This window comes from Manis javanica, chromosome X (assembly GCF_040802235.1).
Source record: "Manis javanica isolate MJ-LG chromosome X, MJ_LKY, whole genome shotgun sequence".
NCBI lineage: Eukaryota > Metazoa > Chordata > Mammalia > Pholidota > Manidae > Manis > Manis javanica.
The window spans coordinates 97,098,560-97,170,648 of NC_133174.1; the positions used below are offsets into that span (position 1 = coordinate 97,098,560).

Consider the following 72,089-nt stretch of genomic DNA (forward strand, 5'->3'; position numbering starts at 1 on the left):
TAGGATGCCCTGTAGAGGTGGTTTGTGGGAAGCAAATTCCCTCAGCTTTTGCTTATCTGGGAATTGTTTAATCCTGCCATCATATTTAAATGATAGTCGTGCTGAATATACTATCCTTGGTTCAAGGCCCTTCTGTTTCATTGCATTAAGTATATCATGCCATTCTCTTCTGGCCTGTAGGGTTTCTGTCGAGAAGTCTGATGTTAGCCTGATGGGTTTTCCTTTATAGGTGAACTTTTTCTCTCTAGCTGCCTTTAAAACTCTTTCCTTGTCCTTGATCCTTGCCATTTTAATTACTATGTGTCTTGGTGTTGTCCTTCTTGGATCCTTTCTGTTGGGGGTTCTGTGTAATTCCGTGGGCTGTTCGATTATTTCCTCTCCCAGTTTGGGGAAGTTTTCAGCAATTATTTCTTCAAAGAGACTTTCTATCCCGTTTCCTCTCTCTTCTTCTTCTGGTATCTCTATAATACAAATATTATTCCTTTTGGGTTGGTCACATAGTTCTCTTAGTGTTGTTTCATTCCTGGAGATCCTTTTATCTCTCTCTATATCAGCTTCTATGTGTTCCTGTTCTCTGGCTTCTATTCCTTCAATGGCCTCTTGCATCTTATCCATTCTGCTTATAAATCCTTCCAGGGATTGTTTCACTTCTGTGATCTCCTTTCTGACATCTGTGATCTCCCTCCGGACTTCTTCCCACTGCTCTTGCATTTTTCTCTGCATCTCATCCCATTGCTCTTGTATTTTTCTCTACATCTCTGTCAGCATGTTCATGATTTTTATTTTGAATTCTTTTTCAGGAGGACTGGTTAGGTCTGTCTCCTTCTCAGGTGTTGTCTCTGTGATCTTTGTCTGCCTGTAGTTTTGTCTTTTCATGGTGATAGAGATAGTTTGCAGAGCTGGTACAAGTGACCGCTGGAAGAGCTTCCCTTCCTGTTCGTTTGTGGCCTTCCTCTCCTGGGAGAATAGCGACCTCTAGTGGCTTGTGCTGGGCAGGTGTGCACAGACAGGGCTTCTGCTTCCTGCCCAGTTGCTATGGGGTTTATCTCCACTGTTGCTGTGGGTGTGGCCTGGCTGGGGCTTCTCCTCCAAAATGGTGGAGCCCCGTTGGAGGGGGAGTGGCCGGGAGGCTATTTATCTCCGTAAGGGTTCTCTGTGCTCCCTGCTGCCCAGGGGGTTAGAGTGCCCAGAGATCCCCAGATTCCCTGCCTCTGGTCTAAGTGACCTGTCCTGCCCCTTTAAGACTTCCAAAAAGCACTCTCCAAAACAAAACAACAACAGCAACAATGAGAGAGGGAACCGAAAAAAAAAAAAAAAAAAAGGAAAAAGCACACAATTTTTTTTTTTGTCCTCAGGCACCGGTCCCAGGCACCTGCTCACTGGTCCTGCTGCCCTGCCTCCCTAGCACCAGGGTCCCTGTCCCTTCAAGGCTTCCAAAAAGCACTCGCCAAAGAGAGAAAAAAAAAGGGGAAAAACGCGCAATTTCCTCCGTCCTCAGGTGCCGGTCTCAGGCACCCGCCCACCGGTCCCACAGGGAAAAATGCGCGATATTATTTGTCCTCAGGTGCCGGTCCCAGGCACCCGCTCACCGGTCCTGCTGCTCTGCCTCCCTAGCACCAGGGTCCCTGTCCCTTTAAGGCTTCCAAAAAGCACTCGCCAAAAAGAGAAAAAAAAAATGGGGGGGGGGGGAAACGCACGATTTCCTCTGTCCTCAGGTGCCCTCTGCCCATTTTTTAATTGGATTATTTGCTTTTCGTTTGTAGAGATGCATGAGCTCTTCATATATTTTTGATGTCAACCCTTTATTGAATCTGTCATTTATGAATATATTCTCCCTTACTGCAGGATACCTTTTTGTTCTATTGATGGTGTCCTTTGCTGTACAGAAGATTTTCAGCTTGATATAGTCCCACTTGTTCATTTTTGCTTTTTTTCCCCTTGCCTGGGGAGATGTTTTCATGAAGAAGTCGCTCATGTTTATGTCCAAGAGGTTTTTGCCTATGTTTTTTTCTAAGAGTTTTATGGTTTCATAACTTACATTCACGTCTTTGATCCTTTTCAAATTTACCGGTATGGTGTTAGACAATAATCTAGTTTCATTTTCTTACATGTAGCTGTCCAGTTTTGCCAACACCAACTGGTGAAGAGGCTGTCATTTTCCCATTTCATGTCCATGACTTCTTTATCATTTATTAATTGAGCATATATGTTTGGGTTAATGTCTGGAGTCTCTATTCTGTTCCACTGGTCTGTGGCTCTGTTCTTGTGCCAGTACCATATTGTCTTGATTACTGTGGCTTTGTAGTAGAACTTGAAGTTGGGGAGTGAGATCGCCCCCCCCCCTACTTTTTTCTTCCTTCTCAGGAATGCTTTGGCTATTCAGGGACTTTGGTGGTTCCGTATGAATTTTTGAACTAGTTGTTCCAGTACATTGAAGAATGCGGTTGGTAATTTGATAGTGAATGCATTGAATCTGTATATTGCTTTGGGCAGGCTGACCATTTTGAAAATATTAATTCTTACTAGCCATGAGCATGGGATGAGTTTCCATTTGATAGTGTCCTCTAGTTTCTCTTAAGAGTGTCTTATAGTTTTCAGGATATAGGTTTTTCACTTCCTTGGTTAAGTTTATTCCTAGGTATTTTATTCTTTTTGATGCAATTGTGAATGGAATTGTTTTACTGCTTTCACTTTCTGTTAGTTCATTGTTAGTGTATAGGAAAGCCACATATTTCTGTGTATTAATTTTGTATCATGCAACTTTGCTGTATTCCGATATCAGTTCTAGTAGTTTTGGAGTGGAGTCTTTAGGGTTTTTTATGTACAATATCATGTCATTTGCAAATAGTGAGTTTAACTTCTTCTTACCAATGTGGATTCCTTGTATTTCTTTGTTTTGTCTAATTGCCATGGCTAGGACCTCCAGTATTATGTTGAATAACAGTAGGGGGAGTGGGCATCCCTGTCTTGTTCCTGATCTTAGAAGAAAAGCTTTCAGCTTCTTGCTGTTCAGTATGATGTTGGCTGTGGTTTTATCATATACGGCCTTTATTATGTTGAGGTACTTGCCCTCTATACTCATTTTTTTGAGAGTTTTTATCATGAATGGATGTTGAATTTTTTCAAATGGTTTTTCAGTGTCTCTGGAGATGATCATGTAATTTTTTTCCTTTTTGTTTATGTGGTGGATGATGTGGATGGATTTTTGAATGTTGTAGCATCCTTGCATCCTTGAGATAAATCCGACTTGGTCATGGTGAATGATCCTCCTAATGTATTTTTGAATTCGGTTTGCTAATATTTTGTTGAGTATTTTTGCATCTACATTCATCAGGGATATTGGTCTGTAATTTTCTTTTTTGGTGGGGTCTTTGCCTGGTTTTGGTATTGGGGTGATGCTGGCTTCATAGAATGAGTTTGGGAGTATTCCCTCCTCTTCTATTTTTTGGAAAACTTTAAGGAGAATGGGTATTATATCTTCTCTGTATGTCTGATAAAATTCCACAGTAAATCCATCAGGCCCGGGAGTTTTGCTCTTGGGTAGTTTTTTGATGACTGCTTCAGTTTCATTGCTGGGAATTGGTTTGTGTTGATTTTGTGTTTCTTCCTTGATCAGACTTGGAAGTTTGTATTTTACTAAGAAGTTGTCCATTTCTTCTAGGTTTTCCAGCTTGTTAGCATATAGGTTTTCATAGTATCCTCTAATAATTCTTTGTATTTCTGTGGGGTCTATCATGATTTTTCCTTTCTCTTTTCTGATTCTGTTGATGTGTTTTGATTCTCTTTTTCTGTTAATAAGTCTGGCTAGAGGTTTATCTAGTTTGTTTATTTTCTCAATGAACCAGCTCTTGGTTTCATTGATTTTTTCTATTTTATTCTTCTCAATTTTATTTATTTCTTCTCTGATCTTTATTATGTCCCTTCTTCTCCTCACTTTAGGCCTCATTTGTTCTTCTTTTTCCATATTTAATAATTGTGACTTTAGACTATTCATTTGGGATTGTTCTTCCTTCTTTAAATATACCTGGATTGCTATATACTTTCCGCTTAGAACTGCTTTTGCTGTGTCCCATAGAAGTTGGGGCTCGGTGTTTTTGTTGTCATTTGTTTCCATATATTGCTTGACCTCTATTTTAATTTGGTCATTGATTCACTGATTATTTAGGAGCATGTTGTTAAGCCTCCAAGTGTTTGTGAGCCTTTTTGCTTTCTTTGTACAATTTATTTCTAGTTTTATACCTCTGTGCTATGAGCAGTTGGCTGATAGAATTTAAATCTTTTTGAATGTACTGAGGCTCTTTTTGTTGCCTAGTATGTGGTCTATTCTGGAGAATGGCCATGTGCACTTTAGAAGAATGTGTATCTTGATGCTTTTGACTGTAGAGTTCTATAGATGTCTATTAGTTCCATCTGTTCTATTGTGTTGTTCAGTGCCTCTGTGTCCTTACTTATTTTCTTTGTGGTGGATATGTCCTTTGGAGTGAGTAGTATTGAAGTCTCCTAAAATGAATGCATTGCATTCTATTTCTTCCTTTAATTCTGTTAGTACTTGTTTCATGTATGTTGGTGCTTCTGTATTGGGTGCATATGTATTTATAATGGTTATATCCTCTTGTTGGACTGACCCATTTATCATTATGTAGTGTCCTTCTTTATCTCTTGTTACTTTCTTTGTTTTGAAGTCTACTTTGTCTGATACTAGTACTGAAACACCTGATTTTTTCTCTTTGTTGTTTGTGTGAAATATCTTTTTCCATCCCTTGACTTTTAGTCTGTGCATGTCTTTGCATTTGAGGTGAGTCTCTTGCAAACAGCATATGGATGGGTCTTGCTTTTTTATCCATTCTATTACTCTATGTCTTTTGATTGGTGCATTCAGTCCATTTACATTTAGGGTGATTATTGAAAGATATGTACTTATTTCCACTGCAGGCTTTAGATTTGTGGTTACCAAAGTTTCAAGGTTAGCTTCTTCACTATTTTACTGTCTAACTTAGCCTGCTTAGTGAGCTATTATAAACACTGTATGGTGATTCTTTTTTTCTCTCCCTTCTTATTCCTCCTCCTCCATTCTTTATATGTTACATGTTTTATTTTGTGCTCTTTTGTTTTTCTTTTGTCTGTTTTTGTGTGTAGTTGATTTTATTTTTTGCATTTAGTTAGTATTTGGTTGGTTTGCTTTCTTTGCTGTGATTTTATTTTCTCTGGTGACATCTATTTAGCTTTAGGAGTGCTTTCATCTAGAGCAGTCCCTCAAGAATACCCTGTAGAGGTGGTTTGTTGGAGACAAATTCCCTCAACTTTTGCTTGTCTGGGAATTGTTTAATCCCACCTTCATATTTAAATGTTAGTCGTGCTGGATACAGTATCCTTGGTTCATGGACCTTCTGTTTCATTACATTAAATATATGATGCCATTCTCTTCTGGCCTGTAAGGTCTCTGTTGAGAAGTCTGATGAAGGTCTAATGGATTTTCCTTTGTAGGTGACCTTTTTTCTGTCTCTGGCTGCCTTTAATAGTCTTTCCATGTCCTTGATCTTTGCCATTTTAATTATTATGTGTCTTTGTGTTGTCCTCCTTGGGTCCCTTCCTTTGTGTGATCTGTTGGCTTCTGTGGTCTGAGTGACAATTTCCTCCCCCAGTTTGGTGCAGTTTTCATCAATTATTTCTTCAAATACACTTTATATCCCTTTTCTCTCTCTTCTTTTTCTTCTGGTGCCCCTATAGTGCAGATATTATTCTGTTTGGATTGGTCACACAGTTCTCTTAATATTCTTTCATTCTTGGAGATCCTTTTATCTCTCTCTGCGTCAGCTGCTCTGTGTTGCTGTTCTCTGATTTCTATTCCATTAACAGCCTCTTGCACCTCATCCAGTCTGTTCTTAAGTCCTTCCAGAGATTGTTTCATTTCTTTAATCTCCCTCCAGACTTCATCCCTTAGCTCTTGCATATTTCTCTGCAGCTCCATCAGCATGGTTATGCCCTTCATTTTAAATTCTTTTTCAGGAAGATTGGTTAAATCTATCTCCCCAGGTTCCCTCTCAGGCTATTTCTGGGTTATTCTGGTCTGTATCAAATCTTCTGCTTTTTCATGGGGATAGCAGTCGTCATGGGCTGCTGGCATGTGTGTCAGCTGGGAGAACAAAATCCCTTCCCGCTTGCTTGTTGCCTTCCACTCCTGTGAGAATGGCAACCCCTAGAGGCCTGTGCTGGGCAGCTGTGCACTGACGGGGGTCTCTGAGCCTGGCCCTGGTGGCTGCAGAGTAGGCTCCATGCGGCTGCTGTGGGCATGGCTGGTCTCAGGCTGCTACTCCGCTATGGCGGGGCTGCTCCAGAGGGGGAAAGGGTGGAAGGCTGTTTATCACCATGCAGTGAATCAGAGCTGCACCGCTACCCAGGGAATTAGGGAGCCTGGAGTTCCCCGGGATTCCCAGCTGCTGGGCTGGGTGTGCCAGGTGCTTCCATTCAGCTGTGAGGCTCCTGTCCCTTTAAGACTTTCAAAAGGCACTCACCTTTCTTTTCTCCCAGGGGCTCTGGCTGTGGGGACCTGCTCGCAGGTTTTACTGTTCAGTTTCCCTAGTATCCAGCACACCATGTACTGTGTGTCAGAGCTCCCAGTGCAGATGACTAGGGCTGGGTATTTAGCAGTGCTGGGCTCCCACTCCCTCCCCACTCCAACTCCTCTCCTCCTGCCAGGGAGCTGGGTTCAGGGGCATGCTCAGGTCCCCCAGGCCACGGCTTGTATCTTACCTCCTTCGTGAGCCGCTGGGTTATTGCAGGGGTAGATGTAGCCTGGCTGTGGTACTATATCTTCTGGTTCCTCTTTTAGGGACAGTTGTATTTGTTGTATTTTCAAAAATATATATGATTTTGGGAGAAGATTTCCGCTACCCTACTCATGATGCCATCTTGGCCCTCCCCTTGTTATTTTATAATTAAAATTTGGCATGACTGATTTCTGGGGATTCGTAGTTGTTTCTGTATCCTCACATGGAGGAGGTAGGAATCCTCATCGAAAACAAGCACAGTCCACTGGATCCTGCTCACCACGGAGGAACCTACATATGTACGTTGTTTATGCACGTGGTTAAAAAAGAAGTGCAGAGAAAAGTCAATTGCTCTCCCACTCTGTTTCTCATTTTCCCTAACCACAGGAAACCACTGTTACCGTATTTTCATGTATCCTTTCAGAGATGGTCTACACAAATTCAAGTGCATATTATGATAACAGATAACTTTTATGAGCACATATGTGCCCAGCACTGTTTTAAGCTCTCTTCATAAAGAATTCCATTTATTCCTCTACAGTTTATCTCCAGTCTGTCCTTCCATTTCTATTACAGTGTGTCTCAAGAAGCTGCAGTTGGGAGTCAGAGCTCACTGTCTTCTCTGGCTGAGTGAGTAAGGTAAAACCCATCGGTTTTTCTGGGAGTTTTCTTCATCTATAAAATTGCATATTGGATGAATCGATGATCTTATTATTTAATCCCATACAGTCATTCTACAAAACAATGAAATATTCCCAGGTGGCCATGAAAGAGATAAAAAGTAGGCAGCTTGAGTTGAAGAACAGCTGGAAGAAGTACTTTTGAGGATGGTTTGAAAACCACTGGCCTAGATGATGTCTAAAGGTTCCTATATTACTTTCTTATGGCTGCTGTGACAAATTCCCATGAACTTGGTGGCTTAATACATGCATCACTCTCTCAAAGTCCCAGAGCTCAAGTCTAAAACCAGCTTCACTGGGACAAAACCAACGTATCATCAAGGCCACCCTCTCCCTGGTAGCGCTAGGGGAGAATTTGTGGACTTGCCTTTTCTACTTGTAGAGCTGCATTCTCATCTTCCCTGCCTTGTGACCCATTCCCCCATCATCCAAACTGGTAGCATAGAATCTTGCTTCAGTTGTCACATTGTCCCCTTCCTCTGTTTCTAATCTCCCACTCTCTTCTTTTTAATAAGGACACACAGTTTTACTATTAGGTGCCCCCATGACAATCTCTATCTATCTCAAGATCCTGAGCCTCATCACATATGCAAAGCCCCTTTTGCCACATGAGATAACATTCACAGGTTCCAGGGCTTAAGACACAGGTATCCTTGGAGGCCATTATTCAGCTTACTACTTCAGTCTTCCTTCTGGACCCCAAAGATTAATATCCATCCTATGTGCAAAACACATTCACCTCCTCCCCAAGTCTCCCAAAGTCTCTACACATTACATATCAAGTCCAAAACTTTGTCTGTAAATCATTTAATCAGACATGTGAGAAACTTGGTATTGTCCTCCCTGAAACAGAACTTCTTTCCATCAATGGTCATGTGAACTAGTAAGAAATGGACTTCCAAATTACAGAGCTGGGTAGCCATAGGAAAATAGTTGCAGACATTCCCTCTCCAAGTGAAGGAAAACAAAGAAAAGAGTTATCAGCTCCAAGTAATCCTGAGAGCCAACCAGGCCAACTCCATGAGGCTTCAAGGCCTGGGAATAATCTTCTGTGGCTGGAAGCTCTGCCCTCTGTGCCTGAGGCTCCACCTATTACATCCAACGCTCTGTCCTCACAACCATCCTTCCATTTTTCTTGAAGGATAGTATGTGTTTGCAGGTGAGTACTTTTATCAGCCTGTTCCCTTCCTGTAGAATTTTGAGAGTCCAACAGGTTTTCTTCTTTCAGTCCTCTCTCTGACCCATTCAGTTCGAGTTGGCAGTGTTTATGCTGACACAACATTCTCAAAACCCTTCTGGGTTAGTGTGTGTGTGTGTATATGTGTGTGTGTGTGTGTGTGTGTGTGTGTGTGTGTATGTGTAGGATTCACTCCTCTTTACCAGTTGATCCTTCACAGATCTTCCCAGATAATCCTATCTCTTTTCTCAATTCTATGGGAATGGTGGAGGTGATAAATAAGTATTTGAAGAAATAATGGCTGAAAACTTCCCAAAGGCATTCAGATTGTGAAAAAAAATAATTAAAAACTGTCTCTATTTGCAAATGCCATGACAGTCTACATAAAATACTCCAAGCAACGTGCAAAACCAAACTCCTATATCTAATACATGCGTTTAGCAAGTTGGTGGGCTATAAGATCACTGCACAAAAATCCATCACACTTGTATATAACAAAAAAACTATGAACATGGTGACAAAAAGTACAATACCATTTACAAATGTCCTAAACAAAAGATATTCCTATGAATAAATCTAATAAAACCTGTACAAGGTCTGTATGATCCACATCTCAAAATGCTGAGGAAGGAAATCAGAGACCTAAACAAATGAAGAGACCTACCATGTTCACAGTTTGGAAGTGTTAGCAGAGTAAAGATGACAATTCTTCCCAAATTGTTCTGCAAGCTTAATGCAATTCCTACCAAAACCTCACCAGGCTTTTTGGAATGTAGAGAAGCTTATTCTAAAATGTACATGGGATGACATGAACCCCAGAATAGCTAAAACACGCTTGATAAAGAAGAATAAAGTAGAAGGAATCACTTTGTATAATCTTATTCTTATTATACAACTATGGCAATCAAGAAAATGTGACATCAGCAGAAGTATGGACAGATGTGTGAACGGAACAGAATATAGACCCCAGAAATAGAACCACACTATGTTCAAGTGATTTTTGAAAAAGGTGCAGAAGGGATTTAATGGAGAAAGGGTAGATAGACTTTTCTACAAGTGTGCTGGTGTCATAATGGGACATCCACAGGCAAAAAAGAAAAAACAAAATTATCTTTGACCTCAACTTCACCTTGCATAAAAACTAACTCAACATAGTCACAGATTTAAATGCAAAACTATAATAGTTTAAGAAAATATCACAGGAGAAAAACATTTGGATCCAGAGCCAAGCAGAGTTCTTAGACATGGCATCAAAAGCACAATCCATTAAAAAATTAATAAATGGGACCTCATCCAAATTAAAAAATTTTCTCTTTGAAAAGCTACGGAATTGATGAAAATGTTAGCTACATAATGCAGAAAAATTCGGAAACCAAATATCCTTCAAAAGACTAGGATCTAGAAAATAAAATCAACTCTCATGTCAACTATCAGCAGTGAAAGAAAGCAGGTAGAAAATGGGCGAAAGACATGAGCAAGTTTGGCAAGGAGGACAGACAGATGGCAAATAAGAATATCAAAGTATCATCCACATCATTAGGCATCAGAAAGGGAGATATCGCTATACACCTATTAGAATACCTAAGAAAAATTTTAAAAGGGGGTAACATCAAACACTGGCAAGAATGTGTGGGGAAACGGATCACTCATGCATTAATGGCTGAAATGTAAAAAAGGCTCAGGCAATTTTTAAAACATTACGGCAACTCCTCTGAAAGTTAAACATGAACTTAACATGTATGGCAGAACTCTCACTGTGGTATTTAAATTAAAGGCTTAATTTCACAAAGAATCTTGTACAGTTTTTCACAGCACCTTGATTTGTAATACTCACCTAATGGAAATCCCCAAGTGTCCCCGGATGGGTGAATGGTTAAAGAAAGGGTGGTATAACCACATCACGGAATTCTACTCAACACTAAAAAGTAACACATTCTTGACAAATACAAAAACTCTGGTGGATAATCAAGGGAACTGTGTTGTATGAAAAAGAGCTAATCCCTAAAGTTACTAACATATGATTCCAGTTCAATAGTTTTGAAATGGCAAAATATTATAAATGAAGATGGTTTAGGAGTTTCCATAGGTTAGGTATTGGGAAGTATTCTAGAAGGGAGATAGGTGTGGTTATAGAACAGAACACTATAAATGAAGAAATAGAAACACAAAATGGTAAAATTAGAGAGATTAATGTGCTGATGGAATTCTTTGGCATCTTGTCTATTGTGATGGATACATCTACCCACATGTGATAAAACTACACAAAATGAAGTATGCACACACACACACACACACAGATATACACTGGTATAAAGAAAAATCTAAATGAGATAAATGTATACTATCAGTGTTAATACCCTGGCTCTAATATCATTTTGTAATATATCATCATTGGGGAAATGGGACAAAGCGTCCATAGGGCCTCTATGTGTTATTTCTTACAACTGCATGTGAATGTACAATTACCTCAAAACACAAAGTTAAAATATATTTACTTTTTTTTACAAAAGAAAAATGTTCATCCCCATCCTGAATCTATGCTGCATTCCTCCAGGGGAAGAAACACCTAGTGCATCTTTTATTGACATGGCACAGATTCCTGAGGCATAGTCTTGAGGCAGCAAAAGGGGTTGCTTCTATCTAACTTTCTTACCATCCACCTACCAATATTAGGATTCAGAAGGAAGATAGAACAGAGAGTCATTTGCACAATTAGTGAAATTGAAAAATGAAATCAGACATTCAATAATGAAAGGTAATTGTGATCACATTTGAATTTTTTTTTTTCACTGAGGACTAGCTTTCCAGTTAAGTAACATGCTGACGTTTCCCATAAAGTGAGTGAAGTATGACTGTGGCGCCAAGATTTAGAAAAAGGATACTCAAAGCACATACAAAATGTACAATATACCAGGGACTGAATCACATGTTGCCAATGAAACATGTGAGAGGGCTGTTTCCAAAATTCTGTTAGGATATATAAGGGGGTGGGGGAAGAAAACCTTACCTTAAGATTCTGCTTTGGAAAACTCTCTGCTGTTGTGATCTGCACCAAGCAATACTCTGCCTAAAGAAAGCTGTTAAGTGCTTTATCATCCCAGCCTGCCCATTTCCCCTCTGGACAAGTGGGACTCTAATCTGGCCCCTTGGCTGTTTCCTGCTGAGGAGTCTCTGGGGCAGTACTAGACGTTAGGCTGGGCTCATGTCCTGTCCTTCGAGGGAGGGAGAACAGGTTTTCTAATGATCCCTACCTCGGGTTGTTTGGGACCTTTTCTGGACCCCTTAAACACTTCAGCTGTCCATCACCTACTGTGAAGTCAAAGATTTATACTGTCCTTACACCACATATGGTAAGTAGTATTCACGGGGCTTGAAACCCCAACAGCCTGATGAGGTCACCTCAACTGCCAGTGGCATTTTAAAGATGGATAATGGAGTCTTTGAAGGGTCAGTGTACCTGGCCAAGATCACCTATCTTCCACGTGGTAAATAAAGCCCTATCACCAGGGAGCTAATCTTAAGGATTTTGCCATCAACTGGTTGCTCATTTTCAAACTAACGGCCCTTGCTGCATAGCCGATACATTTGGACATTGGATCTCTGCGTTTGAGACCTGGCCTGGTAGAAACCATGGCCAGGCAGTGCCCAGGCCACATGCACTGACAGTGTGCTTTGCTTTCTTTCTTTCTTTTTTTTTTTTTTTAGTCCCTCCTATCTTCAAGTGACTTTTCCTGAAGTGGATGCCCCGTTTTTCGCTTTCTACCCAATGGATCCAAGATGCCAGGGGCCCTGTGGACACACAACCTTTCCCCCCTGCGCGCTCCATGGTACGGGGTTCCTGGGGGTGAGTCATGAGTCTGGCCCCGCCTCCCAGCATCGAGCTCTGACTAGAAGGGGGTCACCTGACCTAAGCTCCGCTAATAGAAGTCCTCTCCTGACCAGTTTAACTTCGACAAGAAACCGTTGAGCCTCCACGCACCGCCAAGACTGATGTTCTTTTGTGGCAGCCTCCTGAGAGGAAATAACGGGCTCGTGCTGCTGAGGTCTTGGATGGTTCCCAAGTTTTCTCCAACTCTCCTAGCAAGTAAATTACCTAGCAAGTATGTAAATTACACCAGTGTTCTCTCGATAAATGATACCTATATTGGTCTAAATTACCCACGGTCAAGGTTTGGAGATTAAAAAGACAGGAAATCCATTCAGATTGGAACCACTTTCCTCTCCGCTCTCTCTGCATCACCCTATTCTTACATGTGAGTAGCTTTTGTTGTATCGCTAACAAAGTCATACTCTCTCCTCAGAATCTAACAGCCTTTCTCTTAAAACAAAGTATATTTTTCCTTTGCATCTTAGTTTTGTTTAGATTACTGTTGCTGTCCCAGACCTTAAATTGTAAATATTGAATTATCCATCTGTCTGTCTGTCTGTCTATCTATCTATCTATCTATCTATCTATCTATCTATCTATCTATCTATCTATCTATCTATCTATCTGTCTTTCTCTTTCTATTGTATTTCATTTCTTTTATACTTAAAATGCTTTTCTCATGTGGAGACCAATTAATTATTCATGTACATCCATGGCATGAATGCAACTTCATTCCTTAAAATGGGCTCACAAAGCAGTTTGCATTCGTTTTTTAATGGGTGACATGCTGGGAGCATTTATCCTACTGTCTTTCTCACTGTGCTTCAGTTGGCTAAATATTATTAAATCACGTGATTTATAGACTAACCATGTCTTTAACCACTGACCTTGTATTTTTTTATTCCTTATTTTGAATAATTTTAGACCCACGTTAATGTTGCAGAAAATGGCACAGAGTGTCTTTATCCAGATTTCCCAAATGTTAACAGTTTACGACACCAAGAAAGGATGATCAAACCAGGAAATAAACATTAATGCAACACTATTAACAAATGAGATACTTTATTTTAATTTCACCAGTTGTCCCACTAATGTCCTTTTTCTATTCCAGGATCCCATTCAGGATACCGCCAGGGCATTTGCCATCATTTCTCCTTAGTCTCCTCCAGGCTGACGGTTCCTCAGTCTTTCTGGGTCTTTCACATCCCTGACGCTTTTGAAAATTCTATACTGGTCAGGTATTTTATAGAATGTCTGCCAATTTGGGTTTCCCTGATATTTTCTTAGGATTATATTTAAGTTATTCATTTGGGCAGGAATTAATGTTTACCTCCATTGGTGATGGGGGACTTTCCATCCTAGTGTTATCAGGGTGGCCGAACACATGACACCCGACACTGAGCAGGTGACATCCATAGTAGTTTATTAGTAATATTTACTGAGCCCCTGGGGGAGGAGGATGCTACACGCCAGGTAGTGCCTCGCAGGTGTCATGCTCTGGAAGAGAGTGAAAACCAGGGGCTCTGGGGGGCAGTCTTCGTAGTAACGAGAGGATGAAGTGATTCTTGGTTCCAGTGTGAGGATGCGATCAGCTTGTTTGAATGACTGTGTGGGCTGGTTGGGAATGGAAACTGACTACTCAGGGGTAAGCAGGCACTGTGCCTATTCCCGTGATAAGAAGGGTTCTTTGGCCAGGGAACCTTCTTTGTGGGAAAACAATATGGAGGGAACTTGTGGTTAGGCCATTCAAGGTCTTCTGGGTTTTCCCCAGATGTCAAGGTGTGTATATCATTGGGCCTTAATTTTAGGGCTTATACCATGAAACTGCAAAGTGATTTTCCTCCCTTTCTACGGGCATCATGTCAGGGCACACGGTGTCTGTATGTTGTACTTGCTACTGCTGGTGTTCATCCTGATCACTTGAAGGTGGCAATTATGTTGCTCCAGGTACTGCTGCTGTTTTCCCATTGTTAATGACAAATACTTTATCAACTTGTGTAGGAAACACTTTGAGGCTATGAAAATACCTGTTTCTTCTCAGACATTTCCTCACTGCTTTTAGAATCCATCTGGGGATCTCGCCTACAACAGTTATGACCTAATGCTGACTTCCTATTGTCCTCATTCCTTTCACATTTACTTATTGGAATTCTGAAGAGCCATCCTTTCTCCCCCATTTATTTATACATTTCGAGTTTTTTTACAAAATTTACCTCAAGATACTGATTCAGATAACTTATTAAAATTATTTTTATCATTCTGGACTACCAGACAACCATGATACATTATCAGTTATAGTCAAATTAGATCATGGTTAATTTTGTTCCTTGAATTGTTCCAGCTCTGGTCATTGGGAACCCTTTTCAGTAACTTAGCTTAGCTGTTTTCTTCCTCACCTCTCAGTGTGGTAAAAATAGTCATTTACAATATGGTTAGATTCATTTGTCAATCTTTGTATTCGAGTTTGGGACCTGCCCCCACCCTGATTGATTTAAATTGTTCATTTAATTGTTGGGTATGGGAATCATTACCACAATTCAGAGTCAAAAATGTCTTCTACCTGAAGGGTCACTTTTGTGTTTTAATATTCATTTGTGTGATTGCAAGTTTGAATTATCATGTCTTTGAGGACCGTGATATATATTTTGTGAACCATCTGTTCATATCATTTTCTCATATTTTGACAGAACTTTTAGGTCTTTGTCCTTCAATATTTAAAAGTTCTCTATATATTTAGGACATTACCCATTTATCTGTGGTGTATGCTGCAAGTCCTCTATTCCACTTTCTCAGTTTCCTTTTGATTTGTTTAGGATGTGTTTGTCAAACATTTAAAAATTTTTTGTACAGGCAAATTGATCGTTCTTGTCTTTCACGGCCTCCTAATTTGAGTCACAGTTAGAAAGCCTTTCCCTACACTGAGGTTAAAGAAAAGTTCTGCCATATTTTCTTCAGGTACTTGTTGTGATTTCTATTTTTTATGTTTAAATCCCTAACATCATTGCAGTTTGTTTTCTGGAAGGTCTGTGATATGAATCTACTGTTATTTTTCTCCAAATGTCTCAGTTGATCTAGCAACATTTATTAAATGTCCATCTTTGCTTTGCCCCAGTGATGTTACATGACCTCCCCCTTTTTTTTAATACTAGAATTTCTGTATGAACTTGGGTGCATCTCTGTGTTTTCTCTTCTATTCCATTGGGCTTTGTATCTGTCCAGGAACCAGTGCTATGATGTTGTAATTACAGAGGTTTACACCGTGCTTGAATGTCTGGTATCATTCCTCCCCTCTCGTAGGTTTTCTTTTTCATTTATATCCTAGGTATTGCATTTTTTTAACTATGAACTTTACTATTGACTTGTCTAACTCCGTAACAATGTTTGCTGCTATTTTTGAGATTTTATTCAATCTATAAATTAACTTAGGGAGGATTGACATATTTTTAATGTTGAACTATTCTGCCCATGGACATTGACTGTCTTTCCATTTACTCACTGTCACAAAAGAAAAAGTTTTCCTTGTATAGATGTAATGACAGTTCCTTGTCATTTGGAAAAACCTTTCCTTGTGTCGATATTCTTGCTAAGTTTATACCTGTACATTTAATCTTATGTGTTGTTGTCATATATGGGATCTTCTCTACCAGTGTGTTCTCCCCAGTGGGTTTTTGTGTGGTTATATACAAAGGCTGTTGATACTTTTATGCTAGCTTTATATGCTCCTCCCATACTGATTTTGATTATTGTTTCAGTTAATATGTCATTTTTCTGTTGGATGTGCAGGTATACTGTAATATCATTGGCACACAGAGACAGCTTTACCTCTTATTCTCCATTCCCATAAATCTGATAGCTATCTCTGGTCAACTGAAAAATGCTTATAGTATAAGACTGAGTAGGAATAAATGAGTGGGCATCCATTCCTTGCGTCTAGTAGTCCCCCATTTAATAAAATACTGGCATTAGGAATTAATTATGTATCTTCTTTCATGTTTAGAAAACATCCGCTGCTTCCTATTTTCTACACTTTTTTCTTTTTTTAACAGGAATCAGTGTTGAACTTTCCCAAAGGCTTGTTCAGCACCTATGGTTGTCCTTAACTATGTTACTACCATAAGTGATATAAATAGAATTCCTAATATAGAGCCAACTTTGTATTAATGGAATAAATCCCACTTGGTCGCAGTGTACTAGTTTCTTAACATATTATTGTTGGATATTTGCTAATGTTTTATTTAGGATTTCATATCTACATTTTACCTATCAGTGTCATACTTGCTTCATAGGAGGAGTTAGGGACTTTTCCTTCTTTTCTAATGTTATTGAATAATTTATAGAGAGGCCATTGGTCCTGTGGCATCCTTGATACTTTACTAGAGTTCACCTGTAAGACCACCTGAGCAAAATGCTACTTGGGGGTAATTGCATAATAACTTTATTTCTTCTATGAAAATTGGCAAATTTAAGCTTTTTAACACTAGAGTTAGCATTTTGTTAGTCTGAATTTCTCTAGGACAACATCTACGTCACATGGATTTTCAAAGTTATTTGCAAAGAGGTTGCACAGGAATTTCTTTTTTCTGTTCAATATTTATTTTCATTCTTCCACTTTTTCTTGTAAAAGTCTTAAGCGCTCCAAATTTGCCTCTGATCACTACTTTATGTGTATCCCACAGATCCTGATACATAGTTTGTGTAAATTTAATTTGATTCTCCTTTTTTTTTTGTGAGGGCATCTCTCATATTTATTGATCAAATGGTTGTTAACAACAATAAAATTCTGTATAGGGGGGTCAATGCTCAATGCACAATCATTAATCCATCTCAAGCCTAGTTCTCGTCAGTCTCCAATCTTCTGAAGCATAACGAACAAGTTCTTACATGGTGAACGAATTCTTACATAGTGAATAAGTTCTTACATGGTGAACAGTACAAGGGCAGTCATCACAGAAACTTTCGGTTCTGATCACGCATTATGAACTATAAACAATCAGGTCAAATATGAATATTCATTTGATTTTTATACGTGATTTATTTGTGGATCCCACATTTCTCCCTTTATTATTATTATTATTTTTATTTTTAATAAACTTCTGAAGTGGTAGGTAGATGCAAGATAAAGGTAGAAAACATAGTTTAGTGTTGTAAGAGAGCAATTGTAGATGATCAGGTGTGTGCCTGTAGACTATGTGCTAATCCGAGCTAGACAAGGGCAATAAAACATCCATGGATGTAGAAGCTTTCTCTCAACACAGGGGCGGGGTGAGTTTCTAAGCTTCACCAATGTTGTTCCCCAATTTCTCACCTTATGGCCCCCCTGTGACTGTGCCTGTCTTAGGTTGTTCCTCCCTTGAGGAATCTTACCCATCTCTGGCTAACCAGTCATCTTCCGGGGCCATACAGGGAAATGTAAAGTTGGTAAGTGAGAGAGAAGCCATATTGTTTGAAAAAGTTAGCTTTTTACTTCTTTGCAGGTGGCTTCTATGCCCAGCACTTGTCTCGAGGTATCTTTACCACCTGGAGGAATTATGATACTCGGTAAATTCGATATGAGGCACGAATTCTATTTAAAGGTTGTAATTAGGAAGGAAGAAGAAAAGCTATAGAGGTAGCATATGGAAGAAAACATGGGAGGATTGATTATTTCTTTGACATATCTTCTTGTAGAGTACCTTAAGTATGTATAGGTTTTAAACTACTAACTAACTTGCAGACACATATTAACATATTAGGAATACGGTGACATAAACAAAGCAAATCTATAATTACCAGCCATCTCCAGTGAAGCCAGGAAAACCAGTTATTCACCCTAGGCATTTGTAAAAATTAGTCTATGATATGATGGATATTGTACAACTGTACTTGAACAGTCTGAGAGAAATCAGACAAATTAAAGCAACCCATTTCTGGGATCTGTTCACATCCCATATGTTCTTTTAACCATAGATAGTCTATAGTCGTAAGATTTTGGAGCGCTACAACTTGCATCCCTCCCAACTCCTAATTGAGTTCCAACAGTACAGATCCAGTCAAATTCGTTGTCACACTGTATGCACATGCCAGCCTAGACATCTCCCTCCTCATTCCAATGCCTAGTCCAGGAAAAGGTGGGGTGGACGCAGCTACAACTGCAGCATCGCCCGGATCCCTGTGGAGGCTTTTTGATGGTCATCCCCTGGCACGAGTCCTCCAAAGAATGCTGATGCCGGTGGCTCCTCCTTATATCATATCTTAGTTCATTTTTTGGGTAGCCAAGCTAGGGATAGAAACAAACAGACTCTTTGCCCACACTTTGACATGCCCTCTATACCACTGTGTAGAACTCATTGGAGGTCAGCACAGAGGACCTGCTTTTTTAAAATTTTTATTTTAATTAAGAGAAAGGAATATTATCAGAAAAGAGTACCTCCATAGCTGATTATCTGACAGCCTTTAAGTGATCAACATTAAGGATATTTAAAGCATGCGTTAATCTTTGATTTACCAATTGTTTTATCCTATCAAGGAGTAATCCCCCTTTTCTGTCTTTCTTTTTTTTTTAATCTTTAATCTATACTTACATGAAGAATACTATGTTTACTATGTTCTCCCCTATATCAGGTCCCCCCTAAAAACCACTTTACGGTAACTGTCCATCAACATAGAAAAATGTAGAATCACTACTTCTCCTCTCTGTGTTGTAGAGCCCTCCATCCCATGCATGCTAATCTTAATACCCACTTTCTTCTCCCCCCCCCCTTATCCCTCCCTGCCCACCCATCCTCCCCAGTTCCTTTCCCTTTGGTACATGTTAGTACATTTTTGGGTTCTGTAATTCCGCTGCTGTTTGTTCCTTCAGTTTTTCCTTTGTTCTTATACTCCTCAGATGAGTGAAATCATTTGGTATTTCTCTTTCTCTGCTTGGCTTATTTCACTGAGCATAATACTCTCCAGCTCCATACATGTTGCTGCAAATGGTAGGATTTTTCCTCTTCTTATGGCTGAGTAGTATTCCATTGTGTATATGTACCACATCTTCTTTATCCATTCATCTACCGATGGACATTTAGGTTGCTTCCAATTCTTGGCTATTGTAAATAGTGCTGCGATAAACATAGGGGTGCATCTGTCTTTCTCAAACTTGATTGCTGCGTTCTTAGGGTAAATTCCTAGGAGTGGAATTCCTGGGTCAAATGGTAGGTCTGTTTTGAGCATTTTGATGAACCTCCATACTGCTATCCACAAAGGTTGAACTAATTTACATTCCCACCAGCAGTGTAGGAGGGTTCCCCTTTCTCCACAGCCTCGCCAACATTTGTTGTTGTTTGTCTTTTGGATGGCAGCTATCCTTACTGGTGTGAGGTGATACCTCATTGTAGGTTTAATTTGCATTTTTCTGATAATTAGCGATGTGGAGCATCTTTTCATGTGTCTCTTCGCCATCTGTATTTCTTTTTTAGAGAACTGTTCAGTTCCTCTGCCCATTTTTTAATTGGGTTATTTGTTTTTTGTTTGTTGAGGTGTGTGAGGTCTCTATATATTCTGGACATCAAGCCTTTATCGAATCTGTCATTTTCAAATATATTCTCCCATACTGTAGGGTTCCTTTTTGTTCTATTGATGGTGTCTTTTGCTGTACAGAAGTTTTTCAGCTTAATGTAGTCCCACTTGCTCATTTTTGCTGTTGTTTTCCTTGCCCGGGGAGATATGTTCAAGAAGAGGTCACACATGTTTACGTCTAAGAGGTTTTTGCCTATGTTTTTTCCCAGGAGTTTAATGGTTTCATAACTTACATTCAAGTCTTTGATCCATTTTGAGTTTAGCTTTGTATATGGGGTTAGACAATGGTCCAGTTTCATTCTCCTACATGTAGCTGTCCAGTTTTGCCAGCACCATCTGTTGAAGAGACTGTCATTTTGCCATTGTATGTCCATGGCTCCTTTATCAAATATTAATTGACCATATATGTTTGGGTTAATTTCTGGAGTCTCTAATCTGTTCCACTGGTCTGTGGCTCTGTTCTTGTGCCAGTACCAAATTGTCTTGATTACTATGGCTTTGTAGTAGAGCTTGAAGTTGGGGAGTGAGATCCCCCCTACTTTATTCTTCTTTCTCAGGATTGCTTTGGCTATTCGGGGTCGTTGGTGTTTCAATATGAATTTTTGAATTATTTGTTCCAATTCATTGAAGAATGTTGCCGTTAATTTGATAGGGATTGCGTCAAATCTGTATATTGCTTTAGGCAGGATGGCCATTTTGACAATATTAGTTCTTCCTAGCAATGAGCAGGGGATGAGTTTCCATTTGTTAGTGTCCCCTTTAATTTCTTTTAAGAGTGACTTGTAGTTTTCAGAGTATAAGTCTTTCACTTCTTTAGATAGGTTTATTCCTAGGTATTTTATTCTTTTTGATGCAGTTGTGAATGGAATTGTTTTCCTGATCTCTCTTTCTATTGGTTCATTATTAGTGTATAGGAAAGCTACAGATTTCTGTGTGTTACTTATGTATCCTGCAACTTTGCTGTATTTCGATATCAGTTCTAGATGTTTTGGAGTGGAGTCTTTAGGGTTTTATGTGTAGTATCATATCATCTGCAAATAGTGACAGTTCAATTTCTTCTTTCCAATCTGGATTCCTTGTAATTCTTTGTTTTGTCTGATTGCCGTGGCTAGGACCTCCAGTACTATGTTAAATAACAGTGGGGAGTCTGGGCATCCCTGTCAGGTTCCCGATCTCAGAGGTAATGCTTTCAGCTTCTCGCTGTTCAGTATAATGCTGTCTGTGGGTTTATCATATATGGCCTTTATTATGTTGAGGTACTTGCCCTCTATTCCCATTTTGCTAAGAGTTTTTATCATGAATGGATGTTGAATTTTGTCAAATGCTTTTTCAGCATCTATGGAGATGATCATGTGGTTTTTGTCTTTCTTTTTGTTGATGTGGTGGATGATGTTGATGGATTTTCGAATGTTGTACCATCCTTGCATCCCTGGGATGAATCCCACTTGGTCATGGTGTATGATCCTTTTGATATACTGTTGAATTCTGTTTGCTAATATTTTATTGAGTATTTTTGCATCTACATTCATCAGGGATATTGCTCTGTAATTTTCTTTTTTGATGGGGTCTTTGCCTGGTTTTGGTATTAGGGTGATGTTGGCTTCATAGAATGAGTTTAGGAGTATTCACTCCTCTTCTGTTTTTTGGAACAGTTTAAGGAGAAAGGGTATTATCTCTTCTCTGTGTGTCTGTTAAAATTCTGAGGTAAATCCATCTGGCCCCGGGATTTTGTTCTTGGGTAGTTTTTTGATTACCGTTTCAATTTCTTTGCTCGTAATTGGTTTGTTTAACTTTTGTGTTTCTTCCTTGGTCAGTCTTGGGAGGTTGTATTTTTCTAGGAAGTTGTCCATTTCTTCTTGGTTTTCCAGCTTGTTGGCATATAGGTTTTCATAGTAGTCTTTAATAATTCTTTGTATTTCTGTGGGATCTGTCGTGATTTTTCCATTCTCATTTCTGATTCTGTTGATTTGTGTTGATTCTCTTTTTCTCTTAATAAGTGTGGCTAGAGGCTTATCTATTTTGTTTATTTTCTCAAAGAACCAGCTCTTGGTTTTGTTGATTTTTGCTATTGTTTTATTCTTCTCAATTTTGTTTATTTCATCTCTGATCTTTATTATGTCCCTCCTTCTGCTGACTTTAGGCCTCATTTGTTCTTCTTTTTCCAGTTTCGATAGTTGTGGTGTTAGACTATTCATTTGGGATTGTTCTTCCTTCTTCAGGTGTGCCTGGATCGCTATATACTTTCCTCTTAAGACTGCTTTCACTGCATCCCACACAATTTGGGGCTTTGTGTTATTGTTGTCATTTGTTTCTATATATTCCTTGATCTCTATTTTGATTTGTTCATTGATCCATTGATTATTTAGAAGCATGTTGTTAAGCCTCCATGTGTTTTTGAGCATTTTTGTTTTCTTTGTAGAATTTATTTCTAGTTTTATACCTTTGTGGTCTGAAAAATTGGTTGGTATGATTTCAATAATTTGAAATTTACTGAGGCTCTTTTTGTGAGCTAGTATGTGGTCTATTCTGGAGAATGTTCCATGTGCACTTGAGAAGAATGTATATCCTGTTGCTTTTGGATGTAGAGTTCTATAGATGTCTGTTAGGTCCATCTGTTCTAGTGTGTTGTTCAGTGCCTGTGTGTCCTTACTTATTTTCTGCCCAGTGGATCTATCCTTTTGGGTGAGTGGTGTGTTGAAGTCTCCTAAGATGAATGCATTGCAGTCTATTTCTCTCTTTAGTTCTGTTAGTATTTGTTTCACAAATGCTTGTGCTCCTGTGTTGGTGCATATATATTTAGAATGGTTATATCCTCTTGTTGGACTGAGCCCTTTATCATTATGTAGTGTCCTTCTTTATCTCTTGTTACTTTCTTTGTTTTGAAGTCTATTTTGTCTGATATTAGTACTGCAACCCCTGCTTTCTTCTCATTGTTGTTTGCCTGAAATGTTTTTCCATCCTTTGACTTTTAGTCTGTGCTTGTCTTTGGGTTTGAGGTGAGTTTCTTGTAAGCAGCATATAGATGGGTCTTGCTTTTTTATCCATTCTATTATTCTGTGTCTTTTGATTGTTGCATTAAGTCCATTTACATTTAGGGTGACTTTTGAGAGATATATACTTATTGCCATTGCAGGCTTTAGATTCGTGGTTACCAAAGGTTCAAGGTTAGCTTCTTTAGTATCTTACTGCCTAACTTAGCTCACTTATTGAGCTGTTATATACACTGTCTGGAGATTCTTTTCTTCTCTCCCTTCTTATTCCTCCTCCTCCATTCTTCATATGTTGTATGTTTTGTTCTGTGCTCTTTTTAGGAGTGCTCCCATCTAGAGCTGTCCCTGTAGGATGCCCTGTAGACGTGGTTTGTGGGAAGCAAATTCCCTCAGCTTTTGCATGTCTAGGAATTGTTTAATCCTCCCATCATATTTAAATGATAGTCGTGCTGGATACAGTATCCTTGGTTCAAGGCCCTTCTGTTTCATTGCTTTAAATATATCATTCCATTCTCTTCTGGCCTGTAGGGTTTCTGTCGAGAAGTCTGATGTTAGCCTGATGGGTTTTCCTTTATAGGTGACCTTTTTCTCTCTAGCTGCCTTTAAAACTCTTTCCTTGTCCTTGATCCTTGCCATTTTAATTATTATGTGTCTTGGTGTTGTCCTCCGTGGATCCTTTCTGTTGGGGGTTTTGTGTATTTCCGTGGTCTGTTCGATTATTTCCTCCCCTAGTTTGGGGAAGTTTTCAGCAATTATTTCTTCAAAGAGACTTTCTATCCCTTTTCCTCTTTTTCTTCTTCTGGTACCCTTATAATACGAATATTATTACTTTTGAATTGGTCACATAGTTCTCTTGGTGTTGTTTTGTTCCTGGAGATCCTTTTATCTCTCTCTATGTCAGCTTCTATACGTTCCTGTTCTCTGGTTTCTAGTCCTTCAATGGCCTCTTGAATCTTATCCATTCTGCTTATAAATCCTTCCAGGGATTGTTTCACTTCTGTTTTCTCCTTCCTGACATCTGTGATCTCCCTCCGGACTTCATCCCATTGCTCATGCATTTTTCTCTGCATCTCTGTCAGCATGTTCATGATTTTTATATTGAATTTTTTTTCAGGAGGACTGGTTAGGTCTGTCTCCTTCTCAGGTGTTGTCTCTGTGACCTTTGTCTGCCTGTAGGTTTTCCTTTTCATGGTGATAGAGATAGTTTGCAGAGCTGGTATGAGTGACAGCTGGAAGAGCTTTCCTTCTTGTTGGTTTGTGGCCTTCCTCTCCTGGGAGAATAGTGACCTCTAGTGGCATATGCTTGGCAGCTGTGCACAGAGAGGGCTTCTGCTACCTGCCCGGTTGCTGTGGAGTTTATCTCCGCTGTTGCTGTTTGTGTGGCCTGACTGCGGCTGCTCCTCCAAAATGGTGGAGCCCTGTTGGAGGGGGAGCAGCTGGGAGGCTATTTATCTCTGTTAGGGGCCTCTGTGATCCCTGTTGTCCAGGGGTTTAGAGTGCCCAGAGTTCCCCAGATTCCCTGCCTTTGGGCTAAGTGTCCTGTCCTGCCCCTTTAAGACTTTCAAAAAGCACTGTCCAAACCAAAACAACAAAAGCAACAACGAAAGAGGAAAAATAAAAAGGAAAAAAATGCACGATTTTCTTTGTCCTCAGGCGCTGTTCTCAGGCACCTGCTCACTGGTCTTGCTGCCTTGTTTCCCTAGTATTGGGGTCCCTGTCCCTTTAAGGCTTCCAAAAAGCACTGGCCAAAAAAAAAAATGGAAGAACGCGTGATTTTCATTGTCCTCAGGCGCCGGTCTCAGGCACCCGCTCACCGGTCCCGCCACCCTGCCTCACCAGTACTGGGGTCCCTGTCCCTCCTACACTTCCAAAAAGCACTCGCCAAAAAAAAAACGGAAAAATGCACGATTTTCTTTGTCCTCAGGCGCCGGTCTCAGGCACCCGCTCACCGGTCCTGCCGCCCTGCCTCCCCAGTATTGGGGTCCCTGTCCCTTCAAGGCTTCAAAAAAGCACTCGCCAAAAAAAAAGCGAAAAACACACGATTTTCTTTGTCCTCAGGTGCCGGTCTCAGGTGCCCTCTCACCGGTCTTGCTTTCCTGTTTCCCTCGTATTGGGTTCCCTGTCCCTTTAAGGCTTCCAAAAAGCACTCGCCAAAAAAGTAAGAAAAACCGCTCTGCTTTCTTTCCACTCGCCGGGAGCCGGGGGGAGGGGCGCTCAGCTCCCGCCGGGCTGGGGCTTGTAAGATACAAGCCCCCTTCACAAGGTGCTGGGTTCTCACAGGTGTGGATGTGGTCTGGATGTTGTCCTGTGTCCTCTGGTCTCTATTTTAGGAAGAGTTGTCTTTGTTATATTTTCATAATTCTATGTGGTTTGGGAGGAGAATTCTGCTGCTCTACTCACACTGCCATCCTGGCTCCGCCCCCTAATTCTATGATTCTCCTCTTTAACGCAAAAAATTTTTAAACCAGAAACCCTTTCTGGTAGAAAAGCCTTTCAGTTTTCAGTTTGTGTTAGTAATTTTAACTTTTGGTGCTTTGTGATTAGAGAGGACTATTTGGTCTATTTCTAATTTATGGAAGTAAATGATGCCATCCCTGTTTAATTTTTATCAATTTTGAAAAAATATATTCTCTATTTTCAGAGCATGTGTACACACATATGTATATAGATACTGTATATATATATATAGTTTACTTTATTATGTTGTTTAGATTTTCTACATCCCGTCGGAATTTTTTATACTACTTGATCTGTCTTATACTAAGACTGGTGTATTAAATCACCCATTTTTACCATATTTTTATCTATGTCTCTTTATCTTTTTGTTTCATGAAAGTGTTTGCTGTGTTATTTAGTGTATAAATATTCCGAAGTGTTACATCTTCATTGGGAATCTTGGCTTTTATCATCAAGATGTGTCCTTTGTCATGTTAAATGCTTTGAAAAAGCCCATCCTGAACTACCCTGTTTTCTGAACTCTTTCCTATCTGGTGCATTCTTCTGAAATGCCCAGTATTATTTAAAACTTACCTACAACGTTATGACAAAAAGTTTAACTGCCTTTTGTTGTATTCTTATGCTTTATCTCATGTTTAATTGCACAACTTCTGTGTTTTCACAATATTGAAACATTTGTACATTAGTCTTCCCCTGTTTCCACCACCTGGACTTTAGTATTAACTCTAACATGCTCACCATCAGATATTTTGGTGACGTTTTCCATCATCACATAGGGGATCATAATCCCAATTCATCTTTTAGAAGATTCTTGGCATTCAGCCTGTGAAGAGGCATATACTAAATGTTTTTAAGTGTGTGGGCCACAGTGTCTCTGTCAAAGCTGCTCAACTTTGCCATTGCAGTGCAAAAGCGTCTATAGACAATGCATAAATGATTGATTGTGGCTTTGTTCCAATAAAACTTTATTTACAAAATCAAGCAATGGACTAGATTTGGCACAATGGGCTGCAGTTTGTAAAGCCCTGCTCTAGTAGATACCTCAGAAAGTGCTGAGGGGTACCAAATTCCCAATTTCCTATGTGTTGAAAAACTTTCACTATAGGCTGTGTTATTTGAAGGACACTCTAGCTGGGATGGAAAATCTCAACTTCAGACTTACTTTTGGTTCACTTCTGTTTTTATAGTTTTAAAAGGATTCTGATTCAAGCAGGTTTCATATTCTCAAATGCTGCTTGAGTGCAATTCTCTTTGGGTTGTTGTCTTACAGTTTCCTACTTCATGGTTGTTTCATACGTGTGAAATTTTTTCCTCATCTTTTTTTTTTGCAATGGTTGCTTTTGTGATTTCCCTTCCTTTTGCTCATGTGTATGATATTGTGGTCTTTGCCAAAATTTCTACTTCAGTGATGTCATTTTTGTGTCAGTACAGCAAAGTCCAGATCGTTAATTAATTTATTTTTTGGTAAGGGAGGGAGAAGCTGTGATTGCTCTAATTTGTGGTTCTCTAATGTCTTGGAAGATCCTTCATTTTCCCCATTACCCATGTGCCCGGGATGCTTCTACTTTGCTCCTTGACTGTATTATTCCCTAGAAGTTATGTGTTTCAACGACTTCACCCTTATACCCTCCCTACCGCTTTAAATGCTCACATTCCGGATTCCTTTCCCTGTAGGTCCAAATCTCACCTTCCAGGACACCGTTTTAGTATTTTCAGACTTATTCGGCTGCAGTTTTAGATGAAGTTTAAGCCCCCCTCCGTTTTCCTCCATCTGTATGTCTTGCAGCTTTTCTAGGTCTGTGATTGCACACCAGAAAGCCTAGTGACAGTAGTGTGACAGCCTGTGTGCTGGACTTTATGATTTTTGTTTGTCACAATTACAATGAACTTTGCACATTTTTTATGTTACAGTACTGATCAGAGTGTGGCTTTTATGTAGATTTACATTTTCCTTCTGATTGGTCGATATCCTTTTGGGAGGAAATATAATGGGAGGAAGACAGCTGCATGGTCAACATCATATTCTGCTAACTTACCTGTGATTTCTAGGGGCATTTTTTCATGTGTGTGTGTGTGTGTGTATGTGTGTGTGTGTGTATGCACACACACACATACTTAAACACACAAGCCTATTTGTATTCTGTCCCTGTAGTAGGGGTCACTAGAGGTCACCATATATTTATTCAATAAATATTTTTTCTGTAACTGACACTGGAGGCCGTGGATGTCCTCTTAGGATTTCTAAATATTGTTTACCCTGAAGCAGGTTCAAGATGGACAAGAAGCCCACAGGCACTCTGCTAGAGCTTGCTGCAAAGAGTCTGCTGAGTAATGAGCAGGCTGCTATCCATGCCCTGGATGAGCTCCCAAGAGACGTCTTTGTTCCACTGTTCATTCCTGCCTTCTTGGGCAGGCATAAGGAGATACTAAAGGCAATGGTGAGGGTTTGGCCCTTTCGCTGTCTCCATATCGGGACACTGAGTGTACAAGGGTCAGACTATGACATCTTGGAAGCCATGATTGATGGTCTGCAGCTCCTCTCTGCCCAGAACTCTTCTTCCTGGTAAGACTGTATCCAGTAGCGATAGAGTGAGTCAGCAGGAGAGTGTGCTGGAGCCTGGGGCAGGGGAATACCAACAGTCTTCCCGAAGTAGCCAGTAGTGAATGCTGAAGATCTGTGTGGGCCTACTGGTCCAACACTTGGGGTCACCTTAATGACTATAACATCTCACAGACTTGAATACAGAATAGAGGTGTCTGAGGATACTATGGATTGATTTATCTCCTGAGTGTAATTACATAGAAGAAGCACATGGGCATTGATATGGGAAGAAACCAGAGGTGAACAGAGTTGGGGGAAAATAACAAAAGATACTGAATTTTTAGGAAACGAATTCTTGGTGAATGACATATGCTGTGAAAAACTGGGGATAGAGGGTATTGTTCCTTCTTCTCAACACTGATCTTGGGAGATTACATTACAATCGGCTACCTCTCATGTGTTCTGTCTCCTCTCCTTACAGGGGTCCAAAACTGAGGCTCTTAGATTTAAGTCAGGACCTGGACTGTAGGATAATATGCCCTGAGATCAGAACCACATTCCCTCCCTGCTTTTGGTCTTGTGCTTACTCTCAGAACTCTACTCTTAGAACAGAAGAAGCCCAGCATAATGTCAGGTACCACAGATTTGATAATTCAGAGTCAGAGCCTCACTCAGCCTCAGAAACTGTGGAATTACTGGTGTATCTCTCCCTCGATGGAACCATGAGAATGCAGCAATTTGTTTCCTTTCTTCAGAGTAAACTCAGGCAGAGCTTTGGGTATTTGCACCTCTGCTACAGAGATTTGGAAATTTTTGATATTATCTTTTCAACAGCTGTGATTACTTTTATTAGTCCAGTTTTAATGTTGAGGAAAATCAATGTGGCTGGTATCTGCACCAAATTTAGTGGACCACAAAATAAATTTTATGATATATTTATGTCTTTTGAATATCTTAGAACATAGCCATTTTATACAATGATTATCTTGCCTGCTTTTACTATTTTAAGCTCTGGGGGACACTATAACAAATTGTGGGGATCTGAGGGGAGAAAAAAATCAGTAATGTATTATTGGGTCAAAAAGTTATTTCTCTAACTCTATTGTGTAATTAATCTTAAGTTTCCATTTGGTAGTGTCCTCTTTAATTTCTCTTCAGAGTATCTTATAGTTTTCAGGGTATAGGTCTTTCACTTCCTTGGTTAGGTTTATTCCTAGGTATTTTATTCTTTTTGATGCAATTGTGAATGGATATCAGTTCTTGTAGTTTTGGAGTGGAGTCTTTATGGTTTTTTTATGTACAGTATCATGTCATCTGCAAATAGTGACAGTTTAACTTCTTCTTTACCAATTTGGATTGGTTGTATTTCTTTGTTTTGTCTATTTGCCATGGCTAGGACCTCCAGTACTATGTTGAATAACAGTACGGAGAGTGGGCATCCCTGTCTTCTTCCTGATCTAAGAGGAAAAGCTTACAGCTTCTCGCTGTTCAATATGATGTTGGCTGTGGGCTTAACATATATAGCCTTTATTATGTTCAGGTACTTGCCCTGTATGCTCATTTTGCTGAGAGTTTTTATCATGAATGGATGTTGAATTTTGTCGATTGCTTTTTCAGCATCTATGGAGATGATCATGTGGTTTTTGTCCTTTTTGTTGATGTGGTGGATGATGTTGATGGATTTTCGAATGTTGTAGCATCCTTGCATCCCTGGGATGAATCCCACTTGGTCATGGTGTACGATCCTTCTGATGTATATTTGAATTCAGTTTGCTAATATTTTGTTGAGTATTTTTGCATCTATGTTCATCAGGGATATTGGCCCATAATTTCCTTTTTTGGTGGGGTCTTTACCTGGTTTTGGTATTAGGGTAATGTTGGCTTCATAGAATGAGTTTGGGAGTATTCCCTCCTCTTCTATTTTTTGGAAAACTTTAAGGAGAATGGGTATTATATCTTCTCTGTATATCTGATAAAATTCTGAGGTGAATCCATCTGGCCTGGGGGTTTTGTTCCTGGGTATTTTTTTGATTACCGCTTCAATTACTTTGCTGGTAATTGGTTTGTTTAGATTTTGTGTTTCTTCTTTGGTCAGTCTTGGAAGGGTATATTTCTCTAGGAAGTTGTCCATTTCTTCTAGGTTTTCCAGCTTATTAGCATATAGATTTTCATAGTATTCTCTAATAATTCTTTGCATTTCTATGGGGTCCGTTGTGATTTTTCCTTTCTCATTTCTGATTCTGTTGAAGTGTGCTGATTATCTTTTTCTCTTAATAAGCCTGGCTAGAGGTTTATCTATTGTATTTATTTTCTCAAAGAACCAGCTCTTGGTTTCATTGATTTTTTTCTACTGTTTTATTCTTCTCAATTTTATTTATTTCTTCTCTGATCTTTATTATGTCCCTCATTCTGCTGACTTTGGGCCTCATTTATTCTTCTTTTTCCAATTTCAATTATTGTGACATAAGACTATTCATTTGGGATTGTTCTTCCTTCTTTAAGTATGCCTGGATTGCTATATACTTTCCTCTTAAGACTGCTTTTGCTGCGTCCCACAGAATTTGGGGCTTTGTGTTATTGTTGTCATTTGTTTCCATATATTGCTGGATCTCCGTTTTAATTTGGTCATGGATCCATTGATTATTTAGGAGCATGTTGTTAAGCCTCCGTGTGTTTGTGAGCCTTTTTGCTTTCTTTGTACAATTTATTTCTAGTTTTATACCTTTGTGGTCTGAAAAGTTGGTTGGTAGAATTTCAATATTTTGGAATTTACTGAGGCTCTTTTTGTGGCCTAGTATGTGGTCTATTCTCGAAAATGTTCCATGTGCAGTTGAGAAGAATGTGTATCCTGTTGCTTTTGGATGTAGATTTCTATAGATGTCTATTAGGTCCATCTGTTCTAGTGTGTTGTTCAGTGCCTCTGTGTCCTTATTTTCTGTTTGGTGTATCTATCCTTTAGAGTTAGTGGTGTGTTGAAGTCTCCTTAAATGAATGCATTGCATTCTATTTCCTCCTTTAGTTCTGTTAGTATTTGTTTCACATACGCAGGTGCTCCTGTGTTGGGTGCATATATATTTATAATGATTATATCCTCTTGTTGGGTTGACCCCTTTATCATAATGTAATGTCCTTCTTTATCTCTTGTTACTTTCTTTGTTTTGAAGTCTATTTTGTCTGATACTACTACTGCAACACCTGCTTTTTTCTCTCTCTTTTGTTTGCATGGAATATCTTTTTCCATCCCTTGACTTTTAGTCTGTGCATGTCTTTGGGTTTGAGGTGGGTCTCTTGTAAGCAGCATATACATGGGTCCAGCTTTTTTATTCATTCTATTACTCTGTGTCTTTTGATTGGTGCATTCAGTCCATTTACATTTAGGGTGATTATTGAACGATGTGTACTTTTTGCCATTACAGGCTTTAGATTCGTTGTTACCAAAGGTTCAAGGTTAGCTTCTTTAGTATCTTACTGCCTAACTTATCTCACTTATTGAGCTTTTACAGACACTGTCTGGTGATTCTTTATTTCTCTCCCTTCTTATTCCTCCTCCCCCATTCTTTATATGTTGGGTGTTTTCTTCTGTGCTCTTTTGTGTTTCCTTTAACTGCTTTTGTGGGTGGTTGGTTTTATTTTTTGCCTTTAATTAGTATTTGGTTGGTCTGCTTTCCTCGCTGGATTTTATTTTCTCTGGTGACTTTTGTGTAGCCTTAGGAGTGCTCCCATCTAGAGCAGTCCCCCTAAAATACCCTGTAGAGTTGTTTTGTGGAGGCATATTCCCTCAACTTTTGCTTCTCTGGGAATTGTTTAATCTCTCCTTCATATTTAAATGATAATTGTGCTGAATACAGTATTCTTGGTTCAAGGCCTTTCTATTTCATTGCATTAAATATATCATGCCATTCTCTTGTGGCCTGTAATGTTTCTGTTGAGAAATCTGATAATCTGATGGGTTTTCCTTTGTAGGTGACCTTTTTCCTCTCTCTAGCTGCATTTAAAACTCTGTCCTTGTCCTTGATCTTTGCCATTTTAATTATTATGTGTCCTGGTGTTTTCCTCCTTGGGTCCCTTCTGTTGGAATTTCTATGTACTTCCATGGTCTGAACGATTATTTCCTCCCCCAGTTTTGGGAAGTTTTCAGCAATTATTTCTTCAAATATACTTCCTATCCCTTTTTCCTCTCTCTTCTTCTTCTGGTACCCCTATAATGTGAATATTGTTCCATTTGGATTGGTCACACAGTTCTATTAATATTGATTCATTCCTGGAGGTCCTTTTATCTCTCTCTGCATCAGCTTCTATGCATTGCTGTTCTCTGGTTTCTATTCCATCAATGGCCTCTTGCATCTTATCCATTCTGCTTATAAATCCTTCCAGAGATTGTTTCATTTATGTAATCTCCTTCTGGACGTCATCACTTAGCTCTTGCATATTTCTCTGCAGCTTCATCAGTATGTTCATGACCTTTATTTTGAATTCTTTTTTGGGGAAACTGGTGAGGTCTATCTCCCCAGATTCCTTCTCAGGGAAGGATGTCTGGGTTAGTCTGGTCTGTATCAAATTCTTCTGCCTTTTCATGGTGATAGAGGTAGTTGTGGGAAGCTGGTGCGTATGTCGGCTGGGAGAACATCCCTACTTGCTGTTTTGTGGCCTTCCTCTCCTGGGAGAACAGCGACCCCTAGCTGCTTGTGCTGGGTAGCTGCGCCAAGATGGTGTTTCTAATTCTTCCCCGGCTGCTGTGAAAGAAGCTCTGCCCTACTGCCTCAGGCTGCTTCTCCACTATGGTGGAGCCACTTTGGAGGGGAAACAGGTGGGGGGCTGTTTATCTCCATGAGGAGCCTCTGAGCTGTGCTGCCACCAAGGGGGTTAGGGTGCCTGGAGCTCCCTGGGATTCCCAGTTGCTGGGCTGTGTCCTGGGATGTTTCCATCCAGCTGTGGGGCCCCTGTCACTTTAAGTCTTTCAAAAAGCACTCACTTTTCTTTGTCCCAGGGGTGCCGGCTGTGGGGACCCACTCACAAGTTTTACTGTCCCATTTCTCTAGTATTCAGCATCCCACACACTGGGTGTCTGCGCTCCGGTGAGGATGGCTAAGGCTGGGTGTTTAGCAGCCCCGGTCTCCCTCCCCCTCCCCGCTCTGACTCCTCTCCTTCCACCGGGAGCTGGGGTAAGGGGAGATCAGGTCCCACCAGGCCACAGCTTGTATCTTACCACCTTTGCGAGGTGCTGGGTTCTCGCAGATGTGGATGTTTTCTAGCTGTTGTCCTGTATCTTCTGGTCTCTCTTTTAGGGATAGATGTATTTGTTGAATTTTCAAAAACATATATGGATTTGGGAGGAGATTTCCGCTGCTCTACTCATGCCACCATCTTGGCTCCACCCCTCCAACAGTGTTTTTATTGTAAATATTTATCATAAATATTCAAAAGGCACCTACAAATTATTATTGATAAAACAACCAATCCTATGTCAAATAGGTGGAAATATAAACAAGCAGTTCATAGTAGATAGAATGAAGATTAAAAAGACCAAAAATGCTAAACTTCTGTAATAATAAACAGGAAAATTAAAACAACAGTAATACAACTTTTTTCTCCTTCATATTGATAAAAAATGTGAAATAACTCGTAAAAGAAAATGGACTCAAGCAAAATTACATGAGTTTAAATAATAGCTCCGTGACTTGCTAGTTGTGTGATCTTAGGCCAGTTAAACTTATTTCTGATTCTATTTCTTCATTTATATATATGGAGAAGGTAATGTTCCCACATTGCAGAACTACTTTGTAATTGATTATGCCAAACTGTGTGCCATAGTTTCTGGCATTAAATGTCTTAAATAAATGTTAAATATTGTGATTCTTATATAGTTATAATTATTGGTAACAATGTTACTAGTACATATATTAGTCAACATTTTGGGGAAATAATCCAGCAATGTTTCTGAAACTGTAAACTCACATCCCCTTTGTATCTCATGCTGGAGACTTTACCTGAAGAAGTAAGTTATCTCTATGGAAGAGACTTGACTAAGGTATTTATTTCCATGTAGTTGAAGTGCCTTTGAGATCTATGAACAGGGAATTGAGGCAATAATATGGTATAGTGGCAATGGAATATGACCAAGCTACTGAAAAGGATAAGGTAGATTTATATGTATGTACTTGAGAGAATGTCCTCAATGTTTTGTTAAGAAGTGAATAAACCCAGTGTTAATAACATATATAATATGATCACACATTTGCATAAAACAAAATCAAGTATCTACATGTATATGCTTGTATAAGGAAAAGAAAAGGTATGAAAGCAAAGGTGTCAAGTTATTGACAGTAGTTATCTTGGGGGATGGATGATAGGATGACAAGGAACCTGTTGACTTGACTTTAGGCATTTCGGGCTTTTTAGGACTTGAGCGTCAGCTCTACGAGAGCAGGACCTGATACATCTTATTCACTGCTGTATATCCAGTGCCCAGAAATAAATATTTGTAGGTGAATAAGGAAACAAAGTTTAAATTGTCATAAGGGTATACAGAACCTCTGTAATACAAATTGTATCTTAGTGTTTTATAAGACATTTAGTACCATAAAACATATGTTACTATTGTAGACATAGCTCTGGCAATAACTTCGACCTGTTTATGACTTCTGAGCCTGTTTCTACATCTCAAACATCCCGTCATACCTTCTTCAGAGGTGTAAGATACTACCTGATAGGCATAGTCCTGTACACCAATCATCTGATAAATGAGCAACAATCACAGCAAGCAGATTCTAACTTTAATTTCATTCTTAACTAAAATTGAAACAGGGCCAGTGGGTCAATGACCCTTGTTTTCTTTTCCCATTTTAACAACCACCTATAGCTTATGCATTCTGTGGTAATTCTTCCTCCCAATAGAAGGGCTTAGGCCATTGTATTTGGGGCATTGGAGTTACCAAATGTTTTCATAGCTATTTTCTCATTTTCCCCTCATACAAATTCTGTCATTTACTCCACTTTATAAAAGGAAAAACGGAAATTCTGAAAAGGAATTTGCTCAAAGCCTCACACGTAATAGCTGTTCCTGAAAGTACTCTGAGAAGCATCTTACAATATTATCAGTGAAACTCCTTGCTAACAATCCGTGCTTAGGAAGTCTAGAAATGGTTTATGGTTTGTAGCATCATATGACTTAATAATTCTTTCTTACTTTCTCTTTTCTTAACTTAATGTGCTCATAAGCCACTTTGAAGGGAGTGGACATAACAGGGGGTGGTGCAGATTTATTAATTCTCATTTATAGAAAATAAAAGCTTATACATAAAAAACATATATATTTAAAAAACCTTTAGTCCAAGAGTATGTAAAAATATCACATTGTGACTCTAGCAGTTTTGCACAGTGGAATCACATTTAAGGGAATTAAGAATATATTTTCATGAGGGAAATATTTTCCATATCAACATATAAATTTCTGTGGAACTTACAAACTCTGTGTTATAGATAGATTTGGTCAGTGAGCGGTCACCTTGTCAGAAAGGCATAGCTGACAGCTCCATTTACACAGATTCGTGAAGAAAGCAGATAAAAAATATCGTCTCTTCACTGTGATTCCTATGATTGTCAATGCTTTATTTTGTGTAGGTCATTTTTTGTACTTGTTCCTGTGGTTTGCCTTTCCTGTTTCCGACAAATGGAAGTCTGAAAGAAGCTTATCTTTTCTTTACTTCCTGACAGTATAACAATACCTGAATAGTGTAGGTAGCAATTGGACACCAACTCCAAACCTTCAAAAATTCCATTCACAACCAAAGCTACATTCTTTTTGAAGAGAATGACCCTCTACATCATGGGGAAACAATGTATTTTCATAAATGCTTGTAAATACTTAAAAATTGGCATTCAAAATGGGAATCAAATCAATATTAGGAACTCATGAAAACACTTGCATGTGCACACACACACAAATGTAGAGAAGAAGAGAAATTGGGAGAATTATATTTTACTATAAAGTTAGAATTTAGTGTTCTAAAATTTTTTTAATTTAGCATTATGATATAGTTTAGAATCAAGAAAAAGGAAGAACAGTACGATGAATTACAAAAACAGTTAATAGCAATATTACCGCAGTGAAAAGTCGTAGTTGAGGCATGTAAGTCATAGTAATTAACATTTTTAGACATTAAAATGTTTTCCCAGTGCACACATTTGTCAGCATTTACATGGAGAATTTCAAGATTCAGTTATTTCTTATTGACCTATGTGCGCCAAATTATGTGAGGCTTTTGGAAACTGTTTTTCTTTCCTTGTTTCCCTGTCTTTCATTGTGGCATGTTATGGCATTTCTATTTGAGTTGAGTTTATCAGAAGCTTACATCTTAGCTTGATGAATGAGGGAAGGTAAAAAAATATTCAGATTAATTGAGAAAAGTCTCAAAGGCTTTAAAAGTGTTCAAAACACTATAGTTCATGATGCGGGATCAAAACCAAAAGTTTCTGTAATGACTGCCCTTGCACTGTTCACCATGTAAGAACTTATTCACTATGTAAGAACTTGTTCACCATGTAAAAACTTGTTCGTTATGCTTCAGAAGATGGGAGTCTGTTGAGAATGAGGCTTGGGTTGATTAATGATTGTGCATTGAGTCCCCTATACATAATTTTATTGTTAACAACGATATGATCAATAAATATGAGAGATGCCCTCTCAAAAAAAAAGTGTTCAAAACACAAGTATGAAAATAATCACTGACACTCTTAGAAAGTTTTTTTAAGTGGTTGTAAATTTTTTTGGAACAGATTTTCAGGAGGAAAATATATACATCTTTAACATTTTTAAAGAGGTGTGTGTGTGTGTGTGTGTGTGTGTGTGTGTGTGTGTGTGCGTGCGCGTGCGTGCGCGCGCGCGTGTGTGTAAAGGGTGCTAGGGTAAAGGCAAAGATGGTTATTCAGTTGTCATTTTTCTCTGTTAGAATTCAGGAGGAAAGGCGCCTAAGTTCCTGGAAGGATTGGAAATCTCAGATAAATTTGGGTATCTGAAGCCCTGAAGATCTCTATTCTCATCTAATGGAGGTTAATATCCAGACTTTATTTCCTGTTTGCCATCTCGGATTCCTTTGGACACCATCCATTATTACCTTGATATCTTTGTTTCTGGCCTCTTTATGGCAGCCTGACCTTGGATATTGTTATTCCTTTAACAGTTAACTTTGGTATTGTTGATCTCAGGCCATTTCAGAAGAGCAATTAAGTCAGCCAAGTTGTTCACTTGTAAGGATCTAAATCTCTCCATTACATTTTAATGGTTAGACTATTTAATGTAACCTTTCTTTACTCTGAAAGGTTTAAAGAATTGTACATTGCATATATGTGTTTCCACTTCCATGGGAAGCAGATTAATAAGGTAAAATGAGACCAGAGATCATGCATTCTTTGAACGTGGGATCAAGTCATGATTTTGTGTTCTGGGATGTTATGTGACTGGGCAGGAGCTCTCTACTTCAAGGCTACCAGAAATCATTGTAACAGTCAATTCGAGGCAGCAGGGCATAGCTGTAAATACCATGGACTCCAAAGACAGACTTTGAAATGCTGAAAATCCTGCTTGAAATCCTGGCTCTACACTACACGTAGTGTAACTTTGGAAAACTAACTTCTTTGTCCTTCAGTTTTCCCATGTTTCTAATGGAGATGACATTTGTACCTGTCAGGGAACCAGTTGTGCTGTGTCCAAGGCCTTGCTTCCCATGACACCATGCTGAGCATAACTTGTGTTAAAGTTCATTGAGATGGACAAAGTAATAGGAGTTTAAAAATATCTACAGAATGAGAAAAGGTGTAGTGGTCAAAAAGAGTGAATAAATAAAGCATGCTTAAAAAAACTCATTTTGCCACTTCCCTCAGGTAAACCAGCTATTTTAAAAGAGATCTTGTTTTAAACTTTGTTTAAAACAAAAAACAAAAGTGAATATCTGTCAAACCATAGCAGGCAGGAAATGTCAAAGATGTTGACCTTCCCCTGGAAACATGTGACTTCCATTGTTAGCTGTATAAATCTGGGACTTTTCCAGGAAGGACATGAGCATATCTGAGTTATCATGAGGCTCCATAAGTATCCAGGTTTAAATCATGTGAAACTTCGAAGATTATAGTCAGAGTTGCAGAGCTAGTGAATTAAAGAGAGTGTGAAATTTTGAAAAATATTTGATTTACCTACCTACTGAAACTTAGTTTCTAAGGTAAGAGTAAGCACAAATAAACAACAAAAATATATGTTTATGTAACTGCAGAACATATAAACCACTGACCCAGTCAAAGAAGAAAATAAAATATTGATTTTTAAAATATAAAACAAATCAAAAGGTAATTTGTTACTGTTTATTACTGGTATTGCATTGATGAAACTGGTTAAGTGAATCCTCCTAATTTTTAAAACTGAGTCCTGACTGTTTATGAACATTTTGACCATAACTTTTGGCCAAAGTAATCACCCAAGTTCATCTGTTATGGTAGCATGATGGGCATCTGTAGTGTTCCACCACTCGTATTGCCATAATAGCTGTTTCCCCAATCCCTGAACTTCTTTCTCATTACAGTACATGGACATACCACCCACTGTGTTGATCAAGACAAATCTAGAAGGCTTCCTTGATTCTCTTGGTTCTTTATTGCCCATAATGAATTCATCACCAATGCTGTGGGTTTTACCTGGAGCAGATGGCTTCATTGCTGAATTTCATCAAACATTTAGTGAAGACCTAATACCCATCATCCTTAAAGTTTTTCAAAGAGTAGAAGAAGAGGGAATACTTCCAAACTTATTCTATGAGGCCAGCATCACTCTAATACCAAAACCAAGCAAAGACACCACAGAAAAAGAAAATTACAGACAAATATCCCTGTTGAACATAGATGCAAAAATACTCAACAAAATATTAACAAATTGAATTTAAAAATACATCAAAAAGATCATCCATCATGATCAAGTGGGATTCAACTCAGGGATGCAAGGATGGTACAACATTCGAAAATCCATCAACATTATTCATTACATCAACAAAAAGAAGGACAAAATCCACATGATCATCTCCATAAATGCTGAAGAAGCATTTGAGAAATTTCAACATCCATTCATGATAAAACTTCTCAACAAAATGCATATAGAGGGCAAGTACCTCAACGTAATAAAGGCCATATATGAGAAACCCAAACCGAACATTATACTTAACAGCAGAAAGCTGAAAGCTTTTCCTTTAAGATCAGGAACAAGACAATGATACCCACTCTCCCCACTTCTATTCAACATAGTACTGGAGGTCCTAGCCACAGCTATCAGACATCATGAAGAAATAAAAGGCATCTAGATTGGCAAGGAAGAAGTTAAACTGTCCTTGATTGCAGATGACATGATATTGTACATAAAAAAACCTTAAGAATCGACTCTAAAACTATTAGATCTAATATCTGAATTCAGCAAAGTTTCAGAATACAAAATTAATACACAGAAATCTGTGGCATTCCTATACACTAACAATGAACTAGCAGAGAGAGAAACCAGGAAAACAATTCCATTCACAATTGTATCAAAAAGAATAAATACCTAGGAATAAATGTAACCAAGGAAGTGAAAGACCCATACTGTGAAAACTACAAGACACTCCTGAGAGAAATTGGAGAAGATACCAATAAATGAAAACACATCCTGTGCTCATGTATAGGAAGAATTAATATTGTCACAATGGCCATCCTACCTAAAGCAATGTATAGATTCAATGCAATTCCTATCAAAATACCAACAGCAATCTTCAACAAACTAGAGAAAATCGTCCTAAAATTCATATGAAACCACAAAAGTCCTCGAATAGCCAAAGCAATTCTGAGAAGGAATAATAAAGCTGGGGGAATTATACTCCCCAACTTCAAGCTCTACTACAAAGCCACAGTAATCAAGACAATTTGTTACTGGCACAAGAATAGTCCCATAGATCAATGGAAAAGATTAGAGATCCCTGATATAAACCCAACCATATATGGTCAATTAATATATGATAAAGGAGCCATGGATATGCAATGGGAAATGACAACCTCTTCAACAGCAGGTGTTGGCAAAACCGGACAGCTACATGCAAGAGAATGAAACTGGATTATTGTTCGACCCCATACACAAAAGTAAACATGAAATGGATCAAAGACCTGAATGTAAGTCCTGAAACCATAAAACTCTTAGTAGACAACATTGGCAAAAACTTCCTGAATATAAACATGAACAACTTCTTCCTGAATGCATCTTCTCGAGCAAGGGAAACAAAAGCAAAAATGAACACATGGGACTACATCAAACTAAGAGTTTCTGTACCACAAAGGACAGCATGAACAGAACGAAACAGCATCCTAGAGTATGGGAGAATATATTTGTAAATGGCTTATCTGATGAGGGTTTAACATATGAAATACATAAAGAACTCACACCCCTCAACACCCAAAAAGCAAATAACTCGATTAACAAATGGGCAGAGGATATGAAGAGACAGTTCTCCAAATAAGAAATTCAGATGGCCAACAGGTACAAGAAAAGATGCTCCACATCACTAATCATCAGGGAAATGCAAATTAAAACCACAATGAGATATCACCTCACACCAGTTAAGGATGGCCAGCATCGAAAAGACTAAGAACAACAAATGCTGGCAAGTATGAGGAGAAAGGGGAACCCTCCTACACTGCTGGTGGGAATGTAAGCTAGTTCAACCATTCTGGAAAGCAATGTAGAAGTTCCTTAAAAAAAAATAGAACTACCATTTGACCAGGGAATCCCACTCCTTGGAATTTACCCAAAGAATACAACTTCTCAGATTCAAAAAGACATATGCACCCATATGTTTATTGCAGCACTCTTTACAATAGCCAAGATATGGAAGCAACCTAAGTGTCCATCATCAGATGAATGGATCAGGAAGAGGTGGTACATATACACAATGGAATACTATTCAGCCATAAGAAAGAAACAAACTCTACCATTTGCAACAACATGGATGGAGCTGGAGGATATTATGCTCTGTGAAATAAGCCAGGTGGAGAAAGAGAAATGCCAAATGATTTCCCTCATTTGTGCAATATAACAATGAAGCAAAAGTGAAGGAAAAAAACAGCAGCAGACTCAGAGACTCCAAGAATGAACTAGTGTTTTCCAAAGGGTAGGGGTATGGGAAGGCAGTTAGGGAGTGAGTATAAGGGGACTGAGGGGTATTATGTTTAATACACATGGAGTGGGGGCTCACAGTGAGAACAGTGTAGCACAGAGAAGGTACATATTGGATCTCTGGCATCTTGCTGCACTGATGGATAGTGGCTGCATTGGGCTATGGGTGGGGACTTGATAATATGGGTAAATGTAGTAACCACATTGTTTTTCATGTGAAACCTTCATACGAGTGTATATATCAATAATACCTTAATAAAAAAAAGAAAGTACATAATAGATAATATAGTCAATAGTTCTGTAACATCTTTCTGTGTTGATAGATAGGGACTACACTAGTTGGAGTGAGCATTTAATAATGCACATAAGTGTTGAATCACTATGTGGTAAAAATTAATATTATATATGAACTATATTTTTATTGTATATAAACTACTTCAATAAAAATATAAATAAATAATAAAAATTAAAAGTGAAAAGTAAAAAAAGAAAGAAAACCCAAATGAAAGCCTATGAGAACAGATCATTTATGGAGAGTCCAAATTGTAACATTGGGAACTTATTTCAGACTTGTTTTATTGCCTTCATTACAGTAAAGAAAACTTCAAAACCAAGATAAAGATGACAGGCCAATAGTGTTCTCCATCTCCAGACAATATGTTAAATAGAATGCCACCAGACAGAGGAGATATTTTTGCTAAGAGCCCTGTAAAGTACAAGCAATCCTGGGAGTATGGACTAGGGCCAGAGCTACTGTCATCCAGAAACCGAGTTAAAGTGAATAAGAAGGATAGCCTGAACAAGTGGACCTAGTGAAGACGCGAGGGAGTAGGGGAGATTATGTGATGAACTGATTGGAAGTTTCAGAGGCTGATTTAAATGATTTTTGTACAGACATTTCCTCCAGCAGCTTCCTTTTCTCAGCCATTGCCCAACTAGCAGCTAAGTATTTTTAACATAAAGTATTACTGGTATTGTCTTAGTGTTCCTATGGACTATTTGTATAGCTTTTTATAATTTCCACAGCATTTTTATGTATATTAATAAAGTTAATCTTCAATGACTCTAAGAAATAACCAGGACAACTATTATTATGCCCATGGTACAGATGAATGAAACCACATTCAGAGGTTAAGAGACTGGTTCAGTCTCACAGCCTGGTAGCTCCACATATATGACTCAAAGTCAAAGTATTTTCAATTATTCCTATCGGTCATTTGCTCTCATTCTTACTCTCTTCCATTCTCTTTTACTTATACCACATTTAGTTACTTTTTAGTGGTGAATTAGATAATTCACTTGCAGGCATTAAGGGATGGCACTAAAATGGAAATCAAATACCCTGGCTAGAAAGTAGGTGCCTACATGATGGTCTTTAATGTCCTTTCCATCTCTGGCATTCTGTCAGTTTATGAATTTACCAAGGTCCTAGCTTATACTCTGTTTCCTGTATCCTAAGAGAATTAGTTCACTACTCCGCTCTGACACAATGAACAGTTGCATGAAAGTGTTTTGGCAAATATAGTTTAAATTTCCTTTGCTTAATGTGATGATACTGGTATTAATATTTTGGAAAGGTATGATTTTAAGTACCTCAAATGTAGATTTACATATTATGCTGAATTAAAAGATACATCAAATCAACAGTTAAACTCTTACAACATATAAGATGAAATTTAATTCTAGTTGAAGCATCTTACTTTAAGGAATTCATGCAATCAATAATTTTTATTACCAAAGTGATAGTTTTTAGAAGTTCATATAGTTAGGAGAAAATTATTTTTAAAGGATATTCATTAGAATTAAATCTAGATGCCATATTTTACATCATAAGTAGTATCAAATATGCTGGGAATATGGTGCAGCAGCTTACTAATTATCAGAAACTTTATATCTATTTTGAAGTTTAAATCCTAGAAGAAAATACTATCACTATTTCAGTGTTTTTTTTAATTAAGGTATCATAGATATACAATCTCATGAAGGTTTTACATGAGCAACATTGTGGTTACCACATTCACCCAACTTATCAAGTCCCCACCACGTACCCCATTACAGACACTGTCCATCAGTGTAGTAAGATGCTATAGAGTCACTACTTGTCTTCTCTGGGCTATACTGCCTTTCCCGTGCCTCCACCCCCATATTATGTGTGCTGATCAAAATACCCCTTATTCCCTTCCTCCCTTCTCACCCACCATCCCCACCCTCTGTCCCTTTGGTAACTACTATCCATTCTTGGGTTCTGTGAGTCTGCTGCTGCTCTGTTCCTTCTGTTTTTCCTTGTTCTTATACTCCACAGATGAGTGAAATCATTTGATACTTGTCTTTCTCTGCCTGGCTTATTTCACTGAGCATAATACCCTATATCTCTATCCATGTTGTTGCAGATAGTAGGATTTGTTTTCTTCTTATGGCTGAATAATATTCCATTGTGTGTATGTACCACATCTTCTTTATCCATTCATCTACTGATGGACACTTAGGTTGCTTCCATTTCTTAGCTATTGTAAATAGTGCTGTGATAAACATAGGGGTTCATATGTCTTTTTCAAACTGGGCTGCTGCATTCTTAGGGTAAATTCCTAGGAGTGGAATTCCTGGATCAAATGGTATTTCTATTTTTAGTTTTTTGAGGAACCTCCCTATTGCTTTCTACAATGGTTGAATGAATTTACCTTCCCACCAACAGTGTAGAAGGGTTCCCCTTCCTCTGCATCCTCCCCAGCATTTGTTGTTCCTTGTCTTTTGGATGTAATGCTACCGGATAATGTAGAATATTACATTTGTGTAGGTGGCACCCACTAGGGCCCTGAAGTTCTACTCTTTCAAGCTGCGCAGAACCTGGAGTGATGGGAAGTGTTGCAGGCGATCGGTACCCATATCTGCCAGGTGAAAAGAGCTCTTTCCTGCTTCTCCACTGTAGTGCCTGTCTCTGCTTTCAGGGCCAGTGAGCCAAGAGGAGCCTCTGGGATACACCCCTGTGGCTGCCATTGAAGGGGCTGCCCACTGGCTGGCCTGCTGCAATGGCAGAGGCAGCAGGTTTGCACGCAGGTGCCAGGCTGGGAGGAAGGAGTGGCAGGCTGTGTATCATGGTGGAAGTCTCAGGGCTGTGCTGCCAGCCAGGGGAATGGAGCACCTGAAGCTCCTGAAAGTTCCCAACCTGCTGTTCCGAGTGTGCTGGGACAGTTTTGTCCACGTGTTCCTTCTGAACAGCAAGCTCTTGTGTAATCCTTGCCCCTAATTTGGCAGCCCTCTCACTGTTGGGAAGTCTCTCAGAGTGGCTGCCTTTCTTTTATCCCAGAGCAGCCGCTTGTGGGAACCTGTTCTCCACTAGCAGCTGGAATCTCAGTCTCTCTGAGTATTCCTCCTGTCTTTGTTTTCCAACTCCTCTGATCTCCAGAGCACCATGAAATGTGGGTTTGTGCTACCAGAGTAGATCTCTAGGGCTGAGTAGTCAGCAGTCCTGGGATTCTACTCCCTCCCCAGGTCTGTTTCTCTTCCTCCTGTCAGTGAGCTGGGGTGTGGGGAGGGCTCAGATCTCACTGGATCCCCACTTTGTTGCTTTACCCTTTTCCATGAAATCTCTTTTCCACGATGGAGGCTGGCTGCTGCCACCTTTTGGTCACTCTTTTAGGATTAGTTGTATTTGCTGTATTTTCATATTATATGTGGTTTGGGGAGGAGATTTTTGCCTCACTTCTCATGCCACCATCTTTTTTCCCCTCTGTGCTTAACTTTTATATAACTTTATTCTGCTTGAATTTCTTCCCCATACTCAAAAAGTTAATTTAACTGAAATCTAGTGATGAAAACAAATTATGGCATGTTTGAGGCATACAGAATATGTGTGGAGGGGGTAAGGTAGTGGTTACTTAAGGCAACAGTATTCTCTTTTTTTCATAATTTGTTTTAGTATATGTAGAAACAAAGGAGAAGAGGAGACTGTGAACATTTCTTGAGAATCTGACTAGATGACGTATAGAAGGTGATAGGTCATTCATATGTTATGGTGCACAATACACCAGCACAGTGCCTTCTATATAAGAGATTCTTAATAAATATTGGCTGTTTCAAATTAATCAGCATTTAGTATATCAGTTTCTACAAGTACTGAGTAAGTGCCATCTTCCCATCATTTGGTATTTGGTGTACAGGGATCATTCCATAGATAAGAACATTAACTTTATAATGCTTTTCCTGTATAGAAAAGCCTGTTCATTCAAATATGATGTTTCCCCTAATTAGTCTTAGATGATATGACATTATTGTAACGGGATTTGGATTCCTACAGTAAGTGTTCATGAATAAAATAAAATTATTTAAAATGTATATGGCCCAGTAAGAATATGACTATATGATAACTGAAGAATTACTGAAGATAACTGAAGAATATACAGAAGATAACTGAATAATATGAATATATGATAATGACTATATAAAAATGAAGTGTTTTTCTCTGTGCATATTAGGGTAATATTTTTAGATTATAAATGAATGTTTCTCATATACTTTAAAACTGTAACTTCTCTTTAATTGGTATTTACCTTTGTTTTTGATTGATTAGCTTGCTAAATTCTTTTAAACAGTATCAGTCTACTATCTGTTTGAAGTATTACAAATTCTGATTAAGCAAAGCACAAATTAATGAAGTTTGACAGGACAATTATGATAGTTAATGTGAATTAAAATATACTGGTATTTTGGCATTACATTTAGTAAAAACAAACAGTAATAGGTCCATAATTAAGTAAAGCTAACTAATAATTTAATGGAAAGAAGATAATAGTTTTCATATCTACTTCTTTAAATATCAGCTCATTTGAATTTTGCAAAGTAATTAGAAAGGGGATACTGTACCATTCAAGGGGAGAGATAGAAGTGAATAAAATCACTAAGCTTATTAGAAAAAAATACATGTTATTTTGATAATGGTTTAAGCTATTAGGGTTTAACCCAATCAAATGATGGAGGATAAAATTAAAATTCCCACTATTATGGGAATATTTTAAAAATATATGATCCTAACATAATAGATTCTGATACTTTGACTTTGATACTTTTTCCATCTGAAGACCAGTAAAATGCTAGGTCCTTCACAGTTCCGTGTTGACCAGTAGTGGGTCCTGACATATCTGATGCATGGTAAAAATGGAAAGGTAAAATTTCCAAAAAATACATGTACAGTGAGATATTTCATAACTTTCTGTAGGAAGTGGAAATAACCATCTTAGCACTAAACTATGGGAAGTAAGACACACATACTTTGTCATTGTTTTCTAGGTGATTCATTTGCTCTATGGATTATTGAAATTAATATAATTTATAATATGGTATGATATAATACGTAATGATTTTATTGTGACATTCTTCTTTTCCGTTGGTTCCTCCTCAGTACGTGTTTAGGCTTATGACTCCATGCCTTGTTGTTTCATAAATCTCTTCCCACTTCCTCCTCATCCCTCTGCCTGTGTTGCTGGCTCTTTGCTTGCTGAGGCTCATTTCATTTGCTCTTCTGAAGTTTCTACTGACTGACTGGATCCTGACACGTTGCCTTACCTAGATATCTAGGTGTCAAATTCATAAGGACTATGAAAGGGAAAAAAATCTCAGAAACATTCAATTCAGTCTAAAAAATATAGTTATTTTAGATTCCAATTAATCTAGCTTTGAGAACTAAAATAACCTATTATTATGTTGTTTCAAAAAGTTATATGCCATGTATGAATTAAATTTATCTTTCAGTTCTTTCATATAATAACTTTTGGAAAAACACTGCTTGTGTTCCTATTCTACAACGATAGGCCCTGAGTATCTTAAACATCTGAAGTAAACATGTAATCAGATTCATGTGATTCTATATAAGTGACTTAAAAATATGAAAAATTTAAGTAGCAAGCAAAACAGTAACATTATACTCAGAGAGTGCCAAACATGGGCCTAGAGGATTGTTAACACCCGTGCAACTTTGAACAGAACATTCTGAGGTCACTGGTGGGTGCAGTCACTTCAGTGTTTCTACTTCTGCCATTACCTCATCAGCAGTTCTACTTTGGGTTTGGTGACAGCATCACTTTCTGAAAAAAGGACCAAGAACACTGTGCATGGCTTCAGTATTCATATACAGCATATACACAAATAGCAATAAAGCTATTCAACTTAATTAGATTAAGAGGAATCCCATTATTCAGCTTTTTTCTTCTTGTTTTTTTTCTGTTTGACTGCAAATCAATGATTTGGCACAGGAGTCCAAAAGATAGAACTCAAAATCAAAACACTTCATCATAAAACTGAAAGTAGTGTTCCAAAGAGAAACACCATATTCCCTCCTTACATGTGTCTCCTCTGAGATCTGCTAGTGAAGAACATTGTTTTTTCTTTAAAAATATCCATAGAAAGATCTTTTTTTAGACAACAGTAAATGAGATTGCTTTAAGAGTCTTCTCTTTCTGAAACAAGTTTTTTAATAGAATGCTAAAATTAGTAAGTCAACCTAGGAAACTAAAGCACTTCTCAAATGACTTCTAAGCCAAGCAATCCCCAAATACCCTGTCTTCCTTTCCTTAAAATATCTTGAGCTAAAAATATAATTTCCAGGTCACTAATTTATAATCATTACATTTTACCATGATTATAAATGATCTACGAGGCTTTCAGAAGTTAATTTCTGAAATTATACTTAGTAAGTTATAGAACCGCTGTCTTAAATTTATCTTTTCTAAGATTTTATTTTCAATAAATGTATACTTTATCTGCACCATCCTAATTACAACTGTTTAGAAGACAATACAAACATTCCAACATCCTTCAAGTTAAATGTCAAATGCAATATAAGTTCTTAAGGGGTACTGTGGAATACTAGAAAGAAATCAGCCTTAGCATAGACAGATCTTGGTTTGAAACCCAACTCTTAATTTACTAGCTATGTAATATTGGCAATTTTAAATCTTTCTGAGCCTGTTTGCGTATCTGAAAAATGGGGATATAAAAACTCACAGACTATGAATATTAAATTGGTCAATATATTTGAAGATATCAAGTATATTGCCTGGCTCATAACTGACACATAATAAATAGTATATTCTTATAACTCACATTACTATATTGATAATGTATGAGGATAAGTCTTTCTTTTCCAATAAGTGTAGATGAAAGGAAACACTTATATTTGCATGGGAGGTTGCACCATAGTTGAAATTATGAAGTATATAGTTCATTATAACTATACATATAGTTAAGTATATAGATATACTGCTGTTCAAATAGTGTCTTCTTATACTTAGCAACCCTGAAGAGAAATAGACTCATAACAGGTACTCAACAAAACAAAGGTCAGTTCTGTCAGCCCCCATTCCAGCCTCATGAAGGAATTTTCATTTTGTTATTTTGACAAAAGTTCTTTCGGATGTAAAAGAGCATAATCTCTTTTTATCAAGAAATCTCTTCACTTAGCTTGCAGATATTTATTTTTGCTTAAATAATGCATATTTGGAAGACATTTGAACATTACCAGATTAAGTTTATTAGCGTGACGCACAACCTGTTCCTATTACTAATTGATTATAGTTCATGTAGATGTGTAAAGTGGGTAGAAAATCTTTAATTATTTTACAATGAAGAGAGAACAGGCACAAGTACTACCTGAAAAGCAATTATTTAAGAACTAACATTTTTGTGTAACAATTGTCAGTAAAATTCACTATCCATAGTTGTGCTTGCTTTGTACTGTGGCTTAGTCTCTTTCATTATATTTCATTTCAAAACTAAAAAGGGACAGCACAACCAAAAACTATTTAGAATACAGGTAGCAACACTTGAGTTTCCAGAACTCTCCTGAGAAGACTTTCAAAAATACGTTCTTTTGTCTTTATTCGATGATACGTAAAGCTTTAGTTTTGTATTCCACAATATATATACCTTTTTTACAGTCTCTAATTTTCATTTGAGGCATAAATGAGAATGTATGTTTTTCTTTCTAATCTTTAGATATACATCTAGGTCTAGGACTTGATCTTGATATTGACTTAAAACACTTGGTAGCATGCTTACACTAAGATGAGCAGAACCGTGTCATGCATATTTTCATACACATCAACCTTAATTTCAGACAGTGTTTTTAATACAACATTAAGGATATACCAAGAAAGCTTGAGAAAGGAGGGTGCTAATGAGTCTTTTTACACAAAATGAAAAGCCTTCTGTGAAACCAAAAAGGAAAAAAAAAATGCATGCATTCCTGGGCGATTTGCAAACATTTTGGAAACAAGTATAGCTCTTCACATGTGAAACACTTCAATGTGTTCTATTTTAAGCCCTAACAACTTTTCTTCTTATGTTAAATGAAACACTTCACATTGTAGATTCAGTATATTATGGTAAGCATGGAAAGTGCACCTTAATCATGAGAATCTGTCCTAAAGGAATCTTGTACAGGCGTGTACCAATACTCAAGGAGTGATCTGGCTGCATTACTTGGAAATGATTACACCAGATCTCATAACTTATTAGGCAGAACTCTATAAGTATTCATTTTTTATTGGTAGCTTAAAATTATTATTTTGAATAGAAATCGATTCGTACATAATATGAAAATCTTGGGTAGAATTAAAAATGTAAGTCCTATAAGAAAAATCAAGATATTTTCTAGACTAGGATCATTCATGATAAAACATGTTTTTATCTTTTAGAAAATAAGCTTTATTAAAACAATCTTATCTTTAATACATAAAGTTAACCTCTATATTTAATAAAAATCATTCACAAATTTCATGACTCTTACAAAGCAAATGAACAGCAGTAACACTACAACAATATACTCCTTGCACTGTTTAGAAAAGCACTGTTAAAACAATTAATAGGTAGCCACTTTAATGCCATATTAAAAACTGGTTGGAGGATTCTCTACCTCTCCTTACCTTACACACTGTTCCCACTGAAAACCGCAAAGCCTTAGCGATCATTGCCTTAAAAACGCTTTCACCAGCTTCAAACCAACTTAGCATAATCAATTTTCACATCTTCATGTCTCATTACTTTGGATTTATTAACCTCTTTTGAGATACTTTTTGCCCAGCATGATATAACAAAACAACAACAAAGCATGAGGTTCCCTTTGGTTAAATAACTTCCACCAAATAAACGCAACAAATAAAAAAGATCACCAAATTCTTCTGATCCTGCTTGTGTTCAAAACACAATTCCGTATTTCTCTTCCTAGTCTTTACTGTATCTCACTAAATCTCACATGCGGTTGCTACTTGTTGCTTTCACATTTGTTTCCTGTGTAATCTCTATATGCCACTCAAGTTAGTCAAATACTGGTGCTGAACATGCTGGGCACTTTTCTGCTGCCAGGCCTCTGGCTCAGAATTGCCATTCTTTTACCTAGGCAAGACCTTCATAAGGAGACATTATCATAATAGTTTATTTCCATAAGTGTAGCTCCCTTTTTGATGTGTTCTTTTAAATTAGGGAACTTTTATAGTGGCCATGTTATGGGAAGTCATGCCAACTGATGGACAACACCGATACCAACAAGATCATTTGAAAAATATAACAGCTAACAATGTTCAGCCACAATGTATAGGATGGCTAACTGTATGCTACATGTATGGCACAGAGTAATAGTATGGCCTGGGTGAAGTCTTGTCACAGTCCAGAGCTAAGCACAAAAATCTACTAAGACCTGTTTTTAAACATAGTATAAAAAAGGGAAAAACCACACTGGTGAGAGTACCAGCAATATTGAATGAAGACAAGGCTGATGTTTGCTTTTGTTCAACAACCTAAGTGAATATGTGTTCATTTCTTTTCAGTTTATTTCAATTTTTGTGGAATATTACCATCAAAACAGATGAGTCCATACCCAAAGCATCTTTTTACCCCTAGGAAAAAAGAAAAGATTGATGTAATGTAGATACAAATGTTTCAAAAATAATGTTTATATTTTAGGCATTGTTTGAGCTGAAATTTCTTTTCATCTGCTGGAGCTGCGACAACAAATTACCATAGACTAGGTGGCTTAAACAACATATATTTATTTCTCATAATTCTGAAAGCTGGAAAATCGACAATCAAGGTGTCAATAGATTCAGTATCTGTTAAGAACCCTCTTTCTGCTTTACAGATAGTATTCTTGTTATATCCTCACATAATGGAGAGACAGTGGGTTCTGGTGTTTTCCTCTTCTTGTAAGGCCACTAATCCCATTGTGGGGGTTCCATCCTTATGACCTCATCTAAACCTGATTGTCTCCTGAAGGTCCCACCTCTAAATGCCATTACCTTGAGGATTAGGGCTTCAACATGAATTTTGAGGGGACACACACATTCACTCCATAGCGATTAAGAGTATTACCAATGCATTAACAGAGATATAAGATACATTTATAATGAAACATTATAGTCAGATATATAGAAAAGACTAATAAAATTTAAGCAAATGAAGTGTTTAAAAAATTTTACTATACTTAAAACTGGACAGAATAAATTCCCAAGTGTCCTAGGCACTACCTAGCAAATCCTCTGGGCATTATTTCATTTAAAAGTCTTACAGAAATAGATTCATACACATGGAGAACAGACTGTTGGGTGTCATAGGGAGGGGGATGGGGGTGGTGGGTGAAATAGGTGAAGGGGGTAAAGAGGTGCAAACTGCAAATCATAAAATAAATTATTCACATGAATGGAAGTCTATAGCACAGGGAATATAGTCATAATATTGTGATTTCTTTGTATGTTGACGGATGGGAAGTACACTTATCATGGTGAGCATTTAGTAATGTATGTAATTGTTGAATCACTAGGTTTTATGACTGAAACCAATACATACAGTGTATTACCTATATTTCAATAAAAAAATTGAAATAAAGACGAGTTTAAATTTGATGATTTTATATTCACTAGGTTATTTCCTATTTTGTAGAGGTAGAATTTACCTTGTTGTCAACTGGTAGAAATACAGATAATTTTTTATTTAAGCTATGCAAGTGTATTCTGTCCAGTAATAGTACATTTGATTGCCACTTGGAAAAAAAAATAAGCCCACATAATACATTTCATTCTTTTACAAGATATAAACCCATTTTATATATATTGACAAATTTATGTCAGTATTTCTACCAACTCTCTTTAAGTTCTCCTTTGAACCAGTCTGAATACATTACTTGTCCTTTCATTAACGAATGTATTAAATACAATTTTTGACTAATGTTCACTTTCTATTTGTGAGTTATGTTTTTCCAATTTCTGAAAATATACTTTAGCAGATATATAAAATATAGTGAATTTAAAAGTAAAACATATACTTCATTCCGGCACTGTTCTGTATAGGGTGTTGCTTACCTGGTCTGACCATTATTTCCGTCAGAATCATCAGTGTGATTGTTAGTTGTGTCCTTACAGTAGTGAAATCTATTTTAAAATGACTGATGTGATTCTTTTGCTTGTTTATATAAAATCCCAATATATTATAAAATAATATATGTGCCTGTGGCAGAGGAATAAAAAAATTTATAAAATAAACTTAACAGTTAACTTATTCATCTAACTATATACAAAACAAATTTTAAAACATATATAATTTTCAGTCTTTTACATATGGTTAAAAGAAGTGGTTTTGCACTGGTCCTCTGTGGATCCTGCTTTCATTTTGAAATTCTGACTTTGTGGTGTTCACTTGTCATCTTCTCCATCCCAATACATTCCAAGTTCCAAAATGTTAAAATGAACATGAATATGGCATCTGGATTTTATATTAATCACAGTGTGTTTTCAATATCTCTGTATGCAGTTCCTTCAAGTTCAGAATTTTTTACAGAATTGTGACTAACTGTAATTTTGACATATCTGGGTTATATTTCAGATGGAGAAAGAACAAAATATCTAAGTAAGATCATGGGCTGAAGGGGACTAAGGAAGTTTTCTTCAAACTGCATTTGGAGGGCAAACTATTTCTATTGAGATTATTTACTTAGAACAACTCTGGAAGACTGGTGGGATGAGGAGAACTCCCCAAGCCAGTCTTTGGAAATGCTACTTAGTAACGTCTACAGTGAGCCAAATTAGGCACACCTGTTAGTTTCAAGATAAAAATACTGTACCAAAAAGAGCACCTGATTTGTCCTTCTGGGGCAACCTTCAGTCTCTTAGTGTTATGACGTAGGTTAGATCAATTGACCTAATGCTTACCTTCCTGAATATGTAAAACTGGCTCAATTGCCTTTGCATCCTCCACAGCTTTGTTTTAAGATCACATATATGTGGCCACAAATCTGTCACTAAAGTTTTTCTATATAAAAGCAATTACAGTAAATAGGTAGGTCAGGTTGATAAATTATTTTAAAATATATATGCAAATGAAGAGTTCTCTTTAACATTTACTAGAATCAAAATAAAACTTAAATTTTATTTGTGTTTACCATTTGCTAGACCCTGGGTGGATTTTGTCCTGCAATTTGGCCTTAGGATCCTTTGCCTCCCAAAAAATGGGGCTTTGTCTGCGTCTTTTACCCTCCTTAAGGCCTTTGTTATTAGAAATGAAAAGAAAAATCCCTCGGTGCATTTAAAACATCTTCAGAGATATTAATTTGCTTTTCTCTATGTTTAGTGAAGGTGATTTGAATACAACGTTTAGAGCCTCTACCCCCTTTATCTCTCTGTTCTTTTTTATTCTTGCTTGTGATAAAAGCAATTGCCGGCTTGACAAGGAGGTAGCGGGAAGGGTCATTATGATAGCAGGTAAACCCACACTGAGAGAGTCACGTCCCTCTCCTGAATTATATAGGCTGCAATTATATATACTCATTAGTGAAGCACTAGGAAATTGTAAAATGAAGTATAGATTTTCATAAAGACAGATTCTGTGCAAACAGTATTGCCACAGAGTGAATAGCAAATACGTGATAAGTAAATTTGCATCTCAGAATAACAATGCATAATATTTTTAGCTTAACATATCTAAAATATTTCATGAGATGTGCTGATGACTAAAGAGTTATCCACTGTTTAAATTTAATCTCCTGCCCCGTATTTCGTGAGGTCACCCTATCTGCAGTTAGTGAAGTAATGAATTCTCCAGACTGGGAAGAGGTTAACACAGACTGGGCCATAATTGGGTCTAGCTTATGCCAATCAAATTTTATTGACCAATGAGAATAGGCTAGGACCGGAAACGAGCTGAAGGGGCATTTCTAGCCGGCTCCTAACGGCCAAAAGGCGGCTCTGTCACTGGTAAGAGGGAAAGTAAAAATATAATTTATTGGTTTAACTAAGATAAAAATCCTTCCTCTCTTGGCAATAGTTGATGATACCAGGGGGAGGGGGAGGAATGAACTGATACATAATAAAGACTTGAGCTGATTTTTACCGCTTCCTTAGTGTAAGTCCTAGTAGGTCGACGAAAGGCAGGTGCCGATCCACACTTCAGTTTCTGAGGAGATTGATGGGCGTAAATCTTTTTATAGAGGGTTAAAGGAATACACGCAAAACCTTTTTGTGACATTTGCGGTCTACGGAGGAATCCTGAAACCAAATTAAGAAAAACTTCACATAAGGTACACCAGGTCAGGACAGACACCAATGTCTGAGGAGAATTTTCCCGAAACTAAACCTACAAGATGGAGAATTCGTTACAGATAAAATTAAAACTATTTGATGCCTAAAATCTGCCTGTTCTTGGTAATTGTATCAAGCTAGAAATACGTAATTAAAGTTTAGCTATATTCCTCACAGAGAAAAATGTCATGAATGTGTGACTGGATTTTTGCTTCTTTTTGTTTACCTTTTGTTTTTCTGTGGTTTCTTAGAAAAATTCCCTCAGAAAACTACTTATCTTGGGAATTTCACAAAATCTCCTCGAAAGTTAGCTTTTAAAATGCCTGTAATAATTCCAGCAGGAAAAAATGAGAACGGGAAGAAAATTACTTTGCTCTACCCTGAATCTCTTTATATATATGATGATATTGCTATACCAAAAACTGCTTGGCCAAGATAATATTCTTAAAAATATTTTTAAACGTGGTTGCAAGTGGCGTCGGTGGATGAATGATTGCCTTTACTGTTCCCCTAAATGTAGAAAATTAAATCTACTTTAAAACTCTATTTGTATAAGATGAAATACATGGACGAGTCATATTATAAAGTTGGTAATTGTTTAGTTTGTCTAAAGGTTTCCTTAAAATCAGTTAAAATACTTATAGCTAAAATTCTCAAATGCAGATATAAGTAAGCCTCTACAGCTTGCTTGTGAGGTGTTTGTTTGGTTCTCTCTTTAACGTCTATATAGATAGGCTGTTTCTTTTTAGACCACTAGCTGTTTTGAATAACTTTCACATTTTTCCTGAGGCATTCTACTCATACCATAAGAAACAGAAGTGCTAATAATTGCTAAATTTTGTTGATACAGAGAAGTGCTAGAGAGTAGAAATTAAAACAAATGTAGCGGGCTTCAGACACCATAGGGTGAAGAAAATTTTCATCACTGTTCTCACTACAATGTGGGAAGCTTACCTACAAAGGTGAAATAGTTCCTCTTTTATTTTAGTATGTCCTGTTAAGCAAGTCTTTCTACTTAGAACACAAGTATTTTTAGTTTCTATAACAGATGCATTTAGAAATTTTAGGAGATTTGTGAAATAAAGATATCTTACAGTTCTTACGTTTCTTGAGGCAGATTTTTAATTTTCTTCTGTTGGCCTTCAAATATCATTAGAATGAGCTTCCAAAGAACTCAACCAATTACAAGGTTAAACGTTTGAGAAGACAGGGAAGAGAAGGCTCTTCCCTTACAGATGAAGAAGAGGTACTGTGGTCTCTGGACCTAAAATATGATTTTCCTCTCCCCTTGTCCATGACACTTCAAATTACAAGTATTATAGTGTCATCTTTATTCATATTAGAAGAGTAGTATTCCTACGCTAATGGACAGTGACTGTAACGGGGTATTGTGGGGTGGACTTGGTGATGGGGGGAGTCTAGTAAACATAATGTTCCTCATACAACTGTAGATTAATGATACCAAAAAAAAAATGCAAGGAAAAAGAAAAGAGTAATATTCAGCCAGACCCAGGGAGGGTGGGAGTGGATGGGCAATGCCATATCAGAATCTGAAAGCACAGGTGAAAAAGAGAGAAGAGAGTTACATATTTATTAAAAGGGCATATAGAAAATGCCTGTGTATTGAAAGAATTGTTTGGGGATAACTGGCTAATTATTTCAGAAAATAAAAGTGGAAACTAACCTCACACCATTTATGCACTAATTGTCAGTGAATTAAAGACAACTTTAAAAATCAAATCAAATACTATAGGGACATGTAAAATCATATTTATATACTCTTTAGATAGAGGAGACCTTCTTAGGCAAGATAAGAATTGCAAAAGCCAAAAATGAAAGAAATATGATTTAAAAAATGTGTGTGTATGGCAAAAGGCAGCATCACTGAAGTCAAAAGAAAAGTGAATTTGAGAAATTGAGTGCAACAAGAAACAAAGTGTTTTCATTGTAAATAGTTATCATAATAAATATTCAAAAGGCACCTACAAATTATTATCAATAAAAAACCAATCCTATGTCAAATGGGTGGAAATATAAAAAAGCAGTTCGTAGTAGAGAGAATGAAGATAAAAAACACCAAAAACGCTAAACTCCTATAATAATAAACAGGAAAATTAAAACAACAGTAAAACAACTTTTTTCTCCATCATGTTGATAAAAAATGTCAAATAACTGGTGAAAGAAAATGGACTCAAGCAAAACTACATGAGTTTAAATAATAGCTCTGTCACTTGCTAGTTGTGTGATCTGAGGCCAGTTAAACTTATTTCTGATTCTATTTCTTCATTTATATATACGGAGAAGATAATGTTTCCACATTGCAGAACAATTTTTTAATTGATTATGCCAAACTGTGCGCCATAGTTTCTGGCATTAAAAGTCTTAAATAAATGTTAACTATTCTGATTCTTATATTGTTATAATTATTGGTAACAATGTTACTTGGACATATATTAGCCAACATTTTGGGGAAATAATCCAGCAGTGTTTCTGAAACTGTAAACTCACATCCCCTTTGAGTCTCACTCTGGAGACTTTACCTGAAGAAATAAGTTATCTCTATGAAAGAGACTTGACTTACGGCATTTATTTCCATGTAGTTCCAATAGTAAAACTTGAAGTGCCTTTGAGATCTATCAATAGGGAAATGAGGCAATAATATGGTATAGTGGCAATGGAATATGACCAAACTACTGAAAAGGATAAGGTAGATTTATATGTACATACTGGAAAGAATGTCCTCAATGTTTTGGTAAGAAGTGAATAAACCCAGTGTTAATAACATATATAGTATGATCATACATTTGCATAAAACCAAATCAAGTATCTATCTACATGTATATGCTTGTATAAGGAAAAGAAAAGGTATGAAAGCAAAGGTGTCAAGTTATTGACAATAGTTATCTTGGGGGATGGATGATAGGATGACAAGGAACCTGTTGACTTGACTTTAGGCATTTCGGGCTTTTTAGGACTTGAGCGTCAGCTCTACGAGAGCAGGACCTGATACATCTTATTCACTGCTGTATATCCAGTGCCCAGAAATAAATATTTGTAGGTGAATAAGGAAACAAAGTTTAAATTGTCATAAGGGTATACAGAACCTTTGTAATACAAATTGTATCTTAGTGTTTTATAAGACATTTAGTACCATAAAACATATGTTACTATTGTGGTCATAGCTCTGGCAATAACTTCGACCTGTTTATGACTTCTGAGCCTGTTTCTACATCTCAAACGTCCCGTCTTACCTTCTTCAGAGGTGTAAGATACCACCTGACAGGCATAGTCCTGTATACCAATCATCTGATAAATGAGCAACAATCACAGCAAGCAGATTCTAATTTTAACTTCATTCTTAATTAAAATTGAAACAGGGCAAGTGGGTCAATGACCCTTGTTTTCTTTTCCCATTTTAACAACCACCTATAGCTTATGCATTCTGTGGTAACTCTTCCTACCAATGGAAGGGCTTAGGCCATTGCATTTGGGGCATTGGAGTTACCAAATGTTTTCATATTTATTTTCTCATTTGCCCCTCATACAAATTCTGTCATTTATTCCACTTTATAAAAGGAAAAAAGGAAATTCTGAAAAGTAATTTGCTCAAAGCCTCACACGTAATAGCTGTTCCTGAGAGTACTCGGAGAAGCATCTTACAAGATTATCAGTGAAACTCCTTGCTAAAAATCCCTGCTTAAGAAGTCTAGAAATGGTTTATGGTTTGTAGCATCATATGCCTTAATAATTCTTTTTTACTTTCTCTTTTCTTAAGCTAATGTGCTCATAAGCCACTTTGAAGGGAGTGGACATAACAGGGGATGGTGCAGATTTATTAATTCTCATTTAGAGAAAATAAAAGCTTATATATAAAAAACACATATATATTTAAAAAAACTTTAGTCCAAGAGTATGTAAAAATATCAGATTGTGACTCTTGCAGTTTTGTACAGTGGAATTACATTTAAGGGAATTAACAATATATTTTCATGAGGGAAATATTTTCCATATCAAGATATAAATTTCTATGGAACTTATTAACTCTGTTATAGATACATTTGGACAGTGAGCGGTCACCTTGTCAGAAAGGCATCGATGACAGTTCCATTTACACACATTCTTGAAGAAAACAGATAAAAAACAGTCTCTACACTGTGATTCCTATGTATTGTCAATGCTTTATTTTGTGTAGGTCATTTTTTGTACTTGTTCCTGTGGTTTGCCTTTCCTGTTTCCGACAAATGGAAGTATGAAAGAAGCTTATCTTTTCTTTACTTCCTGACAGTATAACAATACCTGAATAGTGTAGGTAGCAATTGGACACCAACTCCAAGCCTTCAGAAACTCCATTCACAACCAAAGCTACATTCTTTTTCAAGACAATGATCCTCTACATCATGGCGAAACAATGTATTTTCATAAATGCTTGTAAATGCTTAAAAATTGGCATTCAAAATGGGAATCAATAAATCAATATTAGGAACTCATGAAAACACTTGCATGTGCACACACACACACAAATGTAGAGAAAAACAGAATTTGGGAGAATTATATTTTACTATAAGGTTAGAATTTAGTGTTTTTAAATTTTTAAATTTAGCATTATGATATAGTTTAGAATCAAGAAAAAGGAAGAACTGTATGATGAATTACAAAAACAGTTAATAGTAATATTACCACAGTGAAGAGTGGTAGTTGAGGTATGTAAGTCATAGTAATTAACAGTTTAGACATTAAAATGTTTTCCCAGTGCACACATTTGTCATTATTTACATGGAAAATTTCAAGATTCACTTATTTCTTATTGACCTATGTGCGCCAAATCATGTGAGGTTTATGGAAACTGTTTTTCTTTCGTTGTTTCCCTGTCTTTCATTTTGGCATGTTATGGCATTTCTATTTAGTTGAGTTTCTCAGAAGCTTACATCTTAGCTTGATGAATGAGGGAAGGTAAAAAAATATTCAGATTAATTGAGAAAAGTCTCAAAGGCTTTAAAAGTGTTCAAGACACAAGTATGAAAATAACCATTGAGACTCTTAGAAAGATTTTTTAAGTGGTTGTGAATTTTTTTGGAACAGATTTTCAGGAGGAATATACGTCTTTAACATTTATAAAGGGTGGTGTGTGTGTGTGTGTGTGTGTGTGTGTAAAGGGTGCTAGGGTAAAGGTAAAGATGGTTATTCAGTTGTGATTTTTCTCTCTGTTAGAATTCAGGAGGAAAGGCGCCTGAGTTTCTGGAAGGATTGGAAAACTCAGCTACATTTGGGTATGTGAAGCCCTGAAGATCTCTATTCCCATCTAATAGGGGTTAACATCCAGACTTTATTTCCTGTTTGCCATCTCAGATCCCTTTTGGACACCATCCACTATCACCTTGATATCTTTGTTTCTGGCCTTTTTATAGCAGCCTGACCTTGAATATTGATTTTTCTTTAACAGTTAACTTTGGTGTTCTTGGTCTCAGGCCATTTCAGAAGAGCAATTAAGTCAGCCAAGTTGTTCACCTGTAAGGATCTAAGTCTCTCCATTACATTCTAATGGTTAGACTATTTAATGTAACCTCTTCTTTACTCTGAAAGGTTTAAAGAATTGTACATTGCATATATGTGTTTCCACTTCCATGGGCAGCAGATTAATACAGTAAAATGAGACCAGAGATCATGCATTCTTTGAGCAGAGGATCAAGTCATGATTTTGTGTTCTGGGATGTTATGTGACTGGGCAGGAGCTCTCTACTTCAGGGCCTACCAGAAATAATTGTAACAGTCAATTCGAGGCAGCAGGGCGTAGCTGTAAATACCATGGACTCCAAAGACAGACTTTGAAATGCTGAAAATCCTGCTTGAAATCCTGGCTCTACACTACACGTAGTGTAACTTTGGAAAACTTATTTAACTTCTTTGTCCTTCAGTTTTCCCATCTTTCTAATGGAGATTACATTTGTACCTGATAGGGAACCAGTTGTGCTGTGTCCAAGGCCTTGCTTCCCATGACACCATGCTGACCATAACTTGTGTTAAAGTTCATTGAGATGGACAAAGTAATAGGAGTTTAAAAACATGTACAGAATGAGAAAAAGTGTAGTGGTCAAAAAGAGTGAATAAATAAATCATGCTTAAAAAAACTCATCTTGCCACTTCCCTGAGGTAAACCAGCTATTTCAAAAGAGATCTTGTTTTAAACTTTGTTTAAAACAAAAAACAAAAGTGAATATCTGTCAAACCATAGCAGGCAGGAAATGCCAAAGTTGTTGACCTTTCCCTGGAAACATGTGACTTCCATTGTTGGCTGTATAAATCTGGAACTTTTCTAGGAAGGACATGAGCATATTTGAGTTATCATGAGGCTCCATAAGTATCCAGGTTTAAATCATGTGAGACTTCATAGATTATAGTCAGAGTTGCAGAGCTAGTAAATTAAAGAGAGTGTGAACCTTTGAAAAATATTTGATTTACCTACCGACTGAAACTCGTTTCTAAGGTAAGTGTTAGCACAAATAAACAACAAAAATATATGTTTATGTAACTGCAGAACATCTAAACTACTGACCTAGCCAAAGAAGAAAATAAAATGTTGATTTTTAAAATATAAAACAAATCAAAAGGTAATTTGTTACTGTTTATTACTGGTATTGCATTGATGAAACTGGTTAAGTGAATCTTCCTAATTTTTAAAACTGAGTCCTGACTGTTTTTGAACATTTTGACCATAGCTTCTGGCCAATGTAATCACCCAAGTTCATCTGTTATGATAGCATGATGGGCATCTGTAGTGTTCCACCACTCGTGCTGCCATAATAGCTGTTTCCCCATTCCCTGAACTTCTTTCTCATTACAGTACATGGGCATACCACCTACTGTGTTGATCAAGACAGAAATCTAGAAGGCTTCCTTGATTACCTTGGTTCTTTATTGCCCATAATGAATTCATCACCAGTTCTGTGGATTTTACTCTGAAACATCTATCTTTACTCTGGCCACTGCTTCTCATCTCTGCTGCCACCAACATAGTCCAAGCCACTATCATCTCTAGCCTGGACTGTCCCAGTGGTCTTTTATGTGGTCTCCCTGCTTCTGTGCTTCCTTTCCCAACCTCTTCTGATCCATTGTCCAAACAGTAGAGAGATCTTTTAATCAGACCAAGTTACCACCTTGCCTATAAGTGGTTTTCCATTGCAATTAGGATAAAATCCCAAATCCTGTCTGTGGCCTGCAAAGCCATGCTTGGTGTGTCTCCCGCTTCCTTTATACCACCACACCCTTTGGTGTCTTTGCTGCAGCCGTCTTTCATTTCCTGGAACACAGCAGGCTCACTCCTGCTTAGTGCCTTTGACAGCACAGTTGCCTTTTGCTCCTTCTGCAGGTACTTCATATGGCATACCTGGCATCTTCTCTTTTGCTTCTTCGCTTAAATTTCACCTCATTGAGGCCTTTGCTAACCATCCCATTTAAAGTAACCCCTACCTATTATTTTCTGTGACAGCATCCTGTTTCTTTCTTCATAGTCCTTAATACAAACTCCAATCATATTTTAAATTATTAAGTTATTTATTCTCCATGTTCTCCACTAAAAACAAGCTCATGACAGCAGGGACTATGTCTGTATTATTTACTGATGATTGCCTAGAGCTTAGCACAAAGTTTGCTATAGATAGACAACTACTAATTATTTGTTGAGTCAATGTATTATTCTATCTAATACCAGATCTTTTAATTTATCCAGTCCATTCTGCATCTTTGTAGGAGAAGATAAATTCTCTCAGGATAAAAAAGTACTTTGGAGGCAGAAATGTCTAGCTGTGTCTTACAAATGCATAAAATTGCCTCACATATGCCATTCACCAAAGGCCAAAGGAAAAGTTCTTTTCAGGGGCTTTTCATTAATTCCTACACATCCTTTGGAAATTTATGGGAGTAGATACTAAGCCTAAAATTTATTTCTCTTCTTATTGGATTATACTTACCTAAGGACATGTTTCTCTTCAGAATCGCCAGGTTAAATATTTGTGTATCACAGGTACCCCAAACTAGCAATTAACTGCCGCTCTCTAGAATTTGGCATCAGGTGCAAAACGGGGAGATGGGAAAAAGGACTAGTCAGGTTAATATTTTAGCATATTCATTAATAGAGTATGAAACTATTATTCCATTGAGAGAAAATCCTAATGGGGAATTAAAGATGGCGGCATGAGAGGTGAGACAGAGGCTTCCTCCTCAAACTGCACATACTATGAAAATATAATTAATACAACTAATCCTGAAAGAGCAACAGAAAAGAGGACTGCGCCAGACTGCATACACCTGGAGAAAAGAGCAGACCTCATGGAACAGGGTAACGTACCAACGCTGTGGCCCGGCAGGGCCCAAGCCCTTCCCCCACCCTAGTTCACATGCGGGAGAGACAAAAAGGGATAGAAAGTGTCTTTGAGGGGATAATTGCTGAAAACTTCCCCAGTCTGGGGAAGGAGATAGTCTCTCAGGCCATGGAGATACACAGATCTCCCAACACAAGGGACCCAAGGAAGATAACACCAAGACATATAGCAATTAAAATGGCAAAGATCAAGGATAAGAACAGACTACTAAAAGCAGCCAGAGACAGAAATAAGATCACATAGAAAGGAAAACCCATTAGGCTATCATCAGAGTTCTCAGCAGAAACCTTATAGGCCAGAAGGGAATGGCATGATGGATTTAATGCAATGAAGCAGATGGGCCTCAAACCAAGATTACTTTATCTGGCACAATTATCGTTTAAATTTGAGGGAGGGATTGAACAATTTCCAGATAAACAAAAGCTGAGAGAATTTACCACCCACAAACCATCTCTACAGTCTATTTTTGGAGGGACTGCAATAGATGGAAGTGTTCCTGAGGTTGAATAGCTGTCACCAGAGGTAATAAAACCACAGTAAAGAAAGTAGAACAGCTAATTACTAAGCAAATGCAAAATTAAATGAACTATCCCCAAAGTCAATCAAGGGGTAGACAAAGAGTGCAGAGAATAAGATACCTAATATATAAAGAAGGGAGGAGTAAGAAAAAGGAGGAGAAAAAGAAAAGAATCTTTAGATTGTGTTTGTAATAGCATACTAAGTGAGTTAAGTTAGACTCTTAGGTAGTAAGAAAGTTAACCTTGAACCTTTGGTAACCACGAATCTGAAGCTTGGATGGCAATAAGTACATACCTATCAATTATCACCCTTAATGTAAATGGACTGAATGAACCAATCAAAAGATATAGAGTCACCGAATGGATAAAAAGCAAGACCCATCTATATGCTGCCTTCAAGAGACTCACTTTAAACCCAAAGACATACACAGACTAAAAGTGAAGGGACAGAAATAGATATTTCATGCAACTAACAGAGAAAAGCAGGAGTTACAGTACTTGTATCAGACAAAATAGACTTCAAAACAAAGAAAGTCAGAAGAGACAAAAAGGGTATTATGTAATGATAAAGGGGTCAATCCAACAAGAAGATATTACCATTATAAATATCTATGCAACCAACACAGGAGCACCTACATATGTGAAACAAATACTAACTGAATTAAAAGGGGAAATAGAATGCAATGCATTCATTCTAGGAGACTTCAACACTCCACTCACTCTGAAGGACAGATCAACTAGACAGAAATGAAGTAAGGACACAGAGGCACTGAACAACACATTGGAACAGATGGACCTAACAGACATCTGCAGAACTCTACACTCAAAAGCAGCAGAATACGCATTCTTCTCAAGTGCACATGGAACATTTTCAAGAATAGATCATATACTAGGCCACAAAAAGAGCTTCAATAAATTCAAAAAGACTGAAATTGTACCAGCCAGTTTCTCAGACCACAAAGGTATGAAACTAGAAATAAATTATGCAAGGAAAATGAAAATGCCCACAAACACATGGAGGTTTCACAACATGCTCCTTTATAACCAATGGAACCATGACCAAATAAAAACACATCAAGCAATACATGGAAAGAAATGACAACAATAATTCAACACTGCAAAATCTGTGGGATGCAGCCAAGACCGTACTAAGGGGAAAGTATATTGCACCACAGGCCTACCTCAGGAAAGAAGAACAATCCCATATAAGCAATGTAAACTCAAAATTAATGAAACTAGAAAAAGAAGAACAAATGAGGGCCCAAAGGCAGTAGAAGGAGGGACATAATAAAGATTAGAGCAGAAATAAATAAAATCGAGAAGAATAAAACAATAGAAAGAATCAATGAAAGCAAGGGCTTGTTCTTCAAGAAAAGAAACAAAATAAATAAACCCCTAGCCAGATTTATCAAGAGAAAAAGAGTCTACACACATAAACAGAATCAGAATTGAGAAAGGAAAAATCACTATGGACACCACAGAAATACAAAGAATTATTAGACAATACTATGAATAATTATAAGCTAACAAACTGGATAACCTAGAAGAAATCAACAACTTCCCAGAAAAATACAACCTTCAAAGGCTGACCAAGGAAGAAAGAGAAAATCTGAACAGACCAATTACCAACAATGGAATTGAAGTGTTAATCAAATCCTACCTAAGAACAAAACCCTGGAGCAGATGGCTTCATTGCTGAATTTCATCAAACATTTAGTGAAGACCTAACACCTAACACCCATCATCCTCAAAGTTTTCCAAAGAATAGAAGAAGAGGGCATAGTTCCAAACTCATTCTATGAGGCCACCATCACTCTAATACCAAAGCCAAGCAAAGACACCACCCACATCAACAAAAGAAGGACAAAAACCACATGATCATATCCATAGATGCTGAAAAAGCATTTGACAAAGTTCAACATCCATTCATGATAAAAACTCCCAACAATATGGGTACAGAGGGCAAGTACCTCAACATAATAAGGGCCATATATGACAGACCCACAGCCAACATCATACTTAACAGCAGGAAACTTAAAGCTTTTCCTTTAAGATCAGGAAAAAGACAAGGATGCCCACTTTGCCCACTTCTATTCAACATAGTACTGGAGGTCCTAGCCACAGCAATCAGACAACACAGAGAAATAAAAGGCATCCAGATTGGCAAGCAAGAAGTCAAACTGTCCCTGTTTGCAGATGACATATTGTACATAGAAAACCCTAAAGAATCCACCCCTAAACTACTAGATCTAATATCTGAATTCAGCAAAGTTGCAGGATACAAAGTTAATACATAGAAATCTGTGGCATTCCTATACACTAACAATGAACTAGCAGAGAGAGAAATCAGGAAAACAATTCCACAATTGCATCAAGAAGAATAAAATACCTAGGAATAAACCTAACTAAGGAAGTGAAAGACCTATACCCTGAAAACTACAAGACACTCATGAGAGAAATTAAAGAAGATATGAATAAATGGAGACACATCCCGTGCTCATGGATAGGAAGAATTAATATTGTTAAAATAGTCATCCTGCCTAAAGCAATCTATAGATTCAATGCAATCCCTATCAAATTACCAACAGCATTCTTCAATGAACTGGAAAAAATCGTTCTAAAATTCATATGGAACCACAAAAGACCTCGAATAGCCAAAGCAATTCCGAGAAGGAAGAATAAAGCTATGGGCATTATGTTCCCCAACTTCAAGCTCTACTACAAAGCCATAGTAATCAAGACAATTTGGTACTGGCACAAGAACAGACCTATAGATCAATGGAACAGACTAGAGAGCCCTGATATAAACCCAACCATATATGGTCAATTAATATATGATAAAGGAGCAATGGATATAGAATGGGGAAATGACAGCCTCTTCAACAGCTGGTTTTGGCAAAACTGGACAGCTACATGCAAGAGAATGAAACTGGATTATTGTTTAACCCCATACACAAAAGTAAACTCGAAATGGATCAAAGACTTGAATGTAAGTCATGAAACCATAAAACTCTTAGAAGATAACATAGGCAAACATCTCCTAAATATAAGTAGGGGCAACTTCTTCCTGAATGCAACTCCTCGAGCAAGGGAAACAAAAGCAAAAATGAACTCATGGGAGTATATCAAACTAAAAAGTTTCTGTATAGCAAAGGACACCATCAACAGAACAAAAAGGAATCCTACAGTATGGGCGAATATATTTGTAAATGACATATCTGACAAGGGGTTAACATCCAAAATAAATAAAGAACTTACACGCCTCAACACCCAAAAAGCAAATAACCCAATTAACAAATGGGCAGAAGATATGAAGAGACAGTTCTCCAAAGAAGAAATTCAGATGGCCAACAGACACATGAAAAGATGCTCATCATCACAAATCATCAGGGAATGCAAATTAAAACCACAATGAGATATCACCTCACACCAGTAAGGATGGCCAGCATCAAAAAGACTAAGAACAACAAATGCTGGCAAGGATGCAGAGAAAGCAGAACCCTCCTACACTGCTGGTGAGAATGTAAGCTAGTTCAATCATTGTGGAAAGCAATATGTAGGTTCCTCAAAAACTAAAAGTAGAAATACCATGTGACCTGGGAATCCCACTGTTTGTAATTTACCCAAAGAATACAACTTCTCAGATTCAAAAAGACATATGCACCCCTATGTTTATTGCAGCAGTATTTACAGTAGCCAAGATATGGAAGCAACCTAAGTGTCTGTCAGTAGATTAATGGATAAAGAAGACGTGGTACATATACACAATGGAATACTATTCGGCAGTAAGAAATAAACAGATTCTACCATTTGCAACCACATGGATGGAGCTGGAGGGCATTATGCTCAGTGAAATCAGCCAGGTGAAGAAAGACAAATGCCAAATGATGTCCCTCATTTGTGGACTATAACAATGAAGCAAAACTGAAGGAACAAAATAGCAGCAGACTTGGAGACTCCAAGAATGAACTATTGGTTACCAAAGTGGAGGGATGTGGGAGGGTGGGTAAGGAGGGAGGGAGAAGGGGATTTAGGGGTATAATGTTTCATTCACATGGTGTGGGGGATCACGGGGAAAACAGTGTATCACAGAGAAAGGGTATAGTGGATCTGTGGCTTCTTACTACACTAATGGACAGTGACTCCTTTAGGGTATGGGTGGGGACCTGATAATATGGGTAAATGTAACCACATTGTTCTTCATGTGACACCTTCATAAGAGTGTATATCAATCATACCTTAATAAAAATAAGTAAAAAAACTATTACAAAAGACAAAGCAGACTATACTCATAAAAGGGTTATTTATCAATAAGATATAATAATTATAAAGATAGAAGCAACAAACACCAGGTCTCCTAAATATATGAAGCAAACAGTGATGGATTTGATGGGAGAATTAGATGGAACTACAATAATATTAGAAGAGACTATAATAATATTGATACCCCAATATAAAAAATCTAAAGAACAATCAGACCTAACTTCAATAAGGAAACAGAGGACTTCAGCAATACTATAGATTAATTGGCCTAACCAGACATACAGAGAACAATTCACCAAATAATGGAAAAATATAGATTTTTCACAAGTGTATGTGGGTTGTTCTCAAGATTAGATCATATTCAGACTGCAGATCTTAATACATTAAACATTTAAATGACGCAAAATATCTTTGCTGATAGCAATGGCATGTAAACAAAAATTAATAGAAGGAAAATTAGAAAATCCCCAAATATGTGGAAATTGCAATACATGCTTAAACCATCAATAGGACAAAAATGCAAATGACAGGTGTAATTAGAAAATATCTTGAATCAATGAAAATGAAGTCTCAGCAAACCAAAACATACTTGATACAGCGAAAGCAGTGCTAAGAAGATAATTTGTAGTTATAAATGCTTACATTAAAAAGGAAAAGGGATATCAAATAAAAATCTAACTTCATTCCTTATGTAACAAGATTAAATTGAAGATACTTTTGTATCCTTAACCAAATTAGGCTGAAGAACATTCAGAGAATAAAATTACTTCCTGGCAATAACTTCCCAAAACATATTTCTCCTTTAGAGTATGCCCATTCCAATACATGGTGGAGTATATGTGAGGATATCTAAGATAATTAGACATTCAGTGTTTGATTGATTCAGTGTAATCATACCATTACCTGAACAGAATAAAGATTAGGACAAGTGCGTTAACTGAAACCTGTGTGCTTTCTAGTCTGTGGTGCCAAGGGATTGTTCCTTTCCAAAACAGATGAAAACAGGCTCATTTTGTAACAGGCAATTTTAAGGATATTCATATCATTAGTAGAGTAACTTAAAGTCCCAAAGAAGATTCAGAGATTAATCATTTATTTGAACTAAACAAAGAGTAATGCTACCCTGGATCAATTATATTAAAAAAAAAACATAGGCTGAATTGCGGGTGGGGGAACTTAAAATTAATCTTAACTGTGTAGTTGGAAAATGATGCCTGGAAGCAAGAAAGGTAACAAAGTTTCAGTGTGTTCATCCAACCATCAAATTTTTAAGTTTCTACTAATTATAAGCTTCTATGTGCTTGTGTTAGTATTTAAATTCTGCTGTTGTATGATGCTGAAAGGACATATAAACAGCTTTCATTATTGTAAATTCAACAGTTACTATATTTGCCTAAATAGTCAAAGGGTACAACTTCCAGATAGAAGATGAGTATGTTTTGGGGAGCTAATGTACAGCATGGTAAATATACTTAACAGTACTGTACTGGACACTTGAAAATTGCTGAAAGAGTATATCTTAAATGTTCCTACCACACACACAAAAGATGGTAACTATGTGAAGTAATGGGTGTTTTAACTAACTTATTATAATCATTTACAATATATACATTTTCAAATCACCATATTGTACACCTTAAATTATTCAATGTTGTATGTGAATTACATCCCATTAAAGCTGAGAAAAGAAATAAAAGATGGAAGCTGATGGGATCATGGGAAGATGGCAGCGTGAGTAGTTCAGAGGAAATCTCCCCAAAACATATATATTTATGAAAATACAATAAATACAACTATTCCTAAAAGAGACACCAGTGGATGCAGTACAACAGCCAGGATACATCTACATCTGCGAGAACTCAGCATCACATGAAGGGGGTAAGATACCAGCTGCGGCCAGGCGGGACCCGAATGCTCCCCCACCCCAAAACCCGGCAGGAAGAAAGTAGTTGGAACGGGGAGGGAGTGAAAGCACAGGACTGCTAAACAACCAGCTCTAGAAATACACACCCGGAACGCAGACACAAGATGCATGGGGTGCTGGCTATTAGAGAAATGGAAAAGCAAAACCTGTGGGCAGGTCCCTGCAACTGCCACCCCTGAGACAAAAGAAAAGTGAGTGCTTTCTGCAAGTCTTAAAGAGACAGGGACTCCATAGCTGGACGAAGTTGTCCCAGCAGCTGGGAATACCGGGGAAACGTAGACACCCTAAACAGAGGCAGTGCAGCTCTGAAGCCCCTCATGGCACTAAGCAGCCTGCCAGCCATTCCTCCAACTGGCGTGGACCCCGACACACGGGCACAATAGCAGGAGAGTGGCAGTGCACGCCAGGGACAGCAGCGCCGGAAGGAACCAAGAGCAGATCCGTGTGCCACAGGAGAGGCTTGTGCTAGCCCGCAGCGGTGCGACCAAACAGCCCAGGCATGGCTCGTGTGCACCGGTTGCAGTGGAGCCAGAGCCCAGTAGAAGCCTGCACGGAAGAACCCTGCGCGTACCTGTATCAGAGCCAGAGGGAGTAGGTGCGCTCCCAGCAGCCAAACGGAATCGCAGCCCAACGCACAGCCGCCCAGGCCAGACCCAAAGGCTGCTGCTACTACACAGCTGCCCGGCAGGGTCGCCGCTAGCATGGAAGAGCACACCTGGTGTGCCTGCCACTCCCCACAGGGCTCCGTGCTGCTCTGACGGACACCCCACCCACAGCAGCTTAGGGGACTAATCTGGTGGCTGCTCCTGGAGTGCAGGTAACCATCACAGGCTGTGGAGAAGGAAAAGGCATCCAGTAAGCAGGAAAAGCTTTCTTCTCTGAGCTCACACACCCGCAACCTGCCTACAGACACTGCTATCACCATGAAAAGGCAAAAAAAATCTGGTCCAGTCCAAGATAGTTACACCTGAGAAAGGATCAGCAGAGGCAGACCTAACCAGTCTCCCTGAAAAAGAATTCAAAATAAAAAATCATAAACATGCTAATGGAGCTGCTGAGAAATATGCAAGAGTTAAGGGATGAAGTCTGGAGGGCGATTACAGACGTCTGGAGGGAGACATACGGAGAGAGATTACAGAAGTGAAACAAACTCTGGAAGGATTTATAAGCAGAATGGATAAGATGCAAGAGGCCATTGATGGAATAGAAACCAGAGAACAGGAATGCATAGAAGCTGATGCAGAGAGAGATAAAAGGATCTCCAGGAATGAAACAATATTAAGAGAACTGTGTGACCAATCCAAAAGGAACAATATCTGCATTATAGGGGTACCAGAGGAAGAAGAGAGAGAAGAAATAACTGCTGAGACCTTCCCCAATAGTTGCTCAGACTACGGAGGCACACAGAAATCCCAAGAGATGGGATCCAAAGAGGACAACACCAAGACACATAATAATTAAAATGGCAAAGATTAAGGACAAAGACAGAGTATTAAAGGCAGCCAGACAGAGTAAAAATGTCACCTACAAAGGAAAACCCATCAGGCTATCATAAGACTTCTCAACAGAAACCTTACAGGCCAGAAGAGAAGGGCATGATATATTAATGCAATGAAACAGAACGGCCTTGAACCAAGGATACTGTATCCAGCACGATTATCATTTAAATATGAAGGAGAGATTAAACAATTCCCAGACAAGCAAAAGTTAAGGGAATTTGCCTCCCACAAACCACCTCTACAGGGTATCTTAGAGAGATATCTAGATGGGAGCACTCCTAAAAAGAGCACAGAACAAAACACCCAACATATGAAGAATGGAGGAGGAGGAAAAAGAAGGGAAAGAAATAATCATCAGACTGTGTTTACAACAGCTCAATAAGCGAGTGCAGTCAGACAGTAAGGTAGTAAACAAGCTAACCTTGAAACTTTGATAACCACAAATCTAAAGTCTGCAATGGCAATAAGTACATATCTTTCAATAATCAACCTAATGTAAATGGACTGAATACACCAATCAAAAGACACATAGTAACAGAATGGATAAAAAAGCAAGATCCATCTATATGCTGCTTACAAGAGACTCACCTCAAACCCAATGATATGCACAGATTAAAAGTCAAGGGATGGGAAAAGATATTTCATGCAAACAACAGAGAGAGAAAAGCAAGTGTTGCAATACTAGTATCAGACAAAATAGACTTCAAAATAAAGAAAGTAACAAGAGATAAAGAAGGACATTACATAATGATAAAGGGCTCAG

At 37.8% G+C, this 72,089-nt stretch overlaps 1 long non-coding RNA gene across 1 annotated transcript; it reads left to right on the plus strand.

Moving 5' to 3' along the window:
• Positions 1–13,639: 13,639 nt before the first annotated feature.
• Positions 13,640–40,694, plus strand: LOC118970562 (uncharacterized). The gene is made up of 3 exons (XR_005058622.2): positions 13,640–13,730; positions 36,969–37,068; positions 38,592–40,694. It is a non-coding gene; the product is annotated as an uncharacterized lncRNA (long non-coding RNA).
• Positions 40,695–72,089: the final 31,395 nt, after the last annotated feature.